The 72,089-nt window shown below is 41.9% G+C and overlaps 1 long non-coding RNA gene and 1 pseudogene across 1 annotated transcript; one reads left to right on the top strand and one right to left on the bottom strand.

Annotated features, from left to right (window-relative positions):
• Nucleotides 1-19,634: 19,634 nt before the first annotated feature.
• On the bottom strand, nucleotides 19,635-27,424 carry Gm34535. The gene is made up of 3 exons (XR_373696.1): nucleotides 27,205-27,424; nucleotides 24,085-24,322; nucleotides 19,635-19,767 (listed from the first exon to the last, which is right to left on the bottom strand). It is a non-coding gene; the product is annotated as a predicted gene, 34535 (long non-coding RNA).
• Nucleotides 36,377-37,035, top strand: Gm5265 (predicted pseudogene 5265; annotated as a pseudogene).

Here is a 72,089-nt window from a genome sequence, read left to right as displayed (position 1 = left end):
CCAGAAATATAAATCTGGAAAATTTTGGAAAGTCCAGTTTGACTGCTGTGCTTTGACTCCCGCATGAGAACAAATGTGGGTCTTTCCCACTCTCATTTCTATTGTGGCTTTCTGGGAATTACTACCAATCTCTTTGCCCAATATATCTTGGCTCTCTGCAGTTTTTCTTCAAGGAATCAAGACATTAGTAGTTCCAGTGATTTAATATCTGTGGGCTAGACCCACAACAGTTGACTTTCCTCTCAAAGGTGACTACAGTCATAAAGAAGTTGACCCTACAAGATAGCGCTGATATCATCGACATAGAAGACACACAGACTCAGCCAGAGTCTTGGGAGCAGCTCATTGTCCTGTGAGACTGGACCTTATTGTAGTGGAAGAGGACTGCATAATACAGCCCAGACGTCTGTGTGCTTACTGTGAGGTTTCCCCAAGCTCTTCCAGCAGTAGTGAGTCCTTGCTCTCTATTTATCCAGAGGGTAAGCACAGTGCATAGCATTCTGGTCCAGAAATCCCAACAATCTAACTAAAAGCTGCACTTGAACTGATATTCGGACACACCACTGTCACCAGCACTAGTTTGAGTGCAATAAAAACTGTGTAATATATTTAACCTGAGGTTGGTTACTTAAATATTTCTACTGGAAATAAACCTTTAGAATGTAAACAAGACTCTTTAGCTTGCTTTTCTACATTTGGTTAACATAATGATTGAATGAAAAGATTTTTCTATTTTCCTTCACAAATGTAAATTTCCTTTACTAATTTCTATGCCAAATATAGTGACTTATTCACATCCTATTATTTAACGTATGAAGGAATACATGGGACCAACAAGATGGCTCAGTAGTTGAAGGTGCTTGCAGTAAAGCTTAACAACTGGATTTCAGTCCCTAGGATCCACATGGTAGAAGAAAGAACCAACTCTTAGATGCTATCATACACACTCACCCCATGACATACATGTGCCTGCACACGCACAAACATACACATGCATACCAAAGCACACACATACTTATATGTACATGCACACACACAGGCATGTATTGATAAAAACATTATACAGTTGCGAGCTCCACTAGACAAACTATTTGTCATCAGGGTCTCATGCCTCGAATTGTACTTCCTGGGCCCTTAAAATCTGCTTTTTACTTTTCCCTTCCCTTTCTGAGTCTCTCCTCTTCAGGCAACATCATATCTGGTAGAGGCGAACTCAGAAGTTGATCAACTGCAGACCATGGCTGAACAGCCCGGTACCTGCTTTACAAATAAAGTTTTATTTCAACACTGGCACACTCATTGGCTTATGTTTTCATCTGTGGACATGAATGTGCTACACTGGCATGGTTAAATAACTGTGACATGACTATCTGTCCTAAGTAGGGAAGTATTTACTGCTCTGCCTTTTACACAGGGAGTCTATGAGCAATGGTAGGTGATAAATCCCAGTGGGAAGCACACTGTGGTGGTTTACATAAAAAGGGACCCCAGAAGTACCTAGGGAGTGGCACTTTTAGGAGGTGTGGCCTGGTTAGAGGATGTGGATCACTAGGTGGGAGGACTTGGAGATCTCTGAAGTTTAAACCTAGCCTAGTGGCTCACAGTTCCTATCCTGTTGCCTGCTGACCCAGATGTAGGACTCTCAGCTACCTCTCTAGCACCATGTCTACCTGCATGCCACTGTGCTTCCCACCATGATAATGGGCTAATCCTCCAAGCTCTAAGGCAGCTCCAATGAAAGGTGTTTCGTTATAAGGGTTGCCACGGTCATGGTGTCTCTTCATAGCAATAGAAACCCTAACTAAAACACACAACATGTGAACAAGTATATTATTAGAAAAAAATCTACCGAGCCACTGTCTTGACATTTGCCATTCATTTTGTAGACAGTTGCCTAATTCTATCTAAAAAGAACAAATCATAAAATATACAAGGCAATTTAAAGAAAAATGAATTAATTCAGGTTACACATACTGTCACCAGTCCCTCAACTGCTATCCTTCTGTCTTTAATTCACAAATGAAGAAGTAGAGCTAATTGAATAAGACTTTATCCAAAACAGCCCCCTGGATCTTCAAGCTCCTGAACTGTCTCTGAATTTCTTTATGACCTCTCCCCCACCTTTCTCACTTAATGACATCACTCTGTAAGTTTTGATGTCAGGCTTCAGATAATACAGTATGTTCTTTTCCTGGTTGTACTTTGTAGGAAATAACTGGGGCAGACAGAGAGGGACTAGAGGTGTGGGAAGAGGCTGTGGTGTAGGCAAAGGAGGAGGGGGAACTAAGAAGACGACCCTGCAAGCGTTGGCTAATTTATAACTCCTGGGGCTGCTGAAATGGCTTTCTAGTTTTGCACTCGGACATTTTTGCAATTTTTCCATGTTCCTGCTGCTGTCCCAGCACCATAGATAAGAAACCCTCAAATCTTGCTCTGTTCTGGAATAATGAGATTGGAAAAGAAAAGATCTTTTCCATCTTTTTAACATTAAGAGGGGAGGAAAAAAAAACACCAGCTAGTCAAAAAGCCCAGCAGTTCAACAAATATTACTCATGTCGTTGGCAAAAAAGAAAAGGAGATTTTTGAATAGAAAAATGGAAAAGATGAACACAAGAGGCATTGTTTGCATATCGGAAAAATTAATCTACACAGCAAAGTGTAAGAGCCTGCAATTCAGAAAGCAAAGAATTAGGACAGCCCAGCTGAGAATAATTTTCTAGCCAGTTAATTTAATTGCATAAATCATTCCTTTGTTAGCAATAAAGAGATATAATTAAAATGAGATTGCCTCTAGTTTCTATTCTCTGGAAGCTAAAGAAATTGATTTTGGGGAAAGCATTCTTCTAAATACCAGATCGGCAAATTACATTTACCTTTTGTAGAAAAAGCTAAATTATTTTGTGATAATATCATGGTGAGTTTAATTAATTATAGATCTGCCATATGATCTTAAAGAAATAATTTATTTAGTGCCCTTAGAACAGAAGTTTGCCATCATGTGAGCATCCCCTTTGGTAGATGGTTGTGCAGATTTTCACAAACAGGTCACAAGTTTAACAGGAGGCTGTCAGGAGGAATTTGAGGCAGCTTAACGATTGTTTGGGGTTTTGGTTAGCTGTCCTTATTTAAAATTTAAAAAAAAAAAGCCACTATTTGATGTTGTATAATTTAACTGAACTCATTTAGATTGGCTTTATCCTAAAATTGCTACTGGTGATTATTTGCTATCTCTAAACCTTTGGAATTTAAAGAGCCTATAATTGTCTATTAAATAGGGGAAGACCAGATCAAAGAGGAATTTGAACATCTCCTGCTACAAAGCACAGGTCTGCTGATCCATCAGTTGAGTGTCAGGTAGAACTGCAGGCTGTGACAGAGGGGAGGCTCATTTTTATGGTCATGAATTTGAATTTGTTTTTTTAAATGTACTAAACCACATTTGCTTGCTCCAGATTTTTGAAGTTCCCTGGCATTCCTTGGTAACAAGGATTTGTCCAGTGATGGGAGGGATCTAGCCAGGTTTCAAAAGGTCTGGGCTAGGGGACAATCCTGTCCCCAGTGTGTGTGTGGCTTCAGCACTGACACAGTGTGTGAACCTTAGAGCTGGTGGAACTCACCCTCAAGCCTGATTTAGAAAGAAACTGGAAAATCTTCAGAATCATTTTTTGTAGTAGATAAAATGTGCGGTTAACTTGTTGCTTAACGTCTTAAAACAAGAAGTGTTAGCCACCCGTTATGTGGGTTCTTGAACTTCAGCACAGGATGGCTTACAGAATAGGCCTAGGACTTGGGAGGAATTAAAGTGATTTCCATTACTCAGTTTAGATCTCATATCAAATGAACCAGGTGCTGAAGACAGATACCTCCTCCTCTGAATGCACTCCCTGGGAAGAAAGATGCTCTGAGCTTAGTAGAAGTAGTCAGTGGAAGGTGCTAGTTTCTGCTGGGCAATGCATCTTGATGAGTACTGTCACAGCAGGGGTCAGCCTTCAAACCAGTATCCTGCAGAATGTATGCCTGCTGCTTTCCCATAGAAAAAGCTACCCAGCCACTGATCATGGTGGACTGAAACTGGAGCCAGAATAGATCTTTCTCCCTTTTAAATTATTTCTCCCAACTATCTGTCACGGGACAAAAAGTCGAATGCACTTAGGTCTCCACAATCTCCTTAAATATCCATGTATCTGAGTTTTGAGTTTTATTATTTTCCTTATGATATATACGTACACATATATATCTTATGATATATATACATATCTCAATACATATGCACACACAAATATATGCATACATTTATACAACACAAACACATACACACACATAAACATGTCATCACATACACAAATATATATATATGTATATATATATATATATACATACATACATGTATATATATACATACATATACACACACACACATACATACATACATACACACACTCCACTCAGTTTTCTTTCTTGCTCACTACTCTGTAGTTTAAGTATGATTTCTCCAGAAGCCATCTCTATGCTCATCTATGCTGACTGGCTGTGACGTCATCACATACCACTTACCACACCTCCTATTGTCCTCCACTATTGGATTTGCTGAATGAGTAAGTAGCTTCCACAGGAGCCAAGTCTTTGGTTGAGCCTTATAATCCCAGAGCCAAATCTGGTGCCTGGCGCATAATAGGAGCTTGGGAATGATTCATGGAAGAAAGAAAAAAATAAACTGAGGAGTGTTTCAATGCTGTGTGAGGAATTTATTTTCCAGTCCAATTGCAATAAGCACATCTTCTTGAGAGAATGGCTAAATGCCCCGCTGTCGCCTGAGCATGGACACAATCCAGCAAGTCTGAGTTGTGGCACCAAACAGACAAACAGAGAGGCTCTTCCTAGGGAGAGAGGTAATTAGCACGCATTTGGCAGAATGCACTGGAAGGAAGAGACGTCCTGAGGGGCACTCTTGGAACACACTCAGGGAGGAAAGCTCACATACAATGAACTGGTTTTTATGGATCTAAGACGATTTTAACTGAGTAACAGTGACTCTGTTGTACAGAATCAGCATTCTATGCAGGCAATGGGAAAGCAAGAGTCCCTGTGCCTCGTAACGAGTGAGCAGGTGGCTAAGATTAGACAGGACTCGGCAGAAGAGGAAACATCTGGCTGCCTCTACAGAAGAGACTTTGCTCTCTTGGCCTCTCCAAGCTTTTCCCTCTAGCTTCTTAATGAGAAGGCATTGAAGGTGAGTTACCAAATTCTATGTCTATGGCGACTCCAATTGATATATCGAAATAAACTTTGGAAATAAACTTTCATTTCCATAAGTCATTTTCTTATACTTTCTAATTCTTTAAAGAAGCCCTGTTGCACTTGGACTGGGTAGCTGCAGACAGCCCAAGTGTGTTAATTAGCAAATTAAATTTTCTTATTCCTCTCTGCTTATGCTACATACAACTCTGTACAACCACTGAGAAGATAATGACATTCATCTAGTGACTTCCCAACCCTAAGCATGCTGGGATAGTGAAGAAAGAGACCCCAGCTGGGGCTCACCCGGGAGAGCTTGAATTCGGTCTTTGTTCTGACATAACTCTGGCTGCTGCAGGCACATGTCTTCACCTTCTCCTTTGCCTCTTAAGCATCCCATGCTGTTTCTAAAGATGGGCTTCATAAGCTGGCCATGTGGCACACATCTGGAATCCCTGCTCCTGCAAAGTGGAGGCAGGAAGATCAGGAGTTCAAGGCCAGCCTTGGCTACACACTAACTTTGAGGCCAGCTACATGCGGTTTTGTCTCAAACAACAAAATAAAGATAAAAACGAGAGAATGAAAGGAAGAAAGAAAAAAAGAGACCCTACAATCCTTGAAAAGACTTTAGCTGTTGCTTACCAGGTGAAATGCAGACATCCAATGGAGCTGGAGACATCACGTCTTCCTACTCCTTCAGCTTTTCTCCTCTCGTAATTATATAAACCACAGACAGCTGGAGAAGGAAATAAGTGTAGGCTCACACAGCTCTTCCTGAGAGTTGGGGTTTTCCCACTCAACATAAACATTAAGTGTTAGAGCCTTTGCATTAATTGGCAGAGCCTTCTTCCACCCCCACCCTTCCCTTCCACCCTTTTGCTCTGACTCTACTTGTCCCAGCTGTTCCAGCTCATAGGTTCTTTATTTGTTTTCTCATTACAGATGATTGTGAGCCACTAAGTGGTTGCTGGGATTTGAACTCATGACCTCTGAAAGAGCAGTGTCTTAACCTCTGAGCCATCTCACCAGCTCATGGCAGAACTTTCTTAAGGAAGGAGAAACAATGAGAAACTGGTGGGCTAGAAGGCAGCCTCACCCCTAAGCTAGTGACTGGATTCTCACCATGATCTTTCCTCATTATGTCTCCATCATGTGGCAGATGGCTGTGACTTTTGTCTCTTTGACACAGGTTGGACCCTATTAGGCTGTGAACTCAATTCAAAATAGGATACCTTCCTTGAGTTAGGGGCCACAAACTACATCCTATACCAGAATAGTCTTGGGACAAAAGGGACCTTTGATAAGTCATAAACAATCAGTGGATTGATTGATTCTAGGAATTTACATATCTAGGCATTCATTTTAATTAAGCACCTCATTGGAAAACACATAACCCTGGCCAGAGTCAGTGCAACTGTGACAGCTATATTGCCACTTTATAGCCCCCAATTTAATCATCAGGAACTGATCAATCGCGCTCTGAAAGTCTTCCACAGCACAACACTTGCCTGGATTCTCTAGGTTTCCAAACAGAGAGGGGAGCACTGGCGTGGCAGAGAAACCAGACCACCAGCCAACCTTTCACTATTGTGCTTTAATTTTCTGGGAGTTTCCCCCTCAGCTAAAAGCCAGCTCCCCTCTACACTATTGTCCATATGACTCTAACAGTGCTGCTAGAATGTATGAAAGAGAGTCCCTGCAAAATTACCCAGCTCTGAGGAAGGGACTGGGTTTGCACGTGTGTACATGCATTTGTGTGTGTGTGTGTGTTCAGGTGCGAGGGCATGCATGTACATGTGTGTGTGTGCTGGTGCTTGTTCATGTGTGTGTTCATATAAGCATGTGAGGGGTACACGTGTGTGTGGTACACATGGAAGCCAGAGGCCACCATTAAGTACTATTCTTCAGAAGCCATCTGAGACAAGGTCTCTCCATGGGACTCGGAGCTTTTGGATTTTGCTAGTCCAGCTGGCCAGTGATCCCAGTGGCCTACTTCCCAAGGTTGGGGATGACCGGTACAAGTGCTTTGCAGACTGGGCAGCTTTCCCAGCCTTGGGTTCAAAGTTTTGTAGCTCACTTTCCATCAGTAAAACCAAGGTTCCATCTGAGATGCCACTCCCTTTGGAATTCTTCCTAAAATTGCCCATGGTTTCTCTGTTCAACCTATTCTGCAGTCTCACCCTGCCTCCTCCCTCTTGGTTGGACACTTTGTTATTACTACAGTCCTCTGACTTTACCAAAAAGCACACTGTCTCCCACACCCTTGTTCTTCTAGAATGTTCTTACAGCCCCTAGTCCAGCTCTTCGCATGCCCCTTCAGCACCCAGCTAGTCTCCTTTCTTCCCACCCAGGCTGGACCAAAGTCCCTTTCTCTGGGGCCCCAAACTACTTTGCTGTGTCTGTATCACTAAGCGTACGGATTGTAAAATATTTATGTTTAAACCTGATAATAAAAGGAAAGCTTCCTTGTTGTAGGGGAGGTTAAGAAAAATGGAAAAAATATAATATAATCCTACTAATACCATATGAATGTTTTGGGACTTCCCTGACTTTTTTTATGTGCATCATGGGCAGTTGATCATAAACGTTATTCTAATTTTCCTCACCACATATGGTATTATTGTGGGTGCTCTCCCACCCAGAGATAAGTTTTTAATTTTCCTTTCATTTAATATGAGCTGGTCTCATGAATCAATTTGGAAAGCAGAAGAGAGTAAGTGATGGGATGGAGCCTTGTAGCTGCCCATCTTTCTCTCTCTTCCGATATATCATAAAAAGAAACAACCCCCAGGCTTGCCTGATGAAGAATAAAAGGTCACGTGGAAACTGGCTAATTTATAACAATCAAATTACATGCCAGCTAACCAGGGTCCCTTTACAAACCTGACCCGATGCAAGTTTATAAGAAACCCTGCCCAGTTGAGCCCAGGCCATTGTTGCCTATAGAATTATGAGATTAATAAATCGTTGTAGTATGCTAGTAAGTTTTGAGCAATTCTTTGCTATACAAAACTAGCTGACTGGTACATGTGTACTTTCACGTAGTAAAGATTCTGTCAATCATGTAAGTTTGTTTCCCGTTTCTTCCTTAATGGTTTGATCATAGCCAAAGTGTTTAAAGAATTATTGATGAGCATTGTTTATAACTTTATGGTAAGTTAAACTATTGATATAGCATAAAACTACCCATTTTTCAATATCTGCATTATTTATAATGATTTTTCTAAACAGAGAACTACAGCTTCGTGAGCTCCCTAGAACTTGAAGTATAATTACTGGGCCAAAGTCTATGTCAACATTTTGAAGGCCTTTGATAAATGTTGACATTTTCTTTTTCCAGGAAGACTACCTGTGGTCTAAGATGGCTCATTTCCCTACTGTCTTTCCACAGTTAATTAATTATTAATTATGAATAAATCATAAAGTTGGTGATCAAGAAATGCATTTCATTCTATTTCTTATTCATGTAAGTGAAGTTGGGCAGGTACTTTTTGCATTCTTGAGCCAATGGTTTCTTTATTCAGAATGGTCATTGTTCTTTCTTTTTATTTAGAAATGCATTAGTGTGTTCTATATATTAAGAATGCATGCTACCAATCACTTCTATTTCCTTAATGACAACCACAAACATCTCATTAAAGTATCTCCTGTAAATTGTCACAGAAGTTTTTCCAGGTAAGTTCTATATTGTTGGAGGCCTGAAGGATAAATATGTTGCTCATGGCCACACATAGACGTACTCAGGCTGCAGAGTCCGGTTCTTATGTTTGGATTGCTATGTTTCAAGGTTTTTTTTAATTCATTTTAATTATGTGATTTTATTTTGGTTTGATATATCTGCACTCAGAGAGATTACCTTGATAGAAGTTCATTTAAATGTCCCATGAGACTGCAAACTTTCCTTGGTTTTCACCTAAGATGCATAATACTTATATCATCTCTTCCTTCTCTTTTCTCCATCCAAACCCTCCAGGTGTCCTTCTCTCTTTCAAATTCATGACTTCTCTTTCTTTAATTGTTGTTGCCTGAGAGTGCGTGCGTGTGTGTGTGTGTGTGTGTGTGTGTGAGTGAACAATGGCGACACCAATAGACATGCTAATGTGGACAGGGGACATTTCCTGAGACCTCAACCTTAGACAAAACACTATAAGCAACTAAGGAATGTCTGGAGCCAGAGAAACAGTCTTCCCCGGGGAGGAACACTCCAATTACTTATCCAATATCAAGTGGTCAGCCCTCAAAACACGTCCAATCTGAATTCTTTACTGTCATGTTTACACCAATATCTTGGTGGATGAGGTCTCTGACTGTAATGTGTAATGGCGAGGCAACCCCCCTCCCTAATTAGATACTAAAAAGAACCAGGCTAAATGTGTTCAATTATTTTACTTTGTCAAATTGTTTTCCTCAGAACCAGCTGAGAACCTGAAGAACTGGTGCCAGGACCACTGTGTATAACAAGGATTTAAAACAAGCCCTGAGTTCTTATCACCTCTCAGTGCCTAAGATCCCTGACCACCCAAGTCAGAAGAGCACAGCCCTGTCCAGTCCTACATACCTGGAATTTGGCCAACAAAGCACACTGGTGATTCCTTCCTTCATCCGAATAAAATTTTTTTTTTGCCGGTTAATGCAAAGACCCTCCTTCAAGATCTCTCTCAAATGTGTGTGGAGCAGGCATGGAAGGATCCGAACAGCAGGGTGAACTGGTGGTACATTTTCAAGTGCCAACCGTGAAGAAGAGGTGTCGTATTATTTACCTTTAGATTGCTCTAGGACAGGAGGAGGCGGGGCTTGGTAGCGGAGCTCTTGCCTAGTGTGCTCAAAGCCCTGCCTTTGATTTTCAGTTCTAACAAAATAAATCCTCTCTAACTTGGTTCCGTTTTAAACTTTTAACATTTTCAGATGGTCAAATTGCACCTGTCCTTTTGTGGAAGAGACTCAAATTCCTTGGTCAAAACAGAAATAGTTCTAATTGTACTTACAAATGGGAGCCTTTCTTGTATACATGCGTTTTATCGACGTGGGGTGTACCTCTATCTCCTTGGAAACAGGAAAGATGATGTCCAAATATATTTGCAAAGTGAAATAGTGACTAGGTTAGCAGCCTCGTTCTCACAGGAGCTCACAAAAACGTGCGTATGTGCACTCTAAAGCAAATCGAAATTAAATTAGCAAGACTCTTTCCTTTCCTGGTGGGACTTGTAGTTACCTTGGGGACAGACTGACAGAACTGCTAGCTTCAGCCTAGGGAGGGGCTGGAAGAGCCTGGAAACGCTGAGCGGGGCCTTTACTGGGATGGAGCACCTGGCGCCGGTATTTTAAACCCTCTAGAGCCACCCTCTGTTTTTTTTTTTTTTTTTTTTCAGCTGAACAACAACTTGCTGGGCTCCAATCTAGGTCAGTGAACATGGTGGAGTGAAGCTTTCTGTAAGATCAAGCGCTCCTTATATTTGATAACAGTTACAGAAACAAGGCAGGCAGTGGGTATGCTAGCAGCGAAGGGATCTTTCTTACAGGCATTGCCACAGGATTTCTTTGGTGGAAAAGACCATCTGGCTTCAAAAACTTGAAGTGTGTTGAATGATATTTTATAGTTTATCCTCCGTGTTTCATAATAGGATTCACCAGTCAGTAGATTAGAATCTTCTAGAAACTATTTTCTCTTAAAAATGAATATTTATATCAGCTTATAAGTAAACAAACAGAGCATAAACAACTTCATAAACTATTCAAATTTATTGTATGATAAGCCCGGTATCTCAAAATGGTAAGAAATGGCTCGAGATGGTTCAGTATTTCACAGGGCAAGGGCTGGCCACTCTTTCCTAACTTCAGGAATTTAATTCCCAGCATCAGGTTGGGCAGCTCTCCCTCTCCCCCTCCCCCCCGCTCCCCCCTCCCCCCACACTTAAAAACTCTGATATGGAAGAGGTAATGTGGATGCTGGGATCTGCTTACCTATTTTGAGAGGACAAAAGGCAGATTTCCATCTAGGACCTTACCTAACAATAAATGTTGAAAGAAGTGAAAATATCAAAATGACAAAGATATATTATCTTACTTTACATTTTTCCTTGGTCTTGCATATTTTCCTCAATTTTTTAATGTTTATTTCTGTTGATGTCCATCAGCTGGGTATTTTTTTAACCTTGCTAATCTTTTGTTTTTTGTTTTGTTTTTCAAAGAAACAACTTTTGATTGATTCTATGTGCTATTATTTTCATTTTTCAGATAGCCAACATCATTAAATGCAGAAAGATTCAAAACATTTTTCCTAAGATGAGGACTAAAACATGGGTAGCAACTCTTTCCACTTCTGTACATTATAGCGCTTGAAGACTTACTTAGAACAATAAGATAAGAAAAAGTAAGAGAAACAAACAGGAGAAGAAGATGGAGGTAACTTTCTATGTCAGTTATAAAGAGGACCACCCATGTGTGTCAGTAATGGAGATGGGCTTCCGTGTATGTCAGTGATGGAGATGGACTTCTGTGTATGTCATGATCAGTATGTAGAATCAGTCAACCCAAAAGTTGTTTACTTGAAAAAAATCAAATTAAGATTAGCTAACCTCTACTAAAACAAAACAAAACAAAACAAAACATACCCAGCTGATGCAGATCAACAGAAATAAGCACACCCTCTCCCATCTCAGAGCAATCTAAAAGCAGAGAATAGAAGAGAAAGCAGAAAGAGAAGTGCCTCTTCCCCGTTGGCACTTGAAAATATATCACCTGCTGTTGTGTTCCTTTCATGTCTGGGTGAGAAAGGAAGTGAGAAGGGGTTTGGGGAAGGTGATCAAGATTTCTTTTTATGCCCAGATATCACAGGTATTTCTCTAACCTGATAAGGCAGTCACCTGATTGTAATAAATTATGTTCCACATGAAGAGGTTCGGGGTTCTGGCAGTGATACCGTTGCAGAAGAGGAATTTTCCATGGTTATTATTATTTTTTTTTCTGGAGGCATGCTTCTGCTGGGAGTTCCAAGATGAAAAGCTCATGGTATGCTGCTAGTGAGTGGGCTACAGGAAGAACACAAGCTAACTGCAACAACAGACGACCCAGTCTTTTTGCTCTTCTCTATCTAGACCAGTAGATAGAAGAATACAAATGTTTGCTTTGGCTTTTTCAACAGAAAGATCTATATGGGCACCTTGGTAGGATGTTATGATGAGAATGATTTTAGTATGAAAAACTATCCTCATCATCTGAGAAGCTGATGGATTCGTTGGAGTTCTTAGTCTTGAATGGATTGCATAAGCACCATCCAGGACCCCTCGGGTCAGCCTCAATGGTAACAATTTGGCTTCCCCTCTTATGCTCATGCTCTGGGTCTAATGTGGACAGCCAGGGATGTTGTTATAATTTTTGCTCTTATCATCCAGACTTCGTAATTCTTTCTATATTGTCACTACTGATATTTATATGACACCAGTGAGTGATTGATCTTCTATAGGGCCCTATGGTCACTCACAGTTGCTTATCGTCTGTACATAGGGGCCGATCCGCTGATTTATGGTGGCCATAAAAATTGTTACCAAAAGTATGGCTTCTTTTCTTCTCCCCTATGGGCTAATTTCTAATAACTCTTGTGCATGAGAGCAATTACTGACAAAAGTCAGCCTGTGTTAATAGAGTTTATCACACTTCATCATATATTCTTTGTCGTTGGAAGCATTTTGACAAGCCCAGGGTTAATTAAAACCAAGAAGACAATAAAATACACCTAATCAAACATAACAGGTACAGAAATCAATTAGCAGATTTATAGCACTTTGGAGGTTTCCATAATGTATAAAATTCAAAGAAACTGTCGTTCCCATTTCCTCAAGACAGTGTAATTAAATTTCTAATTGAAACTATTTTTCAGTAGATAATGTACAATCTACTCAAGTTTCATTTGCATTAAAGCGGGGTCTATAGAGGTTGAAAGAGCTTAGGAAATTAAAAAAGATCATTGAGTTATTTCCACCATTGATATTTAGTCTAACTAAAAGTTTAGGGAAAGTTACACAATACAAAACAGGGGAGGAGGGAAAGACAGCAATTTTTATGATAAAGAGAATAGGTGCAGTTTTTCGATATGTTGTGCTCCTGTGTTCTGATACAATACAATAGTTGCCAAGGGGCTGTGGATCAATTCAGCAATTCTCTAGTTTGGTAAGCATCTGTCAATCATTTATTTATTTTCTCTCTCTTAATTCACATACTTCTTTTGATTGGATTGATTGTGGTGGTCCCATACATTGGTAGCAGGTGTAAGTAGCTTTACACAGCCATTGTTTTGTTTTGTTTTGTTTTGCAAATTATATGTGTCAATCTGTGGTGGTTTATTCCATTTTTGTTTATGTGCATGTGTCTGCATGTATGTGTGTGTATGCATGTGCACACCTGTCTGTCTCTCTTTCTGTTTGTGTTCCCATGCATATGTATGTGCTTGTGCATGCGTACATGCGTGCATGTGTGTGTGTGTGTGCGTGTGTGTGTGTGTGTGTGTGTGTGTGTGTGTGTGTGTGTGTGTGTGTTATATAGGTATGTGAATGGTAGGCCAGAGAAAGTGGTGGAGAGTTTGCCTCTGCTGCTGACCTTGTTATTTCCTTGATAAAGGGTTTCTGGCTGAATTGGAAGCTTGCTGTTTCAGATAGGCTGATTGTCCACCAGGTTCTCAGGAGTACCCTCTTCCTCTTACTGCTGAGGTTATGGGTACCTGCATCTGTGCCTGGCTTTTATGTGCATCCTGGGGATTCAAACACAGGCCCTCATGCTTTCAGAGCAAGCAATCTTTTCTGCTAAATTGCACCCCCCGGGGGTGGGGGGGCTGATGGTTAATTTTGGTTATCAACTTAACAGAATTTAGGGTCACCTAGAAAACAAATCTGTGAGTATGGCTTTGAGAATGTTCTCAGAGAGTTCTGAGGTGGGAAGCCCCAAGCCTAAGATGGGCACTGCCATTCGGTGGCCTGGGGTCTCAAACTAACGGAAGTAAAGGAAGTAGAGAAAGCTTGCTGAGTCCCAGCAGCTCCCTTCCTGCTTGCTGACTGCTGGTGGCTACCAGGTTCAAGTTCCCATCACTTTGTTTTCTTTGCTATGTAGACCACCAAAGTGCAAAGCAAATCTAACCATTCCTTCCTCAGATGGCTTTTGTTAGACACTTCGTGACAACAATTTAAAAAAATAACTAAAAACCACCTAAGCTCCTGGAGCAAGTTCTACTGGGACAAGGGCTGGAGGATGAACAGGCTCAAAGCACTGTGCTGATCTGCAAAACCAGGTCCCCGCTGCCATAGGGGCCCTATAATTCCTGCTCTCCCCCCCCCCGTAGACTCTTGGTACCTTTGATTGAGATTTTTCTGAACTATGAACAGAATCTCATATTGTTATTCACACATAAAACGATCATATTCTTTATCTTCTCCCAAAATTATCTTTTAAACAGAATTCTGTATTGTTGACATTGGATTGAAAGATTTGTTTCTCTTAAATATCCTTACTTTTCCCTTCAGGTAAGTACTCCCTTAACATAATAACCAATAATAACAATAAAGGACAAAATAATGGGTTGTTTTCCTAAACCCATAATTAAGCCACACCCACAGCTGAGCTGCTTCTTTAAAACTATGAGCAACGCACACTCTAGTGCTATAGAAGGGCTGAGCTGGAAATAATTCTTTCAGCATGTGGGGCCACCTTTGAAGTTTTACCCATATAATGCCAGAGGAAGCTAGATACTTAGATACTAAGCACAGCCAAGACGTTGCAACTTCCACAGACAATGGTGAAGACTGGCAGGTTAATCACACTGCACTGTTTCGGGAAAGATATCCTGGTGACCAAGAAAAATGAAAGATACAGATGTGGACAAACCAATTTTTAAATAACATAAAAACAGAGAAGATGATGTTCCCTGTTTTCTGGGCAATCTCATTTGTGCGTCTGTGGGCGTTGAAGGACTATGAAGTGGTTAAGTGGCTCAGCAGTAGTGTCCCTTACTGCAGCGGGTCCCTAGGTCAGGACGAGTGCTGGCACCTTAACCTTCTCTGTGTGGACCCATGGAAGACGCTCTAAGAATTAAGAAATGACGTTTTGTATTTGAACTTTGTTCCTTTCCTGTCTTACTCCTCTCAAGTCTTCAGTAGTTCTCCTTCCTCTCTCCAGTACTTACCATGAGGCCCAGTCCTCAACTCTTACATTCTTACAGTCTATTGATCTGAGAATTTGTTTGTTCCACAGAATTGGCAAACTAATTTGCAAAAACCCAATCTGTATTTCTTACTGAGTTCTCTCCTCATGCTTTGGTTTGCTGTGACATCAGTGATCTATTGGACGTAGCCCCCAAATATGGCTCTTTCCATATCAGTATCGTATTTTGTTGTTTGGATTTTGTTGTTAGTGGGGACACTGTTTTCGAAGTCCATGGTAAGGTAGTCTGATTCCTAAAATAAGTGGACAATGTGTAATGATTCACTCGGTAGAGGTTAGTGTTTTTTTCTTTTCTTAGTATAACAGAGTGGGAGAGGGCTGCACTGTGGTCCTCCTCATGGATGCTACTTTGGGAACTTGAAGAGGGTGCAAAGAGAATGGAGTGTGCATGCAGGAGGTTTTATGTCCTCGACGGAGAATATTCCTAGTTTCTGTGCACCGTCTGGCTAGATCAGGGCTTTCTGCTTATATGACTTTTTCTTATAAGAAAATTTCATAGACCTTAGATAGACTTAGGCATACAAATAAAACATTTACTGAAAACAAGTCATAAATATATTTACCTTAAAACAATTATTTGGTATATATTTATTACCACTTATAAATGAGAGGAGAAAATTTTCAGATGTTCATATACTTAAATGCTTTTTGAGCAGTTAGTGGAACTGTTTGGGAAGGTGTGTGTTTGTTAAGGAGGTGTGGCCTTGTTGGATACAGTGTGTCACTGGGGCTGGGGTTTGAGGGTTATAAAAGACTCATTCACAGTGTGCCTTGTCTGCCTTCTACTTGAGGATCAAGATGTGGACTCTCAGCTGTCCCTACAGCCACACCTTTTCTCTGGCATTATAAACTCTAGCCCTATGAACTATAAACCCAATTAAATGCTTTCTTTAATAAGTTGCCTTGGTCATGATGTTTCATCACAGCAATAAAAAGTAATTAATACATACTAATGACACGAGTATGCTTAGCTCTTTTTACACAAAACATTAAACCTTAGTTGAAAACTTGCTATTGTGGGGCATAGTGTCTTTGACATCTTGCAGAGTTGATCACATTTTGATTTTATAATCATTAATGCTTCACATAAATACATAAGCACACAATGCAGAAATTTAAAGTAATTTCAGAAATTGTTGGAATTCAGTCCTGATCCCTGACCAAAATCCTTTTAATGAATTTTATGAAATTCAAATCAGTAATCCAAACAGAGATGTTTTAAAACCTTCTAACATGATGCCACCTGAAGCTATAATAATTTGTTCTTTTTGTGTGGAGGAGTGACAGTAAGGAATATTAAAAAAAAATCTTTGTCTTGTGTAATTAATTCATCCAGTTTCTCAGAAAGCAGAAAAGTTTATGTGTATTGTAAAAACACTGCTATCCTTAAAATTGTCTTGTATCTGAGCTAAAATATTCCAGGAAGTATATGTCTCTGTTGTGTGACAGCACACCAATGCAAAATGCATGTTTAGAACTAAGGCTTCAGTGAAACCTTGGGATATAATGATGACGACGACTTTAAGAAAGGCTAATGGGCACCCGGGCGGTGGTGGCGCACGCCTTTAATCCCAGCACTCAGGAGGCAGAGGCAGGCGGATTTCTGAGTTTGAGGCCAGCCTGGTCTACAGAGTGAGTTCCAGGACATCCAGGGCTATACAGAGAAACCTTGTCTCGAAAAACCAAAAAAAAAAAAAAAAAAAAAAAAAAAAAAAAAGGCTATGGGCTCATTATAGGCTTGAATTTCAACTAATATTTGATTATTGTGGATCCATAAACCTTTTTCTATTGGCAATTTTTAAAAATAACAACAACTTTGCTTCAGTTAAATGTTCCCAGCTATTTAAGGTCATGACACAGAGGTTGAGAAGCTGGGCTCTAGGCTCCGGTAGTTTGGCCACGTGCAATTGCTACTAAAGCTGAGAAACATTATCCCGCTGTTTCACCAGAAGGAAACAATATTGAATTTTGAAGTGCAACTATCAATCTCTATCACAGCCCTCTAAATTAAAAACTATAGATTTCAACTTCGTTTTTTTTTAAAAAGTATGGATTTCAACTCTGTTTTTATCTTCTTATTAGGTCAAATCCTAGATCAATCCCGATTACTATTTAAAGTGTGTCTTAATGAGTCTTCATTCTGGTCCTAATACTGGCATGTGGTCCAAACCTCCTCCATCTCAGCTTCCTGGATAATCTCTACATCTCAGCATCTTCTCCATCTTGCAGCAACTGTTCCCGCTCAGGGTTCTTGCTTTCACTGCTCCCCATCACGGATCAAAGCCTTTCAGAAGCCATTTCCAACAGATGCAATTTAATCTCCTCTGAATCACTGTTAGGAGCTAGCATACCACCACAGTCAGAACCGACCTGACTCCTTTTCTTACTTCAGCCAATCTTAATCACTAACTTCCAAGTTTCCGCACTGTATTTCTGCATCCCTCGGGTTAGCTGAAGACATCACTAATCCTGTCTGGTATTGTGTAATACTTGTTCTGTTTTATAGCATTCCCCAACACTACTTTGCGAGCTTCTTGAGAAAAAAGATGATGTCTAACTTGGTACTCCATAAAATCTCAGAGGTTGTTCAGTTCACACGAGGTTGTTAACCCATAAATTCTTGGTGAATAGGCTATCTTGGAGACAGAATTAGTCATTATGCTGGCTTTATATAATTTCACTTCCTAAAAGTGTCAGTCATATTGACAAATCATTGCTGCAAACTACCTTTTATTTATGGAGACCTATGCTTAATTACAGTTTATGTCAGAGTGTCTCAACATAAACTGATATAAACTAGAGACACTTAAAACCTGGAAACTCATTTCCATGAGTTGTTTCATTAATTCAGTTCTTATCCACTCTATGAAGAAGCTTATGAGTTTGAAGGGAAGCTAAAATATACACACATTTTGATAGTCAGAATTTTGAAGACGGTACAAAGAGTTCTGCCCTATGCTGTACGTGCTCTGTGTGACTCTTCTGTATGTATGTGTGGAGCCTGTAAATAACATGGACCATCACTCCCACAAATGATTATCTTACATGACTAAAAGAATTGAGCAGATGCAGCCATGTCTCTGAGGAAACCGAGTTAATCTGATGGCAGACGACCTTTGGTGGGCTCTTCACCTAAGCAGGGGAGTCCTGAGACAACAAAGTAAGCTGCTTCTAGGATAAGGCTGGAGAAAAAGTAAAAGCTGTAACCAGAAGCAGCTACAGAGGGGGGCATCTGACTAGGCTCAGAGGACAGTCTCTAACAGGCAGGACACACACACATCTAAGGACTCAAAGCTAACATCCACAGATGAGCAACCATCTGATGGTCTGACAACAAGAACAAATTTGGGATTTGAATGTATCAATGCCACTTCATTTCCTTCCCTTTCCTGGAGCCAGTGGATATAAAAGAGGCAAAGGCTGGCATTGCCTCAACTGTTTGCAAAGACCTGCACAGGAGATCATTTAACACAATCATTGGTGTTTGTTAGAAGGCCGTGCTTCTTTGTTCTACATGCTAGCAAGCTTAATGCATAGACTGAGCACTGTCTGTTGGGTACCCCACTGGGTTACCCTTGGAGGAGAGCCAAGTAGACTTGCCACTCTTAAAAGAGAAAGTGGCTCAAAGGAGGTTGCTGCTTAGCAAAGCCACAACACCGTGGCATACCAGGCTTGTTTCCATAGTATATTAACAGTGCTGATGGGAAAACTAGCCTTGGGGTTAAAAAAAGAGAAAATGAAGAAATCACGTCTTAAGGAACATCTTGGTGAGGTTGAGAAGTCCTGGAACATAATTGGAGGTGTGGCTTCTGCTGGCTCTGAGGTGAGGGAGGGGGGCTCTAGAGCTTGCTAATTTGCAGTTTCCTTACCAACAAATGGAAGATTGAACTAAAGGATTCTCAGTTACTTTCAGACGTTAGTATCAGTAATCCACCTGATCAAAGATGGGATGATGAAGAAGAGAAATGAAGGGTCTTACTCAAGATAAGTAATAGGATATTTATAGTAGTGGTAAGCATGATGATGTGATTTCTGTGCTTAAGCCTATTGTGTGTTATCCATTTATTGAACTATGTTGAACAAATCTTGCATCCCTGGGATGAAATCAACTTGATTATAGTGTATGATCTTAATGTGGTTTTAAATTCAATTTGCACATATTTTATTAAAAGTTTTGCATTTATTTCCATCAGGGAAAGTAGTTTGTGATGTTCTTTGTTGACTCTTATCATCAGCTTGCAGAGCTTTTCCACTTGTAGTTTCCAAGCTGGACACCATCATAACTTTTCCATTCTCCTTTCACTTAAGTTGGAGCTGGGACTGGGCCTAAGAAATTGAGAAAAAATAGTTGTAAGCAGTTAGAGGATTGTAAAGGCTCATAAACGGGAACTCTGAAGAAATGAAAACCCTGTGCAAAGAAGACAATTGGAGGGTTGGAAGAACCACAGAGAGAATCTCGTAATTACACGAGCAGGCTCTGTGTCAACTCCTTGTCTACAACTTATTTCACCACTGTGATAGCAAGAAAAACCAAACTTTAGTTCCCACATCTCCAAGTGGACCAATGAACTTCAGTCACTGAAGACTGACTGAAGAAACAGCATCTTCTCTTCTGGGTGATGCTGCTTTGCCCAGTGCGGGGATGGGGCAAGTGAGTGGTGGTTTTGAAGCCAGAGAGACATACATAAGATCACCTTCCTAGTTGTAAAGTTAAAGCAGGATACTTGAGCTAGCAACCAAACACAGGGGAGACAACCCAGGAGGCCAGGAGAGCTTAATTCAGTATACTTCTCCATTTTAGTGAGACACAGGAGAGAAGATGCTATGAGATGAACCACACCCTTACACAGGAGTCATGCATGAGTCTGGAGGTTGAATAGAATGAAAACAAGTCAGAAAGACAATATAGAGAGATTAGTTTTGTTTGTTCATTTGTTTATCCACTATCTCTGCTATGCTGTGGGGGAATTGAGCTAAAATACTTACATGTTCCCCATTTCCATGTTTCTAGGTTGGTGTGAGTTTCTGGGCAGTGGTACTTGTCTGAGCACAGTGCCTTGAGCACTCCCCACCTGTTTTTTCTCTTCCCTCCCTCTAGGAATGATATTTCTCACTTTGGAAAACCGAGAGTCCTCGTGTCTTAGTGATCATCTCAGATATCTGATATTTCCCTAGTATGTGTGGCATAGGTCATCACAGCATCTCTACAGTGCCTGAAGTTTAAGTGATGTCACTTTTTACTCGAGGTCAAGACACTAGAAGGAAAATAAAGACAGGGGGTAGTGTTGTATGCTCATTTGTTTATGTGCAATCTCTGCTACACTACAGAAAAATATAGATAAAATCTGTACATGTTTTCTATTTTTGAGAAACTTGGGGTGTCAGTAAAATGTAGTAATCAGATAGATTTATGAAGGTAAAATTAAATGACCAGGAGAGTAAATAAAGTATAGAAAGTATATGTTAAAACCAGGTAGAAGAGAAGGCAGAGTGACTGAGTGGGAGATAGAATGTGAGGTTACAGTAGCATAGAGAGGGGATTAGAGCTTACATCTTCTGTCCTACAGCACAGAACATTGCACGATAGGTCAATGCTGTTGGGTCGGGCATCCCTGGGGCCATAAGGAAATGCACCTGAGAACTGGCTTCCATCCATAAAGCAGAGGCAAGTGACTAAGGACTGGTGTTCCTTCAGAGGTGTCACATTGTTTAAGGCAGGCGGTAGAGTCAGAATGATGGCTTTCCAACCATGGCTTTATGGTTTATTTTTTGAAAGCACTTGTGGCAGTCACTTCCCTGCTAGTTTTGCAGTGTCCTTATGTTTAAAATGCCAGTGGCTGTTAGGTAACCCATCTATAAGTGGATGGCAATTACTTAACATAGGCAAAGCACCGAGTGACTCCTGGTACTTGGTAAGTGATCTAAAACCTGCTAATTACTATTAGTTTTCATAGATCAAGTAGGGAGTAGCACTCATTGGACATACCTGGGACCAGAAATGCTATAGATTTCAGTCTTTCAAATTTGGGGATTAAATAAAAACAATTGTATTTTTGGCTTTTTGTGGGCAGGTGTGGTCATGTCATGGAGGTTTGTGTCCATGTGGCAACCAGAGGACAACTTTAGGGAGTCAGTTCTCTCCTTCTGTCACTTGAGTCCTGGGCAATAGAACCCAGATTGTCAGGCTGGGTGGCAAGTGCCTTTACATGCTTAGTCATCTCACTGGCCAGACTTTTGGCCTATTTTATATGGACTTTACTGGTTGAGTTTTCCAAAATCTCAAACACCGAAACCTGTTGTCCTGAGGATCTCACCTGATACTCGAGAAGTTCCAGATTTTGTGTGATCTTTAGATTTAGGAGTTTTGGGTTCTCCAGCCAGGGCTTTTAAAGGCTATTCATTGACCTTAGGTTAGCTTGAGGTGCTCATTAATCTTTAAGGATGACTTTAACTCTTCTCCACGTTCATCTCTTCGTCTTCAGGCATTTCCTCTGCCTTAGTCATTCCAGGCAAAGAGCAAAGAGAGAACTTACAACACAAGGAGACAAGAGAAGGTCCCATGGCCTTCTCTGCAGGTACTGTGGAACATCTTTAAGGATACGTAGAGCTGGAAGAAAACCCAATGCACACTTTGAAGTCTTCTTACTCTGGGGCTGTTCTATTTTTAAACACGCTTCTGCTTAGGAGCTGCCCTCCTGCACCTCTGTTTTTCCTCATGAAGAATAATAATTCTGTTCTGTCCTCTGTATCCCAGACTCCAAATATTCTTTTCTGTTTTTCTTTTTCCTTTGAATGAGAGCAAAGCTCCCAGGCTACATCCCATGCAACCCCAGAAATGCAAGCCATCTTTTGTTCTTAGCTTTGGCAGCGTTGCCCCTTGTTTGTTCCCCTGCCGGTCTGTGCGTCCCAGAGCTGCTCTGCAGTCGGAGATTGCAGGAAGCTGGTGGACTCAAGCCACTGGCTTCTTTTATAAGCCAAATGTAGAGAAAGGAGCTTTTCACTGGCTCCAGCCTCACAGTCAGGTATGCCCTGGTGGGCTCCACACAAAGCTGGGGCTCTGGAGCTGGTCCCTGGAGTTCGCCTTTGTTTCTTCACAGGCCACATGCCTAGTCATGGGCAGGTGAAATGGCAGCCCAAGTCCCCAGCTCTTTACAGCCACTGAAAGCTGGTTCCATGCTTAGACCTCAGAAGTCTCTGGTTTGACCCAGTCCTCCCCAAAGCCAGGCTGAGTTCTTTATTAGTGAGCATGAAAAATGCTCCAATCATAGCACCAGATGGTACCCAAACCAATTTGGGTTGTCAGCTGTGGCCTACTGGTTTCCAAGGACTTTGTCTAACATCAATGCTGTTTCCCTCAGTGCCCATTGAGTTCTACGAGGTGATCTTGCTCAGATGATTTTGATGAGAAATAATATTTTCCTTCACCCAGCACCACAGTCATTACATCTTTCCAGCTTTATTAATTCACTCAACAAGCTTTTATTGAGTGCCTGCTGTGTGCATGGGGCATTTTAGTGTGTACCAAGGAGGGATTCATTTCTGCTTGATAAATATTTGCTGAGAATCTACTAGCTACGTAACAAGCACTTTTCAAGATAACGAACACGTGATATCATTGAGATGATACAGTGGCCTTTAAAGCACTCACAGTTGCAAAGAGGAGGACGTGGTCGTCACTCAGGAAAGTATCAATGTGAGACACGTGACATTTTCTGTGTCTGCTATTTGGTGCTCAAATTTCTGTATTTCTCAGTCTTCCTAAAGAGTCAGCATCATCAGTACATTGTCCCTGAGGGCCACTAGCACATAAGTAGATCCCAGGGTAGGAGGTGGGGAAAAGTCAAGGACTGTGTATTCTGTCCTGCCTCTCAGAGAGTGGCTGCTCAAGTATCTCCTAGGAGCTTGTTAGAAAATCCATCCCACCCCATGACAAGTGGACCAGAATGCAGTTTTACTAGGTCGCACAGGTGATCTGTGAACCTATCAATTAATGTTTGAGAGGCACCACTCTGTTAGTTACATTTATTTTTCTCCTGGTGATCCAACAATGCTAGTGGGCTCATTGATTGTTCTCGTGAGTATTAGTTGTATATCAATAACTCAGGACTTTCTAGCAGTATGGCTGCTCTTCACTGAGCTTTGGACCATGTCATCTGACATGGAGCCAAACAGGATTGGATGGGGATCTTATTTTGAGCCCCAAATAGTCACTGAAAAACCAGTGACCTTTGTGACAAGAGAAAACTGTCCAAGAGGAAGACTTCATAGGGCAGAAGCTAATTACTACACTAGAGGAGTCTTCATGGGGGAACTCAATGGATATTTAGAATTCTCATTTGTCTCAGGAGTAGAGAGAGAGACAAGAAGAAGCAAGCAGGAGCTACACAACCATGAGACTGGGCAGGCAGGGAAGTGCAGAGCAACCCCATGTAGGAAAGTATTGGAAACTTCATGTAGACGTCCTCTAACCTTCACAACACCACTGAACAGCAAATGCCACCACTGTCTTCTTCAAATGGACAACCAGAACTAAGGGAAAAAGTAACAGTTACCCGTGAACACCCAACTAGCAAACTAAAGCCAGGGTCTGAATTAGGTTCAGACATATTTCAAAGCTCAGCTGTGGCAATTTGTCATACCAACCTCCACCCCCAGATTATTGCTTCTGTTTTGTTCCACTCTTGACATTTGGATACTCTGGGGCTTCTTGGTTTAAGGGACAATAATGGATTCTTCAGAGTCACATGATGGAAGAGGGAGACTTGGTGTTCCTCGATGACCCAGGAGAGCTGATTTCTCATACAAAATCCAGTGAGGGCAGTGTGGGACTGGAGACAGGAGTCCTGATCTATTCCAGTTTCTTCAAGGAGTTTACATCTTTCTGGTAAAGGAAGAAATCAAACTGTTTTTTAGAAAAAGGATCCCTATAAATTAATTGATCAACCATGAGTAAGTAGGCGTGAGCGTTCAGAAGTTTAATGTAGGACTCGAGAACAGAGAGGGAGAGAGTAAAGAAGACCATTTTAGGCTGGGGGAAGAGTGTGAACAGATGTCAGAGATGAGTCTGTTGAGGTGTAGGAGGGGAAACTGAGTTCTCTGCTCTCTATTCTCATTGTCGAACGGCAATGAGAATAGGGCGGCCAATGTGTGCTGTATGCAAAAACCTGCAAGTAACCTGTAGATCCAGTGGGTAACTGGAGGGAGATTCTTAGGGTACAGAAAGACACCCCAATCTAACCCATAAGAAAAGAGTGCCTCAATGAGAATAACCTGGCAGAAGGCATATGTTTATTGCGGGCGTGCTCAGTAGCCCTGTCACTCAGAGAATGTGTGGACGAGAAAGAAGGTTGCTCAAGGTATCTCCCTCGCTATTGCTAGGAAAGGGAGGATGCTAGAAGATAATCACGCCATAGTTTTTTCCCCTTTGAGAAGCCAAGTTTTAACATTTCTGTTGCTCTAATTTCCATAATCAGCATGCACTGACTCTCTCTCTCTCTCTCTCTCTCCCTCTCTCTCTCTCTCTTCCTCTCTCTCTCTCTCTCTCTCCCTCTCTCTCTCTCTTCCTCTCTCTCTCTCTCTCTCTCCACCCCCCTGCTAAGAGGTGCTTGCTGTTTGCTTGGTGGGATGAAACAGAAGCTACTCAATACATTTAGGGCCTGATTCTTAACACCATCCTCCTCCAGCCCTCTCTTAATCCTCTGTAATGATCTGAAGGTCAGCTAGAGAGTGTAGCTGTGGGTGAAGGAGATTGGACTCATGAGAAGTGGAGTTGGCATATTCTTGTTGAGTCAGGCGCTGAAAGTTTGGGGTTTGTTGGTCCAGCCTTCTCAGACTTGTATGCCATACATTTATTTCTTTATATTTATTTTCTATGGTCCCTCTCCCACACTAGGTAACAAACGCTTCTAGGTTTGTTCAACAGTACATCCCCAGTGATTGCACAACATGTAGCAGATACTCAAGAATTTTCACTGAGCAACTAACATGAATGATTGCCTTAGTTGTTGAGTTGATGTTATTTTTAATCTGAATTTCTCACTCTCAGAGAGCACACACAGTCACCTTGAAGGTCACTCTTTCCCTTTCAAGGTTGCTGATGTCATCCAAGACCAAGTTGGGAAGAGTGAGTGGATAGAGTGATTTTTTTTCCCCTCTCACTTTGTTGCTGTTAGGGATCATTTTGGAGAGAGTTCTCATCTTCACGGGCCACCGTGCTAAGTAAACGAACCCCATTTATCAGCCAAAAGTTCAGAGCTTACATTTGCTTTCTTTCCCTTGCTTACTTAAAGACTGCGAACTCAGCAAGGGCTTCAGAAGACTCTGGCAAATCTCCATAGCCCACTTGCCCCACTGCTTAACGTTTCCCACCCAGGCACGTCAAACTTCCTAGGACCTGGAGGGATGAGTTCCACACCACACCAAACACTCCTGCTGGGCGTCAGGCTCCAGTTTGTGCAGAGACTGAAAAACCAAACACCTTGACTGGGATTCAGGGCAGAGAAAGGGGCTCCCGCTGGCTGACCCCTTTTTCTCTTTTCCTCCATGTAAATTTTGCTCGCTTAGCTCCTCAGTTGGAACAAGATGAGGATTTGTTTGCTTTACAATTTACTCCTAAGTGAAGCTTGGTGGAACTGGAGGCTTTGGGGAGCCATGTTTCCCACCAAGCCCCTGACCCCTTTTTTCTTTTCTGTTAAATATTGCTAACTTCCTGGGTTCCTAATGTGCTGGGTGATCTGGCCTCTAGGTGTCTATATGTAATCAATGGTCTATTTTTTTTTAAAAATAAACTTTGATATAATATAAGAAGAACAGTTTGGATATTCGTTTGTAGGGAAATTTTGGAACCAGCGAGAACATCCATGATAAAACTGTACCATTTGATAATTGTGTTAAGGGGCAATGAAAGGCAGCAGATTTACAAAGGCGTCAAACAATGGCAAAATGGAGGAGGTGCGGTTACTGTTATGGGAAGTGCCAGGTTCAGAAATGTGTCTTCGTGCTTCCACTTGCCAGCAAGGTAACTTTCTCCAAGTCCCACACTTTTTTATTTTAATTAAATTTCTTAGTAACCCCTCAAGAGATGGGGAGCCCCACTCTGGGTATCAAAACCCCTCTCCCCATCTCTTGAGGGGTTACTAAGCTCCTTTAAGTCACCTCCAAACTCCTTTCCAGTTTGAACTATTGAATTTTCCGGAGAGCTTCAGACTAAGTAAAGAAACAGTATAATAGCGTGTTTGAAGAGAAGGTTCCCCAACTTTATGGACCTGTGTGTGCGGGTGCTACCCCCTGTGAATGTACATTACATTCAGAGGCTAGAGAATGGTGTGGAGTATTTTCTCTAGTTTATTGGCTAGATTGGCTGGCCACCAAATCCCAGCCATCCTCCATAAGATGTTGTGGTCCTAGACAATGACCATACCTTGCCTTTTACTTGGATTCAAAACTCAGGTCTTCAGGTTTGCATTGCAAGCCCTCTTACTCATTGAGCCATCTGACCAGTCCTTTGAACCATCTTAATTTAACTCAGCTTCATTCCAAATTTTAAGGCAAAGTACCCAAATGTTGCCAGATGGGCATTATTATTATTATTGCCAACTTTAGGTTTAATTTTGATTATTTATCTCATGGTGCCTTAACCATGGCACACAAAGACAACACAATCAGACCCTAGCTTTCTTCTTGGACCTTCATTTGTGAGAATGTCAATTTCCAAAACCACCTGGTCCATGAAAGATAGGAAAGAGTGCATACAGGTCAGCTTACAGTTGGTTGTGTAGACTCACGGATGAGAGGCCAGCCCCTGGGACACTGGATGCGTTCCCCTGGTTACATCAGCACCGTGATTTCCAGTTTTCAAATAAATCCAAGGCTGTGAAGTAGATCTACTCTCCACCCCGGAGCTTACTTGCCCCATCATCACAGGTTCCCAAGAGTGGGGGTAGGGCGTCTGGTTCCCTTCCACCCACTGGGAAGGTCTGCCACAGAAATCATCCTGAACGTGTGGGAAACGCAGCCAAGTGGCACTGCATGTGGCAGAATCTGTTCCTGTTTTTCTGCACAGTGGGGGTTTAAACTTTTTTGAGGGGGAGGCTTATGTCTACAGCCCAGCTCCCCGCTTCTCACAGAGCAGTTAGGCAGTGAGAGGCAAGAACTTGAGTGGGTCAACCAAATTTCAGCCTGTATTGATTATATCGTTCAAACCCCTACCCCCCCCCTTTTTTTTTGGCTTACACATAGCATCATGAATACACAGCTGCGGGGGTTGTGCCAAGCAGCTCAGCCGGCTTGTACACACTGCCATCAGTGGAAAACCGTTTTTCTTTTTTTCTTGCTCGAGGTGTTATCATCAGACACCATGTGGACGCTCCCTGGGCCAAGCCGCCATCTCTCCAGCAGGTTCACAAAAGCTGCTGCTGTGAGGTGAGGTCTTCCGGGAGTGGAGGGGATCCCTATGGGAACTGGAGCTGGTAAGAAGCAGAAGGCAAGATGCCTCCTCCACTGATCACTCAGAGAACAGCTTAAGAAATAAATGCTGTGTTCCTGTGCCCAGGCTGCGGACAACACTTAATATCGCAGATCAACACAGTTTTTGATTCCATTCATAAAAAATGTGCTCAGGTCTCTGCCAGTGCTCTAAATGGGTGCAAGTTTCTAACTTCCTCTGTTGCTCACTTGGAGACTATGACATACACAATAGATACATTAAAATCGTCATACATATCATGAAATAATTCAACAGTGATACCAGGAAATAAATGATGATATCACAGATAAATACCTACTTCACACTGTCTGTTGTTTGCTGTTGTGTAAAGAGTCCGTTTCTGGCTTGGAGAGATAGCTAACTGGGGGATGTTGTTGCGTGCAAGCCTGAGTTCCTGGAGCTGTGATCCACGGTTGTATAAAGCAGCCTGTACCGCCGGCCCTGGTGGGTAGAGACAATTGGATCCTGGGAGCTAGTAGTTAGCCTGCCAGTCTAAGAGAAATGATGGGTTTTGGGTTCACCGAGAGATCTTCTCTCAAAAATAAGGTAGAGAAATGACCCAGGAAGGCACTGATCTCTGGTCCCAGCAATCTTCATGCTAAGGCTCTGTGCCTTTCCCTCGAATTGTATCCTCTCAACGCCCAGACTCCAGAGCAGTGGTTCTCAACCTGTGGGATATGACCCCTTTGAAGGGTCATGGGGGTCACCTAAGACCATTGGAAAACAGATATTTACATTAGGATTCATAATGGTAACAAAATTACAGTTATGAAGTAGCAATGAAATTGTATTAAAGGGGCACAGCATTGGGAAGGTTGAGAACCGCTGCTCTAACATCTTCTTTCTCTCCTTTTCCTACATGTTCTTGTTTACACATGCAGAATTGCTTGCTCCTCCCTAGATAGGCCAACACCTTTGTTATCGTGAGTCTTTTCCCTCCACCAAGAGTGCCCAGTGCTTTCTTTTCCACTCAGTGGGCATGCACTCAGTAAGACACTAGTGTGGTTTTCATTTGCCTGGTCCTCCAGTAAAATTTTTTTTTCTTTTGCTTAGCCTCCAACAAAGCTGACATCCTATGTCTACGAGTTCCCCTGGATTTGACTAAGTTCATAGCTCTTTGCATATTCCTGTCTCAGTCTTCTGTTGAATTTTTCTCCCAGATATTAATTCTGTAGAAAGCCAAGACCACCCTAGAGGCCCCCTAGCAATTAGATTAACACTTGGCAAGTGAATGTTTGTTGATTTATTTGAAAAATGTTGTTTTTCTAAAATCAAAAAGTATATACAGACAGAATGAAAAAATGTTTAAAAAATCCCAAAATCATAGAATGTTTAAAAAGTAGAAACTCCTGACCATCCCTGTCCATTGTAACTGTGTGTTTATAGATGTGTACACACATGTGTGTGTGTGTGTATTTTTTTAAAACAAAAGTGGCTCAAAATACACATTATATTTATTCCCTCAAGTCACCAATGAAGCAGTCATCTTTCCATGTCCATACTTAGAGATGTGCATCATTCTTTATATAGTTTTAAATTTTAAATTAATAAGGCATGAAAAGGGGCTGGGCAGCGGTAGAAGGGACTTTCTCAGCATGTGTGCTCCTGGGTGCCCTGGGCTCAATCCCAACACTGTAGGAATAAGTTGATTCAATTCTCCAGAGTCCAAACTGGTCAAGATATCAAAGGTTGGGAATAGCTGGAGAGACCTCAACAAAGATGAGTCTGGAGTCTGGCAGAGAGAGAGATGGTAGACATTTTGAATTTTGCAGAGGGGAGTAGAAATGGGTGAGGTAGCCTTCATAAGGCAGATGGTCTGTCTTAGAATGTTCCAGAAGGCAGTGAGCTAGAAGGTGCAATAGAACGAGGACTGAAAGGGACATTAAATGCCTGAGAAGTTTGTTTTCACCAGATGCTGATGGTGGTAGTAGGGATGGGTGGCTGGGTGACAATGACTTGGGTACCTGTCTGGTGGCATTTGGGATGCAGTGTGGACCCAGGAGGAAGAGATTGGTGGCTGGAGTCTCTGCTATTTCTCTATAGAAGGGAAGGAAGAGACACTTTTTTTTTGTTGTTGTTGGACACCAACTTGGATATCTCCCATGACTACGTTGATGGCTCCTTCCACCAGCCAAATGAGAAGGTCACTGTCAGCCATGATGTGACAACACAATGGAATCTCAGATCACTGTGCATGTGGCCTGATGCCAGTGGGTTTCAATTTGAGGTTGCATCTGGTTATTTGAAGCTAGGATTTCTTTTCCCCAATAGGGACAGCTGTGTAAAAGGGAGGAGAGAGGGAGGCATTGGTAAGGAAGTGGCTGAGATGTGTGGTAAACGTCTAACTAGAAGCCTGGAAAGGGAGACCAGAGTAGACTCTGCTTCTGGAGAGATTCATGGTGGGAACTCAATGAACTCTGCCTTTAATGGTCTCCTATTAGCCTTTTATCACTTGGCCTGGCACTTGTGAGATCAATTTTGAATTTAGATTTATTGAGGAAATTGACAGAATATGTCATAATATAGGCTTCAAAAATATTTACGCTACAAAGTATCCTGAAGTCTCTCTCTCTCTGCATACATACATACATACATATATATATATACATATATAAATATATATATATATACACACACACAGACACACACATACACTCAATTTTATAAATGAAACTTCCCATGACACAGCAGTCCATTGGCAAGTGTGTTCAGCTAAAGGCATCCTCACAGTCACTGGAGTAAACCTGCCTTGGGGAAAGGATGATGGATACTCAGTCTGAAGAGGAAATGCATGGGATCGTCCTCCTTCCAGGCCATCTAAAGCTCGAGGGTCACTTCCGCCGAAACTTCTTTTGTTTGACTTCACCTGCATGTGAGCCTCGTGCCTCTAGAGGGCACTGTTTACTTTGGAATGAAGTTCCTAAGTTTCAATCGCCTTTCCCTCTGGGATCTACTGTTTTTGCTGTATAGTAGTCATACTTTGTTTTCTCTCAGGAGGGTTTTTCTCCCTTTTGTGCCTGTGTATTTGTGTGGCTTGTGCGTATGTGTGTCCTTTAAAAGTGAATGCAGTACTTCTGAACATGGCAGATAATTACTCTGACCAGAGCCTGTCATTGTCTAGGCAGGCCTTTTGAAAGCTCTTCCTCCCAGTCCCCACCCCTTATATTCTCTCACCACCCTTTAGTCTGACCCATGATGCACCTCCCCCAACCCCAATTATTTCAGTCTGGGGGTCACCGTCACAGCTCAGCCAATGCATCTCAATCCTGCCTCACAGCCGCCTGGCCTAGTCCAGCCCGGGGCTCCCACTCAGGGCAACTGAGGCTTGATTTATGACACCCCTTTCCTCTGGTCCTGGACTCTCCTGGGGCGAAACTGCTGATCATGCCACATTTTCAAATTGGTTCTGCACTGCAAACCAATGTCATGAGGGACATAATTGGGTCCTGAAGCCCATTTTCGACAGTGACCTCCCTCGTTCTGGAGCTGACCTCTGCTCTCTGGACATGAAGACAACCTGATTGTCCTTTTTTAGGTTGCAACGGGGAGAGGGGGTGGTATATGGGTGCTGCTTCTCTGTTGCCTCTGCCTGAGATGATCTGTTGTCTTTCTGTCTGTCTGTCTGTCTGTCTGTCTGTCTCTTTCTCTCTCAAGTCATTACGTGCAGTGATACACAGTACTGGGCATTCTAGCACTTGGCATGAGGGTGCCCCGGCACATTCCTCTTCTCTTTCCACTTGCCAGAAAGGCCACACTGCGTTTGCACACATGGGGAACGGGAAAATGAGTGTCAATAAATGGTGGGAAGAGACTTGGTCCATGATGGATGTGGGTGTTGAGGAGCAGGGAGGGGTACTTTTTGGTGAGGCAAAGGGAGCTAGTGTAGTGTCTCAAGGAGGACAGAGAGCAATGGCCACCTTTCCAGGAGTGGGCCTCCTAATTGGGAGGGTATCCTCTGGGTACCTCATTGTGGAAGCGACAGACTTGGTTTCTGTGACCTCTTGAATGCTACCCCACCCCCTCTCTTTCCATCTTCAGTGCTCTCCTTTTCCTGATATCTTGGTCCATTTTATCGGGAAGACATCCCATCAGCATATGATGCTGCTGTTTAGAAGGAACAAGAGATACTGGACAGGGGAACGCCTGGGGCTCATCCTATGGCAGAAGTGATGTGACAACTGAACCTATCATCTAGCTGGGTTTTTTTTTTTATTATTATTACTTGCTCTGGGAACAACTTATAGTGCATTATTGTGTTTGTTTGTGAGGGTAGTGTTGATAATATAATGACAATGTTTCATAAATATGAAAATTAATTAACAGAGCAGCTATTCTTCTACCTATAGAGTTATTGAATGGCAGAACAATTTAATAGGAACTCTCAGCCTCCCATATCACATTTAACTTTATATTTTAAAACTTGTGTGACTTATTGATTATATATATACATATATATGTGTGTGTGTGTGTATCCAGTATTTTATGTATATTCTTAAAATTCTTTACAGTAACTCTGCCATGTATCTAACACTCCCATTTATATAGACCAAGATCTAGTCTGTATAATATCTAAAGCTGGCAAAGTGATTGACTTGAAAGAACAATGTCCTAACTTTGGTCCACCAGAACACAGGTTGAAATGGCCTGGGCATAATTGCTTAGTTGTGACAGTCTATTGCCAGGGAGAGAAAGACAGATATTTCCCATGCCTATGGGGGAGATTATGCCACCACCCCCCCACACACATAGAAGTAGATAGCACTTGAGAAAGGACAGCTGAGTCTGTCTTATGGCCTCCAAATGTACATGCATGCATACATGTACACGTGTATGCAACTAAATGCAACTGTACATACTCACACCAACATTAAAGGGCTTTATATGAATAAGCTAGGTGTTTTAGGTTTCAGAGTTTAAGTTAGTTACATTTATTATGGGGTCCTCAGAGGTGCCAACCATATCCTAGGATATTTAGAGCTTAAACTGAATGCCTGGGGGGAAAGCTGCATTTACCCAAAAGCATTACTCTGTAGTAGTAGACTGGCAGAAATAACAAGGGGGAAGTTATAGGAAATTAACACCTGGAGGATTCTTTCTTCTTCTTCTTCTTCTTCTTCTTCTTCTTCTTCTTCTTCTTCTTCTTCTTCTTCTTCTTCTTCTTCTTCTTCTTCTTCTTTTTTTGAGAAAAGATTTGAGCCTGTAGCTCTTGATGATCTGACCCTTTGTAGCACATGTTACCCCACGCTCATGAAAATCCTCCTGCCTCAGCCTCCCAAATACTGAGGCTACAGGGATGAGCTACCTGGCTTTGGGAGGTATTTTGAGAAGTATTGTATCCATATCTTAGACAGCTGTCCACTCAGCAATGCTCTGTAGGGGGAACACAGGGTACTAGAGAACACACAGGACACAGACAAGAGCTGGGACCCAGCCAGGCTCCTATCACTTTCTATCGGTAGGCATGTTTTATGAGCAATTTAACCACACGTGAGCTTTGTTTTCTTATTTGTAAAATAGAAATGCTGGCTCTGCCTGTCTCGCAGGAGGTCTAAATAGTGAGGACCACAGAAACCATTTATGATTACTGTTGATCATCTGGGAGGTGGGACCCAGAGCTAAAAGGAAGAGGCCAGTGTACTTCTCTATGCAACGTCCTGGGAGTTGGAGGGGAGACGAGTGAGGAGCGGGCTTTAGAGGTAGATGGGGCATCAGTTACAGTTCCTGTGGTTATGGCAAAAGCAACTTAAGAAAGGAGTGGCTTATTTTGATTTACGGTTCAGGGGAACAGGTATCATCCTGGCAGGAGCATGAGGCAGCTGGTCAAGCTGCAACTTCAGTCACAGAACAGAGGTAGGTCAACCCATGGGCTGGCATCGCCCATGTCTATGGTTGATCTCTCTGCAGGTCAATGTTTCTGGAGATACACACATATGTCAACGACCCATTCAGAAGTATGTTTCCATGGTGAGTCTAACTTTCATCCGCTGACAATCCAAACCAACTATCTAATAGGGAGTCGATTAGCTTCACTTGGAGAGGGCTAGCTAGTCAGGACAGGCTGGCGCTGGCTAAGACTTTGAAGGATCCCTGGACAAGAAGCAGGGAAGTGATGCCCAGTGAGGTGAGGAAGAACATTGAGATACAGGCGCCTCTCACACAGGAAAACACACTCAGGAAACAAGACAGGAAGGATTAATCTATGCATTGTAACCGACGCCCAAGGATTTCTACTCATTCTGTAAGAGCTGCTTTCCATCTTAAAGGCAATTTGCACACGGGACCTTCTTTGTAGTTCAGCTGATGAAGCCCTGTTCTCGAGGCAATGACCACACATTCATACGATTTTTAAATGAACCATCAGTTCTAGAAATGGTAATCTGAAATTGGTAAGGCTTTCTTCTGACTTATTGGGGGTTCTCCTTGGGACTCAGACCAAATAGTCACCAGAGACAAGGCGCCTGATGCATCTGTGTGGAGTGGAGGCACAGAGGAGGTACAAGCTAAGGTGAATGGTTTGGGTGACTTGGCAAGGTCACACATGTTAAGGGAGTGGCAAGCACACACCCTTGCCTGCTCTAAGTCTCTTCCATCGGTACCTGGCTGAGGAGAATCATTGTAGTGTCTTATTTGTTTTTTCTTGCTTGCTGGGTCTAACTGGTCTGCCATGTCTGTTGCTGAGGCTGCAATTTGATGAATACATGGGTTCAGGAAGTACCCTTGCCCCACATTCTGTGGCCGAAACTAATCCCTATTTTTGGATTTGGGTTCTGTCCTTGGCAACAATATATATATATATATATATATATATATATATATACACATCTATCTATAATCTTTGATTTTATGATTTGGTTAGTGAATAATGGATGGCTCACATAATAATGCCAATCTCAGATTTTTCTTGAATAAGTCTGTCGTTTTTTGACCCAAATCAATGTAAAAGAAAAACCAAATAAGAAGTGGCACATGTAATGAGGTGATATGAATGCCAGGGAGGGCAGCCATATGTCCCCTGTGTCACACCATGACTTCCTCTGGGAAATCCTCATATAATAACACATATGCTCCCTTTACGGTATTAGGCTTGGCTCTGTTTTTTTCTTCCCCTTAAAACTTGTACTGGCTGGTTTTGTGTCAGCTTGACACAAACTGGAGTTATCACAGAGAAAGGAGCTTCAGGTGAGGAAATGCCTCCATGAGATCCAGCTGTAAGGCATTTTCTCAATTAGTGATCAAGGTGGGGAGAGCCCCTTGTGGGTGGGACCATCTCTGGGCTGGTAGACTTGGGTTCTATAAGAAAGCAAGCTGAGCAAGGCAGGGGAAGCAAGCCAGTAAGAAACATCCCTCCATGGCCTCTGCATCAGCTCCTGCTTCCTGACCTGCTTGAGTTCCATTCCTGACTTCCTTCAGTGATGAACAGCAATGTGGAAAGTGTAAGCTGAATAAACCCTTTCCTCCCCAACTTGTTTTTTGGTCATGATGTTTGTGCAGGAATAGAAACCCTAAGACAAAACTCTTACTGCATTCGATGGTGTCTCTTTTATGAAGTTTATCACATATTGTTTCCATTTATAATATTTGGGACACATCTAATAGACCGTAGTTTGGTTGGGAGAATGAGATATATTTTATAAATTTCTGTTTCTACATTTTTTTTTTAAATTTCAAACACCAGAAGTGTTCACTTAAGCACTTTTGGATATAAAAAGGAACTGCTACTTTGTTAAATGGTCATACTATCAAATTGCCTTCTAAATATTTATGTTAATATGCATGGACCCAGGCTACTCTCAATCTCATTTAGAGAAGCTCAGTTTGCCAATGGAGATATGCATAAGTGGTCCCAGTGTGGAGGATAAGAGACTCTGCTCTAATCTGGACACCTATATCAATACCACCCCCACAAAACAAAACTCTCCACCCAGCAAGGTCAGAGAGCATCTTGGGAGAGGAAGTGGAAAGAATCTAAGAGCCAGAGGATGCAGAGGAGTGCTGCGTGACATGTTGTCTTGTGGACATGGCATGGGAGGTGTACTCATGAGCTCACAGCAGCTGTGGTTTCTGTCACAAGGCTAACAAAATATCAAGCCAGCCCCAAATCCCAGCATAGATAGGGTAGATGATCTTCAGGCTAACCCCTTACTGAGGAGCCATTGGAAGTTGATAGTTAATCATTGGGAGTTGGCAGTTAATAGAATGGGAATCACTGTTGTTGTTGTTTTTTTTTTTTTGGAAGATGTGGCCCCTGGTAGGATTCTCATGTTCCAGGGGATGGCTTCATATCATGCACATGTGGACAGCAGATTTAGTGGCTTTTCAAAGCAAAACAACAACAACAACAACGCAACAAAAACCCAGGGAACGGGGAGGAAATATGAGTGACAGTCCTCTGAGTTAAGCAATTGTCTCCTTAGGGCATTCAGCTATGCCCTCTTGCAAATGATTATCCCAGCCCCACTCCCTGAGCCTCTGCTGAGGACTCAGCTGCCTCCCCCTCGAGCCCCCTTGCTTCCCGTCGCTCAGTCCCTCCTGCCCACCTTCTCCCACAGCCGCCTTCAGCAGGCCGTTTCCACCAAGGAAAAGGAATCGTGTCATATGTCCGCTATCCAGAACCTCCACTCTTTCGACCCCTTTGCTGATGCAAGTAAGGGTGATGACCTGTTTCCTGCTGGCACTGAGGATTATATCCATCTAAGAATTCAACAGAGAAACAGCAGGAAGAGCCTTACCACTGTCCAAGGGATCGCTGATGATTACGATAAAAAGAAACTAGTGAAGGTGTTTAAGGAGAAATTTGCCTGCAATGGTACTGTAATTGAGCATCCAGAATATGGAGAAGTAATTCAGCTACAGGGTGACCAGCACAAGAACATATGCCAGCTCCTGATAGAGACTGGACTGGCTGAGGACGATCAGCTGAAGGCTCATGGGATTTAAGAGCTTGTGACTCTCTGAAGCTCAAGTGAGGATTTCCTTGCAGTGAGTAGAATTTCCCTTCTGTCCCTTTTCACAAGTTTAAAAACCTCACAGCTTGTATAAGGTGATCACTTGGGGTCCACTTTTAATTTGGACTAGTGTAACTCCTTCATGCAATAAACCGAAAAGAGACAAATACACACACACACACACACACACACACACACACACACACACACACACACACACACACACATCCCATATATATCCCATATATATCCCAGATGGGCTTGTTGATGGTTTACACCACATCTTTTCCATAGAAGAGTTAAGTAGGGTACAATGTATTTTCCTTAGTATCCAGCTGCTCCCTACCACCTAGCAGTTCTGCACATGGCTTTTGGAACTGCTAAAGTATATAGAAACACGGAAAGTTAAGAGTAAGAGACCCAGTTAGGTAGTTACAAGGAAGCCCTTATCTATGCTGAGTGCAGCTTCTCAGGTATGGCTGGTTGAGGAAGGAGTGCCCACATTTTCTAATTTCTTTGCCTATGCTCTCTATAAGGAACAAACTTGTTGACCTTCAGAGCCAACTTCAGTGGAATCATGTCTGAGTTGGTCATTGGAACTTTAGGAGAATGGGTAAGCATTCTTTATACCCCTACACAGAAATTTTAGCCAGAGGAAGAAGAAGGGGAGAGTAAAAGACAGAAGTAGGAGGTAGATGTAATCATATTTCATTGTACGTTTGTGCAAAATTCTCAAGAATATAGCAATGCTGTTTAGTGAATGAAAGAGTAGAGCCATAACATCTCCACCAATTCTCTCTTCTCTCTGCTCTAGCACCCCAGTTTCCCTCTTCATTAGTTATATCCATTCATGTGCAAGCATTCTCTAGCTTACTCTACCCATACCCAAAAAAGATAGGGTGTTAACATGTCCTCTTGACCTGCCATCTTTCTCTAGTCAGAGTCTCCTGTTGCCCATGATACAAATCTCAGAATTGTTGTCCCTGGTCCCAGTACAGCCCGCACTCCCTTCAGGCTTTTGTGTACACTTCTTTACTTAAGTGCCTCAGGGAAACACCCCCAGAACTACACCGTAAGTTCAATGTCATTCCTAGTCTTCCTCTGTCCTTCCCAGGGTGGCACTTGACAGGGTCAGTCACTGTCCTTGTTCAGTTTGGCTTTCTGAGTGCCACACACCTCGTTTTCTGGTGTACTGGCTGCTTTGCTGGAGATTGTTCTGCCTCCCCTCCCCCAACCCTTGCTGGTTCACTCTCATATGTCTTTAAACTCTAGAGTAATCCACAGCACATCGCTCAAGCCTTCTCTATTGTGTCCTTTTCCACTTGTTAAGTAACAGCTTCCAGCCTCATGGTTCATGAGCTAGAAACCACTTGACTCTAAGTGTGACCCGAGCTTTGCTCAGTCCAGCTGCCTGGGCATCACCATTCCATCTCCGGTGTTGTGAGACATCTCAGACTCTGGCCTCAGCTCTTGTTATCCCTTTCCACTTGCTTCCCCTCTATCCCTTCCAGTCTGATAAATGGCATTTTCTCATTTTCATTTAAGTATGTGGTGTGTGTGTGTGTGTGTGTGTGTGGTGTGTGTGTGTGTCGTTTTTGTTGTTGTTGTTGTGGTGGTGGTGGTGGTGTATGGTTCATACATGGGAATATCCAAATGCATGTGCCTGTGTGCATACATGGAGAGGCCAGAGCAGGATGTCTGACTTCCCTCCCTAGTGCTGGGTAATGGGCACCTGAAGCCATGCTGGGCTTTTTACATGACTGCTGGGGGATTCGAACTCAGATCTTCTTATCCACTGAATTACCTTCCTAGGCTCCATTTCTATATTTTTCCATGAATTAAAAACTCCAGTCTACATCCTTAAATTATCTCATATTCATAATTATTTTATATTCTCTAACTCATTAACCAATCCACTCTTCTATTGTATCTGAACTGTTCCTTGAAAATGCACCCTGGCTCTAGTCGTTTCTTTCCCCCTTTGTCTCTATGCTGTTTTTAAAGCAGCGGACACACACTTCACTGCTTTCACCCTGCGTCCCTACAGTGGAGCCTTCAGCTAATCATTAAAATGAATCCTTTGAAAACAAATAAATCTATGATTTTCAGCCAGTGGTGGCAGAGAAAATCGAGACTCTCTAAAACTTACCTGTTCCTGCGGCACAATCTCCAGGAAGAGGATGTGGAGGGAGGCAGTTTCCGTCCCAAAGTCTGAGGGAGTTTGGTTGGAGGGTGAGGTACAATAGGCATTGCTATTAGGCAGAACTATGCTTATAAAGAAGTAGACTCCTGATCCCACTGTCCAAGCTTGGGTTTTCTGTCAGAAACAGAAAAGGTTTTGTTGGGAGGTAGGCAGCTCCCAACCTGGAAAGGCATGTGGTTGAAATTATAGAAAAAAGACAAAACGTCTTGAAGAAAGCTACTGGATGGAAGGCTGGAACGACTCTTGTGGGGACTGGGGAGCCCCTGTGTGTACCCACAGTTACGTTGGTGCTCATTTATCAGAGTAAATACTTGCCTGGCCACATGGTTAGAATGTTCTGACAAAACATGCCAGATGTTACCAATAAAGAGAGCCCTTCTTTTTACATACCGTTATTGGCGTAATATTTTGTCTGGTTGCAGCTCTTGTGGAGGCATTGTTGACAGTTTGATGGACTAAGTACTCACTCTAGGTCTGATTGCATCTCAGTCACCAAAACCCCAAACTGAAAGGAGGGGAAGAGCTAGCTATCTGTCTTGACTGAAAAATGTAATAATAGCAGCTCAGATAGGATACCCGAAGTAAAATATGGTTTCACATGGGAATAGTCCCAGAGGCTGCTGTATAAGCCCTAGTAGTTGGCTCCCAGAGTTAGAGGATATGAGAGGTAGATTATGTGTTCTCTGCTGAAGATTAACTACAATGAGGAAAGATGAGGGAAGCAGAGGGAGAGCTGACATTAACTAGCAATGTGGAATATACACAAATCCGTCTCTAAGGACATGATCATTTGTACATGTTCACAGCCATCTTGGTAATAATGATAAAATGTAGGAACTACCATTTGTTTAATGAATACTTTTGCTAGATACTCATGTCTATAATATTATAAATATTGTACATAAAAATATATGTCCATATGTTATTCTGCAATATATATGAAATACATTTTATAGGTAGAGGGATGTATAATGGATGGATAGATAGATAAATGGATAATAGTTTTTTTCCTTTCATTCTTTTTTTTAAATATTTTTATTACGTATTTTCCTCAATTACATCTCCAATGCTATCCCAAAAGTCCCCCATACCCCCCTCCCACCCATTCCCCTACACACCCATTCCCACTTTTTGGCCCTGGCGTTCCCCTGTACTGTACTGGGGCATATAAATATTTTTTTTAATTAACCCACAAGACAGGCAACAATACCCACTTTCATTTGCTTTACAGAACTCCATCTTCTTTGTCCATTCCCCTCCCTTTGTTTTCTTTCTCCTCTTTAGGCATTCTAAGCCCCTCATCTGTGTCATCTACAGAAATGTCAGGGCATACTTTGGTCAGTGCTATGAGACATTTTTTTATTATTATTCTGAGGGATAATAGGGATATTAGGAACTTGAAGCCTTCAGAGTCTTTCCTCCTCTGCAGGTTGAATTTGGAATGGAATGGTTGCAAACCTGAAGCTAGAAACAAAACTCCCAAACAAGAACGAACACTTTTTTTTTCTATTGGCACGTATTCTGTAGAATAGTGTGTTTCATAAGGACATTTTCATACAAGTATATACAAGTATATACTGTATTCTGACCACACCCCCTTTCCTTCTCTCTTCTCTCTCCTTCCCATTATTCTCCTTTGTTCCTCAAGATAACCTTTCATCTACCAACACTCTTATGTACATCCATGTGAAATACTTATTCTGCTAACGTCATAATCAAATGGTGAAACTCATTTCCAGAGGAGTGAGGTATGTAAGGGGTGACAGGTTATTCTCTGAAGATGAAATTGTCTCTATTTTGTAAGTGGGAACTGAGTTTCAGAGTAGTTAGATTAGAAGGCAAAATGGTAACCAGGGAGAAGTGCATACAATTCAGGTCTGTTTTGACAGATACTTTCTTCGGCTTCTATTTGTAGCCTACAACTCACACATCTTAAAAACAATCCAAATGAATGACCCAGCTTTGATTCCTTTGCTTTGAATCTTCCTGTAGACCCCAGCTGCTGAAGCTATGTCAGAGGTGGGAATGGCAGCCCTGTGTAATATGCAGCACGAGAACCTGCAGTTCATTCTATAACGAGACAAAAACCTGGCTTGAAACTGAATAAGTGATTGAAACACTCTTTCCACATGGAGCTGGATTCACTTTTCCACACAGAGGCTGCATTTTCCACTCCTGGTACCCAGTCCAGTCCCAGGTATGGCTGGCCACAGCTAGAGAAAGTAGCTCTTCTTATTCTGGCTTTGGGTCTTGCACATGGGACTTGGGGCATGTCCTTTTCTCTGGGACAATGGGTAGTATTTACCATATTAGAAATCTTTTCATACCTTCTTCTCCCATTCTTAACTACCTCCACATCCTCCTCTCCTTTTGCGAATACTGCAAATATCAGGGAAAGCATGCCACATTCTACTTGCCTTTTTATTTCGTAGCTAACAACATTCACTATGACTGAACAGAAGGTGAGTATTGCTTCATAAACTGAGAAGCATAAAGTAGGGTGAGATTGAAACTCTTGGAGCCCTAGTTGAATTCCTTTAAACATAAACTGTGGATATTATTTCATTTTCCTTAGGATTAAACCTTGTTCCTTTTCTTGGAGGTGCCCTCTTCATTCCTCATATGTTGTCTCTTATAAGTGAATTGCCCTGACAAAGACAGAGGATGGATCACGTGATGCCTGGCCAGCTATTTGTGCAGTTAGCAGTAACCAGAGGAGTAGGCATGCTTCATTGATGTACCAGTAAGAAGATGGAAGGAAAATGTCAAGTCACAATACATACCAGGAGGCCAGAGAGTTGTTAGAGACAGAGGAAGAGCAAATGATTTTAGTTCTCTTTAAATCAGGAAGTTAGAGAAAAACTGAATTATCCTTCCCCATGGGAAATGCCCCATTGGTAGGAATATTCCAAGAAGCTTCAGAGATTAGATAGTCAAAATCCCCTCTGCTTCTAGGGTAGCAATGGTTTGCCCCACACATCTTTATCGTTGAACAACCATAGTTGTTTGAGTATTACATTAATGGCTTTTCAGTAGCAACACTTCACTCCAGGACAGGCTGTCATCTTCACAGACTGGTCCCTCCTCTACATGCTCAACTTTGAGACAAAACAATTTAAAACTAGGCCCACAGCACATAGCCTACTTGCAAATTAAAACTTAGAATTTTGTTTCTTGCCAAGTTAGAAAGTAGTTCAGATGTGATTAAGGTGCTGTCCTTGAAATTTGCTAGGAAATACTTTAACTTCTGATCCTGCTGTAACCTTTGGTCCAGGTAAGTAAGACCTTGTCAGAAGCCATCTAGGAAAAACTAAAGGCATGCAAGTGACTTTTCTTGAGATGGCCTACCCTTTTGCATGGCTTTAGATGGGTGAGCTAGGAAGCAAGGTCTCAAGAGACTTCATCCTAGGATTGCTTCTTGCTGCTGATATGTCTTTTCCTGTCACAATTAGATAGCCTTAGGATTCCTGCGCATTATCCCCCTATTGGGCAGAATTTTCATAGATTAATGTGAAGATGTACTCTCATGTAGTAATATTGTGTAGACATATTTATTATTTCATAATTCTTAATAAAGATTTTATAAAATTTTTAATCTTAGCCGGGCATGGTGCTGCACACCTTTAATCCCAGCACTCGGGAGGCAGAGGCAGGTGGATTTCTGAGTTCGAGGCCAGCCTGGTCTACAAAGTGAGTTCCAGGACAGCCAGGGCTATACAGAGAAACCCTGTCTTGAAAAAAAAATTCTAATCTTAAACAAGTAAGACCTCTAAAAGCTGCAAATAGGGTTCTGTAAACCTTCATGTGTCATAGGCTAATTGCACTAGGATAAGGAGGCAGGCTTGGCGCAAATTTATGTTCAGTGAAAACATTCCTTCTAGGTTAGATGTGAAACCATTATCTGGTAACTAAAGGTTATAATCTGGAAATGGACATTTATTGGTACAAGAACAAAAAATAAAATATTGACTGGTTTATCTATACAAAACTTCAAAATAATAAGACACTAGGTAGATGATTTGTCTATTGACAAAACCACTGTGACATAAAAATTATTGCTTTAAACTTATAGTGAACTTATAGGTCTAGAAGATAGATAATGAAAGTTTAGTCAGGTACTAGTCTTAGTGGAGAGACATTTAAACACTTCTGCTGTAACTCTGTCATTTTATTTTTGTCTTAGACTTGTTATGAGATTATGAAATGTAAAGATGCTTGCAAAACCATGAGATCAATAATCCTGGGAACTAAGGAAGATAATAACAGAAGGGTGCAGTTTTCTTCAGCTTCATCTAGTATGTTTGTCCTTCCTCTCTCTCTCTCTCTCTCTCTCTCTCTCTCTCTCTCTCTCTCTCTCTCTCTTCCTCCCTACCTTCCACCCTCCTTTCTTCTTTTCTCTGCCCCCCTCCCCCCAACAAAGAATTAAGAAACTCCAAGTCTCTCCCTTGGCCAGTAAGAGGACAGAGTCAAAGAGAAAAGAACCAAAGTAACTAATCTTAACCCTCAGGTGCTAACAGCGGGCGCTAATTACCAGAAGCCAGAGCCTTTGACCTTAGAATGGCAGAGTTATAGACAGAAGAATCCCCAAAGATAAAACAGATTTGGCCCCATCTATTGCTTACTTCATACCCATTGACTTCTTTTCTCAGGAAACCCTGAGGTGTTGGGGCTGGCAAGACCTCTTCAGAGGAATCAGATTCCAGTATAATGAGGTTGTTTGAATTTGAAAACAATATTGATATCAATGATGGTTTAGCAGTACTTAAGCTTACAGATCATAACTTTGTGGCAACTTGATCTAATCTCACTGTCTAGAGAACAAATGGCCACTTTCCTGCTGCAATGTTACATGGAAAGGGGAGAGGCTGTGCTCCAGCCTTCCTGTCTTAGAAGGGCCCTAGTGTTGTCAAGGGAACGTCAGGCTCTCGAGCAGTTCTATTGACTTGAGATTAGACCTTGCCTCATCTCTCCTTCTGAGGCTCAAAGCCTCCTCCTTCTAATATTATCACATTGGGTTTAGGAATTCAATATATGATTCTTTTTAAAAAAGCAACATTCCATCTGTAGCAGTAGGCTTTACAAAGAAGACAACAAGAAAATTTGAATGTCACATGAGGTCTCATTGTTCACAGTGACATTTAATTTCCCTCCAGAAACCGCACCATTTTTGTCTCCGTGACTCTTACTTCTGGTTGTTACTGAAAAGTAGTGGAATCCCTTTCAAGCCACCAGCTTCCAGAGAAGAGTATAAATGTTCACACAAGAATTTTTCCAAACTTGTAGAATATAGTGACTTCAGTATCTTGTGATATTCCATCCCTTACTAACTTTTCAAAATCTAGGAAGTCATTTCTTCAAAATGGGCTCTGTGATTTACTCTAGTACCCCAAGTTTCTTTCGCTAACTTAACTTTGGAGCTCCCAATTTCTGTAGCCTAGATTGACAAATTTGTGTCTTGTTCTCTGGTGTCTATACTGTGAATTCTACTAGCTCTAAGATTTCTTCTTGTGTATGTTTTAGTTCCAGTAGGTTCCTTTTTTTCTGGGGGGGGGGGTGTTTCTTCTTATTTTTATTACTTTTTTGAAGTGTTTACTTCTAGTTTTAATATCTTTGTTGTCCTTGATAACCTTTTTTACCAGGAGCCTCTGGGGCTAATGGGCTTTCCCGTTGTCCACAGAGGGTACCACAGAGAGCAAGGTCACTTCTCAGTGGTCCCATGCATTGTTGCTACAGTCATTTCTGACCACCTGCTCCTGTGAGCATGAAACAGCAATTGTGGGTCCAGGTGAGTCACTGGGTTTATCTTCGTGGACAAGGAGGCCCAGGGCAGGCAATGACTAAGGATGAAATGCTACCCTTTAATGGAAGTGTGGTTTGGGGCTGAGATGATGAACTCAAAGTGATTTTTAAGTTTATGAAATGCTGTGTGTGTAACTAGTCTCATACCTCTGGTCTAAATGAACCACAGACACCAACTAGAGGAACCATAGACAAATCTAAGACAAAGGGCTCCCTGGTTTCTATTATCACAGGTCATCTTTACTCCTTTGGTGAGCAGCAGACAAACATCTCCATCACCCTGACTCCCAGACCCCAGTTATTCAGTCTCACACCAATGCTTAGTGCTGGGTTGAAGGATTTCACCGAAGTGATTAAAGTCTTAACTCACTGGATGTTGGACAGGTCAAATGGTCCTGAATTAATGATGCAAGCTCTTTAGAAGTAGTCTCCTTCTGGCTGGTAGAAAAGGGAGAGAGGTTTGTGGGATAAGAAGCATTTTACGTGCTGGATGGTGGTTGCACATGCCTTTAATCCCAGCACTTGGGAGGCAGAGGCAGGCAGATTTCTGAGTTCGGGGCCAGCCTGGTCTACAGAGTGAGTTCCAGGACAGCCAGGGCTACACAGAGAAACCCTGTCTCGAAAACCAAAAAAAAATAAAAAATAAAAAAAGAAGAAGCATTTCACATGTTACTACTGGTTTTCCAGTGAGGTGGCCATGGAAAAGCAGGACCTCACAACAGCCTCTAGGGACATAGTGGTTCCTCAATCAACATTCAATAAGGAACTAAGAGTGTGAGTCTAAGGAAGTGAGTTCTTCAGATAACCTGAATAATCTTGGAAAGACAGTCTTCCTCAGTACCTCCAGACAGCACATACCCACAGGAATCTACCACACTCCTACCACACTTCCTGCTTTTTCAGTCAACGAGCATTTTTTTTTAAGTTCTCAATGGAGAACCCAGTTCTTAACTCCATAACTGAGAGAAAATCTGTTTGGTTTCAGACCCCAGGACAAGGGGTGGTGATGCTTATGCATATTTTACACACCAAAGGAGACCTGACCTCCAGGTTCTCCCAGCATCCCTCAGTTCCTACCTGGCACACGCTGCCCACAACTAAGAGCTTTACAGCCCAGAGGCCGTGCCCCTCTTCCCCCAGCGGCTCTTCCCTACATCATCTAGACATTCTGCTCTCCACGTCTCTCCTTCTCTCTCTTTTGCCTTCTCCCACTTTGCTTACACACTTTCTTTTTCTTCACTCCTTTTTCTCTTCCCATGGCAACTTCCCTGTCCTCCTTCCTTGGGGCCAGTGAATTTGCCTTTAATCTAATCTAATCTGGCTTGAATTGGCTCATTTCGCCAGTGGAGAAATAACTTCTCAGTCAGTGGTTTTTTAAGTTACCACATTTGTAGTCCTTTGCTACTCAGTCCCATCCCCGGGGCAGAATGAGAGTAGAAGGAACACAGAGGAGAGCTGGGAGGAACGAGGCATAGCAAAGCTACACCAGGCCTTGGCTCTGTGCTAGTTACTATTTCTGTTGCTATAAATCCATGCCCAAGACAATTTGTAGAAGGAAGAGTTCCTTCATGGTATCTGAGAGATCACATCTGAGAACCACAAGCAGGAAGCAGAAACAGTAAACTAGAAATACTTGAAATGGTAGGATCTTTAAGCCTCAAAGTCCATCCCCCCCCAGACCCCCAGTGACTTAAGTCTTCTGGAAAGGCCATACCTCCTGTCTTAGGGTTTTACTGCTGTGAACAGACACCATGACCAAGGCAAGTCTTATAAAAAACAACATTTAATTGGGGCTGGCTTACAGGTTCAGAGATTCAGTCCATTATCATCAAGGTGGGAGCATGGCAGTATCCAGGCAGGCATGGTGCAGGAGGAGCTGAGAGTTCTATGTCTTCATCCAAAGGCTGCTAGTGGAAGACTGACTTCCAGGCAACTAGGGTGAGGATCTTATACCCACACCCACAGTGACACACCCATTCCAACCAGGTCATACCTATTCCAACAAGGCCACTCCTCCAAATGGTGCCACTCCCTGGTCCAAGGATATACAAACCATCATACCCCCTAAGTCTTCCCAAATAGCACCACTAACTGGGGACCAAGTACTCAGCCAGAGACTAAGGGGAGGGGCATGCTCACTCAAGCCACCACATCCATTGTGATGGTGGTGAACTTTGCTCTCTCTGGGCCCTTACCTCCAAATAAGCCAATCCTTTTATATGTTGCCTCAGCCACTATTTTATCACAGCAATAGAAAGGTAACTAACTAATGGGAGCTCTGACAGACAGTTTTGGTGTTTTCTATCTTAGAGAGAACCCTGGAGAACCTGAGGGAGCTTTGCCTGGGAAGGACCTGACCACGCAAAACTTCAGCTGCTGTTTCTCCTATTTGTAAAATCCATAGATGGTCATTGTCTTCGTCACTCTTTTTTTTTTCCCTGCTGTGATAAACTAGTCTGACCAAAAGCAACTGAGGGAAGAAAGGGTTAATTTTGTCTTCTGCATCCAGAGGGATGTCATCTGAAGTAACAAGGAAGGCATGACAACAGGAACAGGGAGGGAGATAATCACAGTTTCACCTACACAAAAGAAACAGAGAAGGGAAACAGAAAGTCGGCCCAGACTATAAACCCTCAAGGCCTGTCCCCAGTTACCCACTTCCTCCTGCAAGGCTTGACCTTCTACATGTTCTACAACTGTCCCAAACAGTATCACCAACTGGGGAACCAAGTGTTCAAAAGCCTTCAGGGCCATTTCTCATTCAGACCTCAAGTTATGAGTCTCAAAGCGCCACAGGGGTAATTCATGAGATTGTTGATATGACAGAGTTTTAAGAATGCAGCTCAGTGATACAGTGGTTTTGCCTTTACATTTAAGTAAACCTAGAGGATAAAAAGAAACATTTGCAATCAGATGCATAAGGGGATGAAGGAACAATTCTGGTCTTTCCCTGGAAAACTTTTGTCCCACTCCAAATATGTTACCAACATTTCCATGTATCTAGTGCAATGAAAAGAAGTTATGGGAAACTGTTAACCCAAAAATTAATGGTCAGAAAGGATGTCTTTTATATCTTCTCTCTCTCTTTTTTTTTTAAAATCTATTTTCTATCAATTGTCACTGTAAAGCAAATAATGTCTTCAGCTGTTATTATTATTATTATTATCCACTTCTCATTCATTTGTCCATTTTGATGTTTATTAATTTACAAAATAGGTATTTAGTTTCTGTGATACCAGATATTTAAGGAAGTGCAATTTTACTTGAAAGTTATCTGACTTGGCTCTGAGAAATTCATTACTAAGATCTGTTTTGGAGGGCTGATCATTTCTAGTTTTTGAAAATGTTTCTAGGGTTGTTGGGAAAATTGTAGAATCTGAAGGCCTCCCATTAAAAGTGCAGGCCTGTCCTGGAAAGAAGAGCTCCCTTCCAACTGCTGTGTGTGTTCATCTACAGTCTCTGTTCAAGTTTATTCTTGGTCAGACCTAGGAGTCTATATTTCTTTCTAGATGTAGTTATCAATCTGTGTGATACTATGAGATATCTTCCACCAAAAGAATCCTTGAGCAGAATCCTAGGCCTGACAAGCACATCTCAGTTACATTCAACTGAGTTTACCATTGCTGTAAAGTGGAGAGAAAAGGAAAAAAACCCATTTTTCTTTTCTACTTTGTATGTGTTACTCTGTCCGGAAAAGAATCAATGATGGCTGTACTTTTTTGATGGAGGGTGAAGAAGATTGTAGCCATCAGGGCTACTAGCACCTATAACAGAGGGCAGGTCACACCCAAAATCATTCATTCACTTCACAAAGTAGCTGATTGAAAAACAAACAGGAAAGAGAAGACTGAACTAGCAGTATATATACTGTCAAGGCAAGCATTTAGGTAGGGATTTGAGAAAAATTTAAGGGACGTAACTCCCCAGTGTTATCAGAGAAGCAGTTGATAGTCAGGGGAACAGAAAGGAAGGCAGATATAGTTAATTATGAGCTATCAACAAGGTGTCTCGATGAATTCGGAAGCCATTGCCAACCCTGTGGATTTTGGAGCTTCTGCAAGAGAATGAGAGTTTTGGTCCAGGACACCTAGTGGCAGGGAAGATGAAGGGGCATGTGTCTCAACTCAAATCACCCTGCATTTATTGAAAGACTCCTTTAAGACTTTATACAACAAATGAGACTGTTGTGTGGCCCACATCTTTAGACAGATTTCAGCCTAGAAGAGCAGCGAATTTGTAAGGTCCAGTTCAGATTTTGATATGTACTGAAACAAAGTACCAGGTCTTGCTAAGAACTATGAGGCCAAGATGGGTGTTTCCTGGGAAGGCACAGAATCTGGCTTGACAGTAAAGATGGAGTAAGTATCCCCTCAGAATGACTAACACTCTGACCAAACCTATGTGTTCATTTGTTTTGTGTGTGCACACATGTGAGTGTATATGTGGAAGCAGAAAATGACTTCAGTCATCCTCCTCAATTGTTCTCTACCATAGCTCTTGAGACAAGGTCTGTCATTGTACTCAGAGCACCTGGCTAGTGTAGCCAGCCAGGAAGTTTCTTATTTCTCTACCTCTAGGACTATAGCCTGTGCATCTGCTGTGCCTGGGTTTTATTTTTCATTTTTATGGGAGTGCTAGAGATTAAAGTCTGGTCCCCACCCTTGTGCAACAATTACTTTTCCAATTTATCTATCTCCTCAATTTTGAAATCTATTTAGAAAGAAAGACCAAGACCTGAAAATACAGACTACGCTGACTGCTAAAATAGATACCTACCCTTATCACAGCTCCTCTCAGGACTTCTGCCACATTTGTGACATCCTCATTTTCATTTATCTTGTGGGCTCATATAATCTGTCAGTCAGTGTTCAAAGGCCTACTGTGTGCTGACCACATAACGGGAACAGAGGGGAGAGGGCAATGGATAAAGACTGGGTGTCTGACCTCAAGGACTTTACGGGTAGAAGAGGTTGAAACCAGAGAGACAGATAGAGGCCACCAAGCTGAGAAGATAGCATGCGTGGTGAGTCATTTAGAATGTGCCATGTCTGCCTTTATGCGTTCAAAGTTGAATGTCTTGGCTTGAAATGGGAAGATGGGAGAGGAGAGGACTGAAAATAATCTGTTCTCCTACAGATCTGAAGCTAAGAGGGAAATTAAAAATGTAAATGAGATCTCCTAGTCGTTCATCTCCAGCTGTGAGCTGTGCAACTCCAGGAAAAGATGTTGGGGAAGTATCTCTCTTCTGCTGAAAGGGCAAGTTCCAGCCATTCCGTCTCCAAAGCTAGGATGGTAGGAGTTAGCCAGGTGGCTTCGTGTTTTTCAGCCCAGATAGTGACAATGTGGACTACGTTTCTAGACAGAGGTGGAACTTAGCATGTCAGTGGAGACCTGAGAATTAGAGCAAACAGAAATTGATGACTATCCAGACCCTTCATTAAACATTTTTTTACTAGTGATTGGTAGGTATGGCCAGAACCTCCACGATAAGGGAGAGGGGTATCTGCGGGGTGTGGAGTTCTGAATATGTATGGCCCCAATTTCTTTGTGTGGCTGATAACTGACTGGATATTTATTCTTTGAGATTATACATTCTGACTCAGAGGAACAAAGGGCTGGTGAGAGCTGCTCTCTGGTGCTTAATAATTTGAAGGAATTTACATTTCAATGCAGCCCCATGTTAGGTTTCCCACACAGCATCTTCCCCTATGTCCTACTTGCCTTCCCTGCCCCGCCCCCCATTGCCTCCAATGTAAAGAGGAGTTGAGTCTCTGGGTGTGAGCAGGCTGTAGGGAGAAGGGATGAAGTGGGGGAAATCATAGACACAACATCAGAGGGAGGAGATTTATTGATATTCTACCTAGAATTTATTCCCTCAGAATCCTATTTATTTTATTTATGTTTATAAATCACATATTAGCAAGTACAATGAAATCTCCTAAAAACCCAGTGGGTTACTTGGCATTCTCTGTGATTGAAAAGAGGCAAAGGGGAGTAAAAAGTGAACGTATGGGAGGAGCTGGGGGACAGGGAGGTTGCAGTTTTTGGAGAAAACATCTTCCAGTGAATAGCAGGTGTCACTTGGCTTGCTTTGTGCAAGCAAGTGCAGTCCAGACAATCTTCTCTGTCCTCCCCCCACTTCGTACCCCCAGAGGATTCCTTGTCAGGTAATTAACCATCAACATTACAGAAAGTACATGCCAGGCAGAAGTGTGAAAACACATTTACACCTCATGTAAATGGGATAGGTGATGTTTTTGTTTTTTGTTTTTTGTTTTTTTCTGTTTGAGTGACACCTGAGGAGCCACATAATGATAAAGATAAAATCATCTGTGGTTGGGATTCTGTTTTTGAAATGAGCCACCTTTTCTTCTCTTTATTCCTATGCCACAGAACAGAGGAACAGGCCAGGAGACATAGCAGCCCACGCTAGCCCTATACCATAGTCCCTATAATAAGAGGGTTATTTTGCTATGCATGTGAAATCGATAAACTTCTAAGGTGCTTCATTGTGCCCGGAGATGATGATCCTGTATGAAGCTGCAGTACGAGAACAGAGAAGGAATGTTAAAGAGGTCACGAGAACAGGAAGAGGAGGTCATTAGTGTTTCTTGGAAAAGGCAGACATAGCAAGGCTGGAGATGAACGCAGGGCATGCTGGGTGATGGGCCAGGAAAAACACAGGAAGGAGCAAAAGCCTCCCCTTCCCCTGACCCTTCTACAAAGCTGAGTAACTGGCCAAAACGTCAGTGATTGCGGAGAGGCTGGAATGTGGCAGGTCCAGATTCTGACCACCCGACACTGCTGTCCCCTCTACTAGCCATTCCTTTTCCACTACTACATCTATCTAACATTCTTGTGACTAGCAGGCACAACCCTGTAAAGTATATTTGGAGAGCACTAGTGTAGACCAACTGGAAAGGCTAACCATGTCATCAGAGAGCATCTGAGATATAGCAGATCTATAGCAGAGATCTCCTGCGTTGCTTCAACCCACCTACCTACTGTTTTCGCAACTTATTGGAAGGTGCCTTAATTTATGGCTTTCTTTGTCCTGTTACTATAAAAACTTTCTCAAGATGATGTCATTGTGGGATGTGTGATCTTAGAGAACATAAGATGATCTGAAAGACCTTGATAGAATAGCATGCTGGGGACCTTTCGCTAGAAGGTTGTGATGAACACTCCCTTCCTGAAATGACAATGAACAAAACAAGCTTTACAAGAAAGTAAGGCAGGTGCAGATAATGACCAAGAATGTTTCAGTTTTCTCTTCTGGTGACTAAGACCTCACCTCACCCAGGACCATCAATGCTGCTTAAGGAAGGTTGTGAAAAGACACTTGTCTCTCTGGAAAGGAGAGGCTAATTACCATTTCTAAAGGGGGAATGAAAAGGTTGGCAAGGACCAACAATGGGTTCAAACCAATTCTTGTTGTCATCAAGGCCTACCCTTAAACTGTATAAAAAGTGTGTGCCTCGGAGATTCAGGGTCGCCTCTGCCCCATTGCAGGACCCCCAGTGCTCCGGATCAATAAACCTCATGCTTATTGTATCAATCTCTGTCTCTGTGTTTCTGTGAGTGGGACATGCTGGACATAAGGCTCTTTGGGTCTTACAGTCATATTGGAATATTGGATTTGGGGTGACTCGAATCTGTTCCTGGGCCATGGTTGTCCATATTTGGTTCTGTAATGAACTATTGTGTATTCTCTTTGGAGGTTGCATGCTACACTAATTAATACAAGATGAGGTAGATGAGGCTAGTTTATAGTCACATCAAAAAATGATTTAGGAATAAAGAAAGTCAGGCTGTGGATCAGACAGGCTGTGAGGAACAGGATAATGTGGGAATAATTTCTATGCTGACTCAAAGTATGGAGCCTATTGGCACCACATGCTTTTAGAAAAAACAATAGGGCAAAGAGATTTCTACTTCCTCGAACTAAAGCATCAGGTAGGAAATAAAAGACTACAATGATCCCGGTGTACTGTGCTTGGTTTCAGTAAGAACCTTCTTCACAAAGGGTAGCTGTGCCTCTGGCAGTGGGGGCAGAGCCTTTGAGACTCCTCACTCTGGCTTTGAACACTGACTACAAGAGTAACTTTAATCTTGACCTTTCACTCTTAGGCTGATGGCTTAACAACCTGTAAATCACCACTCTGGGGAGCAGGTACTTTCCACTGTAGTCAACTCTGAGGTGCATCACTAGGTGTAGGAACCAACGGAAGGATGTGGGCCCTGGAAATAAGGTTGATGTTACAGAATTTTGGTGCAGTTTGGACAGTATTTAGACACAGCAACAAGTTTTCTCTATGCTATTTTTCTTCTCTGCTTTGAAAGGCAGGTGTTTGTTATTGTTCAGGGATGATAGACTGACATTCCAGGTGATTACTACACTGTAGGTTCCTTTCTCCAAGGAGAAGGGGGTGCTATGCCACTGGTTTCTATGGAAAGGAATGGCCAGACTTTGAAGGTTTAGGCCTGGCGAGTGTAAGTTATTGGTGGAGGAGCTGGTGCTGTTTAGTTAGGGTAGGGGAAATAGTGGCCAGGGTTGTAAGAACTGAACAAAGGACTTGATTGGGTATGAGCTTTTGACTAGTTGGACTATATAAAAGTATATATAGTCCAAGTGATAGTCTCCAGTTCTGTAGAGACAAGTGCCTTTGTACACAAACATATCTGTGAGGATAAGGGGACAATTTAGAATGTCATCATGATTTTTATTGGTCTAGCAAAGTTTCAATAGTAGATTCTTTTCTAAGGTCCATGACACACTATCCCTGAGAATCTTGCTAGGTTTCCAGTATCAGGTTTAATTTCCTTCCTAGTGAGTGGGTCTTCAGTCCAGTTAGACAGCTGTTGGTCACCATGGACATGCCGATGCCCCTTACTGCACCTTTGTGCATATCTTGCCATGTTTTTCACGAGTGTTGCACTAACTAAGACTGTTTAATTGCTTCCGTCCCTTGGCAGCTTGCATAGTATTTTCTGGAGGCATGGAAGCTTAACCACAGAAAAGAGGATCTCATGTGAATCCTCTGTGTCCTCTGTCTTAAGTCTGCCATATCTTCAGCAGTAAGGGTTCATTCACCCTTAACCCCTAAGAGGGATACACCTATAATCTATATTGTTTGGGGGAGCCATGAGGAGTACCCTAGCCAACCATTCACAAAGTAGTTTCTTATGCCTGGTATTGGGATATTTGTTAGTTTAGGGTTCTAGTGGGGAGCACTGTCTGCTCAAGTGAATGAACTTACTTTTAAGACTGTGTGTGTGGGATAATATGATAACACTCAAACAACTATGGTCTGATTTGTACCTTGTCTTTCCTCCTTTTGTATTGACCCCTGACTCCTTTTTCCCCATTTGGAGTTCATCACAGAAAATCTCAATTGGATACAATGCAGAATCAACAGACTAATATTTTTGAAAGTGTGTTTGCAGACAAGTTCTCTGGTGTATCAAGGAATGGATAATCTGTGAGGAGTGATACTGCCCCTCCAGAGCTAGCAAGGGCTCAGGTTTAAAGCACCAGAAAACAATACTTTTAGTGATTGATATTCCTTCCTTCCTTCCTTCCTTCCTTCCTTCCTTCCTTCCTTCCTTCCTTCCTTCCCTTTTCCTTCCTTCCTTCCTTCCTTCCCTTCCCCTTCCTTTCTTTTCTTTTCTTTCCTTTCCTTTCCTTTCCTTTTCTTTTCTTTTCTTTTCTTTTCTTTTCTTTTCTTTTCTTTTTTTTTCTTTTCTCTTTCCTTTCCCTTTCCCTTTCCCTTTCCCTTCCTTTCCTTCCCTTCCCTTTCCCTTCTCTTCTTCCTTTCCTTTCTTTCCCTTCCCTTCTCTTTCTTTCTTTCTTTCTTTCTTTCTTTCTTTCTTTCTTTCTTTCTTTCTTTCTTTCTTTCTTTCTTCCTTCCTTCCTTCCTTCCTTCCTTCCTTCCTCTCTCTCTCTCTCTCTCTCTCTCTCTCTCTCTCTCTCTCTCTCTCTCTCTCTCTCTTTCTTTCTCTCTTTCTTATGCTTCCTGAACTGTCTCCTCAGAGACTAGCAAAGCTCCCTTTCTAAGTCTATAATGAGAAGTTTCTACATGTGACTTCCTGATTTTTTTTTTTTAAGACAGGGTTTTTCAGTGTAACAGTCATGGCTGCTCTGGACTTGCTTGTAGATCAGGCTGGCCCAGAACTCACTGAGGTCCACCCATCAGCCTCTGGTGTGCTGGGATTAAAGACATGTGCCACCTTGCTCAGTGACTTTCTGATTCCTATCCATACTTACTGGAATCTTTTTAGAAGACATAAGATCTGGTAGCTTTGTGAGTGGGATAATGGAGTGGCCTTGAATTCATCTCCAGCATTGACTCATGTGTCTTGTTGGTCCAGCCAAAGAAGGAGCTACTGATTCTGCAATTCATTATAGATTTATGGTATGAAAAGTTCCTTTTGGGGCTGAAGAGATGGTTCAGAGGTTAAGAGCACTTGCTGTCATTGTGGAAGACCTGAGTTCAGTTTCCAGCACCCACATCATGGCTCACAACTGTCAGTAACCACAGTTCTGGGAGACCTGGCACTCCCCATTGGCCTCTTTAAGCATTAGGCATTACATACTGCATATAATACATGCATGCAGGCAAAGCACTCACATGCACAAAACAAAAATACTGTATCTTAAGAAGACAAAGTGCATATTTTCTCTGTTGAGTATCGGACTCTGTCCTCCTTTTCATTCTCCTTCATGCCTCATGGACTGAATTTCCTTACTGAGCATGTAAGGTCTTCTGTCCTCCATGCATCAAGCTTGGAATTCTGATGATCATCCTGTGAGCAGATCTTAGATGGTATTTAAGAGAAAATTCATCTTAGAGTGGCTTAAGCAAAGACATTGGACTATTTGTGCAATATGATACAGTAAGAAGGGGATGTGAGGCTTCAGCCATATTCTTCTTCTGTGCCATATTTGGGTATCATATGGGTCTTGGGTTGGCAGCCCAAGGAGCTGCAGAACACCCCAGCAGCTTCACGTGTTGCATTGAGACAACAGAAAGATAACAAGAGAGGGAAGAGCTGCAGCTCCTAATTTGTAACTCTTTCAATGACTCTTTAGCAAATAACTAAGTTTACTGTAGTCATTCTCTCTGTCTCTCTCTATCTCTGTCTCGCTCATGCTCTGTTCCGGTGTCTTTTGCCATTTTATCAATTTCAATTCCATTTCTCATTCTGTACTTAATTTGAATGTAGATTAGATCATTGATCTCTACACCTTTTTTTTTTCTGATATAAGATACTACAAGCATTTAAAAATCACATCTTTCATTTTAAGTATGTCCCTGCCCTCAGGCGTTTGTTTTCTAAGTAGAGCTTGAGATCAAACCCAGAACCTTGCACTTGCTGGGTCAGCACTGGACCACTGAGTCACATACTCTGCACTCTTTGAAGCGCACCCTACATATCCGTGTGCACTTGTTTTCAGGCCATTTCCTGGCAAAATCTGTCTTTGTGCTTTCTACTTGAACGCATCAGTTATTTTGAGAGCATCCCTTAACCTCTCACTACTGAAGACTAAACGGGATAAACATATGTTTGTTTTCTCAGAGAGTACTGTATTTTATTTAAGTGCTTTAAATATACATTGGGTTGTTTTTATGGTATAGCATTTGCTTCTTTCAAAACAGTTCATGTAGACTGAAAAAGTGTGATGTATTCTTAAGATGTCGTGGAGTGATCTAACTAGATTAAGTTGCTGGTGAGTGCTGTTGGGATCTTGGCGCTCTTCCTGAGTTTCTGTCTGTGTCTGGTCTGTTATCGAGAGAGCAATGTCTGGAGCTCTACTGGCATCTCTGGCTTTGTCAGTCTTACCTTACTTTGCCATCATGTATTCTGATGTCATGTTATTAAGCACACTGAGGCTCAGAATTGCCTTTTGATGAACTGCCTCATTTATTGCCATGAGCTGTTTCTATTTAGTGCAAGTAACACTTTCTGTGTTAGTGTCTGCTCGGCATGAAAATAACAACCGCAACATTCTTATGATTCAACAGAACATACTTTTCAATCTTTTCATTTTAATTTATCAGTGTACTTAGGTTGAAACTGAAAATCTGGTAAATAGCACATAGTTATGCCCAAGTTAACTTCTTAAAATCCAGTCTGAAGATCTCTGCCTTTTAATATGATGTTTTCTCTTTTACATTTAGTACATCGATATGTTTGGGTATAAGACTGTTAGACTATTGTTTGTATTCTCTTTGTTTCATTCTTTTGTTCTTTTGTTGTTTTGTGTGATGTGCATACGCTGTGTGTATGTGAATGTGTGTGTGCTGTGTGTATGAATGTGTGTGTGGTGTGCAAGTGCCCAAGAGAGACCAAAAGAGGTCATCAGAACCCTGGAGCTAGAGTTACAGGTGATAGTGAGTCACCTGATGCAGGTACTAGGAACTGAACTTGTATCCTCAGCGAGAGCAACATATGCTCTCAACTACTGAGGCGTGTCTCCAGCCCCGTTAACCACATTTCCTTATTATACTTATTTATTTTTATTTCTGGCTTTAGGGATAATTACAATGTGCATGAGTAACTTATCCTAGTAAACCATGAATTAACTTTCTGCCTTTTTGTATAGAGCAATCTCAGCATGGATATTCACACTCAATCCTATCAATCTTTGTGGTACCTCTGATATACATTTTGTATGGTTGCTTGTCATAAATTGAATGATGCATCTTTGTTACTTTTGACTGAACAGCCAATTGCAATTTAAATGAATAATTTGGACATAATCACATTTTACTTTATGTGGTTGTCCCCATCACTCTCCTAAGTCCATCTTCTTTTATCTTCATTTAGCTTAACAGGACTTCCTAGAAAATTTGCTTGGTTGTGTGGATTTATTGTTGGTAAAGTAGTTTCTCAGCTTTTTCTTATTAGAAAAACCTCTATTTTGTCTCCAGTTTTGAAAGATACTTTATATTGTTACAGAATTCGTAGTTTATCTTTTTCTCCATTGGCATCTTTAAGATTATCATTCTACTATACATCAACTTACACTGTTTCAGACAAAAAGTCAGCTAAGAATCTCCTAATTGGTGCCCTCCATGGTTTTTGTTTGTTTGTAGGTTTTTGTTTTCTACTTTTGTTTCATGAGCTTGCTTTTGCCTTCAGAATCTATCAGTTTCACAGACATATACATGGTGACAGATTTCTGACTGAAATTTATTGAGCATTTTATATCCAAGTGACCTTTCAAATTAAATTAACAAGAACTGTTAATTATTGTTTCTCCTTTCTTTCTTTCTTTCTTTCTTTCTTTCTTTCTTTCTTTCTTTCTTTCTTTCTTTCTTTCTTTCTTTTTTTTTTGGAGGGGGTGTTATGATAGCTATTCTTTTTTTTTTCTTTCCATTTTTTATTAGGTATTTAGCTCATTTACATTTCCAATGCTATACCAAAAGTCCCCCATACCCACCCACCCCCACTCCCCTACCTGCCCACTCCCCCTTTTTGGCCCTGGCGTTCCCCTGTTCTGGGGCATATAAAGTTTGTGTGTCCAATGGGCCTCTCTTTCCAGTGATGGCCGACTAGGCCATCTTTTGATACATATGCAGCTAGAGTCAAGAGCTCCGGGGTACTGGTTAGTTCATAATGTTGTTCCACATATAGGGTTGCAGATCCCTTTAGCTCCTTGGGTACTTTCTCTAGCTCCTCCATTGGGAGCCCTGTGATCCATCCATTAGCTGACTGTGGGCATCCACTTCTGTGTTTGCTAGGCCCCGGCATAGTCTCACAAGAGACAGCTACATCTGGGTCCTTTCGATAAAATCTTGCTAGTGTATGCAATGGTGTCAGTGTTTGGATGCTGATTATGGGGTGGATCCCTGGATAAGGCAGTCTCTACATGGTCCATCCTTTCATCTCAGCTCCAAACTTTGTCTCTGTAACTCCTTCCAAGGGTGTTTTGTTCCCACTTCTAAGGAGGGGCATAGTGTCCACACTTCAGTCTTCATTTTTTTTGAGTTTCATGTGTTTAGGAAATTGTATCTTATATCTTGGGTATCCTAGGTTTTGGGCTAATATCCACTTATCAGTGAGTACATATTGTGTGAGTTCCTTTGTGAATGTGTTACCTCACTCAGGATGATGCCCTCCAGGTCCATCCATTTGGCTAGGAATTTCATAAATTCATTCTTTTTAATAGCTGAGTAGTACTCCATTGTGTAGATGTACCACATTTTCTGTATCCATTCCTCTGTTGAGGGGCATCTGGGTTCTTTCCAGCTTCTGGCTATTATAAATAAGGCTGCTATGAACATAGTGGAGCATGTGTCCTTCTTACCAGTTGGGACATCTTCTGGATATATGCCCAGGAGAGGTATTGCTGGATCCTCCGGTAGTACTATGTCCAATTTTCTGAGGAACCGCCAGACGGATTTCCAGAGTGGTTGTACAAGCCTGCAATCAAACCAACAATGGAGGAGTGTTCCTCTTTCTCCACATCCTCGCCAGCATCTGCTGTCACCTGAATTTTTGATCTTAGCCATTCTGACTGGTGTGAGGTGGAATCTCAGGGTTGTTTTGATTTGCATTTCCCTGATGATTAAGGATGTTGAACATTTTTTCAGGTGCTTCTCTGCCATTCGGTATTCCTCAGGTGAGAATTCTTTGTTCAGTTCTGAGCCCCATTTTTTAATGGGGTTGTTTGATTTTCTGAAGTCCACCTTCTTGAGTTCTTTATATATGTTGGATATTAGTCCCCTATCTGATTTAGGATAGGTAAAGATCCTTTCCCAATCTGTTGGTGGTCTCTTTGTCTTATTGACGGTGTCTTTTGCCTTGCAGAAACTTTGGAGTTTCATTAGGTCCCATTTGTCAATTCTCGATCTTACAGCACAAGCCATTGCTGTTCTGTTCAGGAATTTTTCCCCTGTGCCCATATCTTCAAGGCTTTTCCCCACTTTCTCCTCTATAAGTTTCAGTGTCTCTGGTTTTATGTGAAGTTCTTTGATCCATTTAGATTTGACCTTAATACAAGGAGATAAGTATGGATCGATTCGCATTCTTCTACATGATAACAACCAGTTGTGCCAGCACCATTTGTTGAAAATGCTGTCTTTCTTCCACTGGATGGTTTTAGCTCCCTTGTCGAAGATCAAGTGACCATAGGTGTGTGGGTTCATTTCTGGGTCTTCAATTCTATTCCATTGGTCTACTTGTCTGTCTCTATACCAGTACCATGCAGTTTTTACCACAATTGCTCTGTAGTAAAGCTTTAGGTCAGGCATGGTGATTCCACCAGAGGTTCTTTTATCCTTGAAAAAAGTTTTTGCTATCCTAGGTTTTTTGTTATTCCAGATGAATTTGCAAATTGCTCCTTCTAATTCGTTGAAGAATTGAGTTGGAATTTTGATGGGGATTGCATTGAATCTGTAGATTGCTTTTGGCAAGATAGACATTTTTACAATATTGATCCTGCCAATCCATGAGCATGGGAGATCTTTCCATCTTCTGAGATATTCTTTAATTTCTTTCTTCAGAGACTTGAAGTTTTTATCATACAGATCTTTCACTTCCTTAGTTAGAGTCACGCCGAGATATTTTATATTATTTGTGACTATTGAGAAGGGTGTTGTTTCCCTAATTTCTTTCTCAGCCTGTTTATTCTTTGTGTAGAGAAAGGCCATTGACTTTTTTGAGTTAATTTTATATCCAGCTACTTCACCGAAGCTGTTTATCAGGTTTAGGAGTTCTCTGGTGGAATTTTTAGGGTCACTTATATATACTATCATATCATCTGCAAAAAGTGATATTTTGACTTCCTCCTTTCCAATTTGTAACCCCTTGATCTCCTTTTGTTGTCGAATTGCTCTGGCTAATACTTTAAGTACTATGTTGAAAAGGTAGGGAGAAAGTGGGCAGCCTTGTCTAGTCCCTGATTTTAGTGGGATTGCTTCCAGCTTCTCTCCATTTACTTTGATGTTGGCTACTGGTTTGCTGTAGATTGCTTTTATCATGTTTAGGTATGGGCCTTGAATTCCTGATCTTTCCAACACTTTTATCATGAATGGGTGTTGGATCTTGTCAAATGCTTTTTCTGCATCCAACGAGATGATCATGTGGTTTTTGTCTTTGAGTTTGTTTATATAGTGGATTACATTGATGGATTTTCGTATATTAAACCATCCCTGCATTCCTGGAATAAAACCTACTTGGTCAGGATGGATGATTGCTTTAATGTGTTCTTGGATTCGGTTAGCGAGAATTTTATTGAAGATTTTTCATCGATATTCATAAGAGAAATTGGTCTGAAGTTCTCTATCTTTGTTGGATCTTTCTGTGGTTTAGGTATCAGAGTAATAGTGGCTTCATAAAATGAGTTGGGTAGAGTACTTTCTACTTCTATCTTGTGAAAAAGTTTGCGCAGAACTGGAATTAGATCTTCTTTGAAGGTCTGATAGAACTCTGCACTAAACCCGTCTGGTCCTGGGCTTTTTTTGGCTGGGAGACTATTTATAACTGCTTCTATTTCTTTAGGGGATATGGGACTGTTTAGAAGGTCAACTTGATCCTGATTCAACTTTGGTACCTGGTATCTGTCCAGAAATTTGTCCATTTCGTCCAGGTTTTCCAGTTTTGTTGAGTATAGCCTTTTGTAGAAGGATTTGATGGTGTTTTGGATTTCTTCAGGATCTGTTGTTATGTCTCCCTTTTCAGTTCTGATTTTGTTAATTAGGATTTTGTCTCTGTGCCCTCTAGTGAGTCTAGCTAAGGGTTTATCTATCTTGTTGATTTTCTCAAAGAACCAACTCCTTGTTTGGTTAATTCTTTGAATAGTTCTTCTTGTTTCCACTTGGTTGATTTCACCCCTGAGTTAGATTATTTCCTGCCGTCTACTCCTCTTGGGTGAATTTGCTTCCTTTTTTTCTAGAGCTTTTAGATGTGTTGTCAAGCTGCTAGTATGTGCTCTCTCCCGTTTCTTCATGGAGGCACTCAGAGCTATGAGTTTCCCTCTTAGAAATGCTTTCATTGTGTCCCAAAGGTTTGGGTACGTTGTGGCTTCATTTTCATTAAACTCTAAAAAGTCTTTAATTTCTTTCTTTATTCCTTCCTTAACCAAGGTATCATTGAGAAGAGTGTTGTTCAGTTTCCACGTGAGTGTTGGCTTTCTGTTATTTTTTTTGTTATTGAAGATCAGCCTTAGTGCATGGTGATCTGATAGGATACATGGGACAATTTCAATATTTTTGAATCTGTTGAGGCCTGTTTTGTGACCTATTATGTGGTCAATTTTGGAGAAGGTACCATGAGGTGCTGAGAAGAAGGTATATCCTTTTGTTTTAGGATAAAATGTTCTGTAGATATCTGTCAGATCCATTTGTTTCATCACTTCTGTTAGTTTCAGTGTGTCCCTGTTTAGTTTCTGTTTCCATGATCTGTCCATTGGTGAAAGTGGTGTGTTGAAGTCTCCCACTATTATTGTGTGAGGTGCAGTGTGTGCTTTGAGCTTTACTAAAGTTTCTTTAATGAATGTGGCTGCCCTTGTATTTGGCGCATAGATATTCAGAATTGAGAGTTCCTCTTGGAGGATTTTACCTTTGATGAGAACAAAGTGCCCCTCCTTGTCTTTTTTGATGACTTTGGGTTGGAAGTCAATCTTATCAGATATTAGGATGGCTACTCCAGCTTGTTTCTTCATACCATTTGCTTGGAAAATTGTTTTCCAGCCTTTTATTCTGAGGTCGTGTCTATCTTTTTCTCTGAGATGTGTCTCCTGTAAACAGCAAAATGTTGGGTCTTGTTTGTGTAGCCAGTTTGTTAGTCTATGTCTTTTTATTGGGGAGTTGAGACCATTGATGTTAAGAGATATTAAGGAAAAGTAATTGTTGCTTCCTGTTATTTTTGTTGTTAAAGTTGGCATTCTGTTCTTGTGGCTGTCTTCTTTTAGGTTTGTTGAGGGATTACCTTCTTGTATTTTCTAGGGCATTGTTCCCGTTCTTGTATTGGTTTTTTTCTGTTATTAACCTTTGAAGGGCTGGACTCGTGGAGAGATAATGTGAGAATTTGGTTTTGTCGTGGAATACTTTGGTTTCTCCATCTATGGTAATTGAGAGTTTGGCTGGGTATAGTAGCCTGGGCTGGAATTTGTGTTCTCTTAGTGTCTGTATAACATCTGTCCAGGCTCTTCTGGCTTTCATAGTCTCTGGTGAAAAATCTGGTGTAATTCTGATAGGCTTGCCTTTGTATGTTACTTGACCTTTTTCCCTTACCGCTTTTAGTATTCTATCTTTATTTAGTGCATTTGTTGTTCTGATTATTATGTGTCGGGAGGAATTTCTTTTCTGGTCCAGTCTATTTGGAGTTCTGTAGGCTTCTTGTATGTTCATAGGTATCTCTTTCTTTATATTTGGGAAGTTTTCTTCAATAATTTTGTTGAAGATGTTTGCTGGTCCTTTGAGTTGAAAATCTTCATTCTCATCCACTCCTATTATCCGTAGGTTTGGTCTTCTCATTGTGTCCTGGATTTCCTGGATATTTTGAGTTAGGATCTTTTTGCATTTTCCATTTTCTTTGATTGTTGTGCCGATGTTCTCTATGGAATCTTCTGCACCTGAGATTCTCTCTTCCATCTCTTGTATTCTGTTGCTGATGCTCAAATCTATGATTCCAGATTTCTTTCCTAGGGTTTCTATCTCCAGTGTTGCCTCACTTTGAGTTTTCTTTATTGTTTCTACTTCCCTTTTTAGGTCTAGTATGGTTTTGTTCATTTCCATCACCTGTTTGTATGTTTTTTCCTCTTTTTCTGTAAGGACTTCTACCTGTTTGATTGTGTTTTCCTGTTTTTCTTTAAGGACTTGTAACTCTTTAGCAGTGTTCTCCTGTATTTCTTTAAGTGATTTATTAAAGTCCTTCTTGATGTCCTCTACCATCATCATGGGATATGCTTTTAAATCTAGGTCTAGGTTTTCGGGTGTGTTGGGGTGCCCTGGACTGGGCGAAGTGGGAGTGCTGGGTTCTGATGATGGTGAGTGGTCTTGGTTCCTGTTAGTAGGATTCCTACGTTTACCTTTCGCCATCTGGTAATCTCTGGAGTTAGTAGTTATAGTTGACTCTGTTTAGAGATTGTTCTTCTGGTGATTCTGTTACCGTCTCTCAGCAGACCTGGGAGACAGATTCTCTCCTCTGAGTTTCAGTGCTCAGAGCACTCTCTGCTGGCAAGCTCTCTTACAGGGAAGGTGCGCAGATATCTTGTTTTTGGACCTCCTCCTGGTCGAAGAAGAAGGCCCAAAACAGGGCCTCTCTCAGAAGCTGTGTTGCTTTGGCAGTTCCCAGAAGCTGTCAGCTTCTGTGGTGCAGACTCTCACCTGTGCAGACTAAAATCCTAAGTTCCAGGGAATCCTGGAACCTAGATGGTGACCGCTGCTCCTGAGGCTGAGGCCGTCTTCCAAGCCAGGCGGACACCTGTCCTCTGGTCCGGATGGTGGCCGGTTGTCTGTGGCCCGCCCAGGCTGCTGCCTCAGTGGCTCTGTGCTTCCGCCCGTCCCAGAAGCTGTCCGGTTCTCTGGCGCACCCTCTAACCTGTTCAGACTAATCTCCTAAGTTCTGCTGAGTCCCGGAACCAAGATGGCGACCGCTGCTGCTGAGGCTCTATTCTTTTTTTTTTTCTTTTTTTTTTTTTAATTAGATATTTTCTTTATTTACATTTCAAATGTTATGCCCTTTCCTGGTTTCCTCTCCAAAAACCCACTATCCCTTTGGCCCCTCCCCCTGCTTACCAACCCACCCACTCCCTATTCCTGGCCCTGGCATTCCTCTATACTGGGACATAGAGCCTTCACAAGAACAATGGCCTCTCCTCCCATAGATGACTGACAAGGCCATCCTCTGCTACATATGCAGCTGGAGCCATGGATCTCTCCATGTATACTCTTTTGTGGGTGGTTTAGTCCCCGGGAGCTCTGGGGGACTGGTTGGTTCATATTATTGTTCCTTCTATGGGACTGCAAACCGCTTCAGCTCCTTGGGTCCTTTCTCTAGCTCCTCTATTGGGGACCCTGTGCTCATTCCAATGGTTGGCTGAGAGCATCTACCTCTGTATTTGTTTCTTTATGTATCTTTCTTTCTCTGCTATATCTCTAATTCCAATTCCATGCATGTCAGACCATTTACTTAATATTGGTTCACTTATTATTGATAATCTGCACTCTGCAGTTGCATATCATAGCCCAAGCTGGCCCAGGCTCCCTCAGTATCTATTCACTCAAGTACTTGTGTTTCATCCCCAAGTACTCTCTATCCCCCTTGCCCTTCTTACTGAAGGAAAAAGGAAACAAAACGGAAAGGAAACATGAATGATCCTAAGTTTTGGCATGAAATGAATGAAAAAAGAAAAAAAGAGAGAGAGAGAAAGAGAGAGAGAGAGAGAGAGAGAGAGGAAGAAAGAAAGAAAGAAAGAAAGGAAGAAAGAAAGAAAGAAAGAAAGAAAGAAAGAAAGAAGGAAGAATATGACTGCTCCTATAGGTATGTTGTGGGAGAAAGTCTATTGTAGAAAAAAGGGAGAGTATAGTTAGAGGCAGGGACATGTGGGAGAGTCCAGAGTATATATACATGACCCTGGGCTGGACCATGTGGAAGAGAGAGGGGGAGAAGGGAGAAGGGAAAGAGGGAGACCAGGTGCAGCACCCAAGAGGCCCAAAGGTACAAAGCAAGAGCGTAAATGAAATGGTTGAATTATATAAGGAAGAACAGCAGAGCCTCCTGGGCTGGGGAGTTCATGATAGGGGGTGGAGTATGTTAATCAGCAGGGATTCAGAGAGAATCTGGTGACCTGGTGTGCTTTGATATGCACCAGGTAGGTACATAAATAGGTACCTTAGCCATTTGTCCCAGCTTTGAAACTTACACTTAACTCATCCACCATACTATCCCGCAGGCTGTTGCAGATCCCCTGATCTCTTTATAACCACAATCTTTCTACCCCTCTGCCCCACGATCATGATTCTATAGTATTATCATTCTTGCTGTTTTCTGCTATTCTTCTCTCTGCTATCAAGAGAGCCCTGGCCATGTCCAGTCTACTTCTTTCTCTCTCTGCTTTGGACTCTTCAAGATGCCTCTGCGCTCTCTCTCTCTCTCTCTCTCTCTCTCTCTCTCTCTCTCTCTCTTTCTGTCTCTCTCTGTCTGTCTCTCTCTGTGTCTGTCTCTCTCTCTGTCTGTCTCTCTCTGTCTCTCTGTCTCTGTCTCTCTCTCTCTGTCTCTGTCTCTCTTCCCACAATAGAAACCTTCTCCCCAGTGGAGTAGTCATTTTGGTGTTTTCTTTACTGCACCCCCATTTACAGTAAGGAATCAACACTATTTGTTGTTATGAAGTGAAATATATTTGAATTTGGCCTCCCCCAACCTAGTCTTCCTAATGTAGAGTTCCATCTAGGGCACTCTGTTTCATTTAGTCTTTCTGTCTCTTTTTCTTCTCTGGTCTGTGTTTATCTATCTAATTCCTTATGGTTTGGAGCAGGTCTGGCGTGTTTGAGTAATGTTTTCTTCGTAGTCATACATGGGGTATAGATTCTGAAAAGAAGACAGGAAGCCCAGAATCTCTTTCTAATGACATCACACACACAAGCCTTAATTATTTGGTTATGGTATGATTTAATCAGGATTCTGAAATTTAAGGTTAGAGTGGCTGCCCTTTCTGTACTCAAAAGTCTAGAAATCCATCACAAGGACAGACCATACTTGGACGTGACTGTAAGAGTCCTTGTAAGAGTTTGTACAGTAATTTCGTCTTCTCAGTCCCTGAAATTTCTTTTTCATTTATTTCTTCTTGATTCAATGTGCATTTTTTCCTTCTTCCTTGAATTTCTTCCATCTTTTACGGAAATGAAGACTAAATATATTGTTTTGTTCTCTTCCTTTAAATAATATTAAGCTTTGTTCTGGAAGACAACCATATCAAAGCTGATAGGATCCTCTGAAGTGGCCTTAGGCCACAATAAAGTGAGTGAAGTTGAAGTCACAGCAGTGTCTGAGGCCAAGCCCTGGTCACTGGGACGTGAAACTGAGGACCTTCCCTTCCCCCTTCCAGAATCTATAGCTTTAAAATCGTGTGCATTTAGGTTGGGCATTGATCTTCAAAAATTGCCTCTAGGGAAGGGACTGAGGAGGTATGGCGGTTTGAATGAGAAAGCCTCCCATAGGTTCATATATTTGAAGACTTGGTCCTCAGGTGGTAGAACTGTTTGGGAGGGACTACTAGGTGTGACCTTGTTGGAGGAGGTGTCAGTGGGAGCGGGATTTGTGCAGTTCCCAGTGTTCCTTCTCTGTCTTTTGGTTGTGGTTCATGATGTGAACTTACTGTTGTCCCTTTACTCTGCCATCATGGTCTCTCTGAACTCTCTGAAACCATAAGCTGAATTATAAGTTACCTTGGTCATGACGACTTATCACAGTGATAGAAAAGCAACCAAGATAATAGGTAAAGGTAGATCATAGTTGTCAGACTTGTGAGGAACAGTTTCCTGATCTCCAGCCACTTGCTCGGATATTAGTAAGCAAGTCAGCTACCCAGGTGGGCATTCATCCCTACTATGTGTAACAATTATCCTGCAGGTGGCCTAGGACTGGGTGCATGAGAAGGAGAGGAAACAGTTCCTCCTTTTGTAAAACTCGTGGCAAAGGGGTATGGTAGAAAATGAGTACAGAGGAATAGGTGGTGCATGATCATAGCAAGGGGAAGATAATATGCACAAATGAGCTAGGTATTGCTGGGGGAATCTCAGGTCCTATTGCCAGAGCTGGGAGAACAAGAGTCCATCACCCCCACTAACTCACTGGGCAATTTCTGCCTCATTTCGTTAGACAGAGGAGATTGTTACCAGAAAGCCAGGAAGGATATACCATCTGGGACTGTGTGAGCTTCCAGACAGATGGCTGACTCTTCCAGTTCTGTTTTATTTCTGGCTGTGGATCACACACCCCACAGCTAGCCTGTAAAAATAGGATGTGATGGGACACGGGATGTTGTCAGAGTGGGGTTTCTTTCTTTCTTCTCCCCTTTCTCTTTTTTTGAAACCTCTGGTAAAAATAAAACTTAGCAATCTTCTTGCTTTTATTGTTGTTGCCGTTAAGTCCTCAGTTGGAAATGTAAAGGAATGATGGGGCCATAGAACTGGATATGATGTACAGGCCCTGATCGAAAGCTACGTTAAACTTTAGGCTGGAGAGGGGGAGAAGGAGGGAGGGGAGGAAGGAGGAGAGGAGGGAGGGACAGAGTGAAAGACAGAGAGAGGGATGGACACACACACAGATAGAGAAAGAGAGAGAGAGAAGAGAGAAGAAAGAGAAGAGAGAGGAGAAAGAGAGAGAGAGAGAGAGAGAGAGAGAGAAAGAGAGAGAGAGAGAAAGAGAGAGAGAGAGAGAGAGAGAAAGAGAGAGAGAGAGAGAGAGAGAGAGAGAGAGAGAGAGAGAGAGAGAGAGAGAGAGAGAGAGAGAGAGAGAGGCTGTAAAACAAGCATCCTGGCCAGATTGGAGCTCTTCCCTGCCTTCTCTTCCACATTAGTCTTGCTTTCTCCCTACTCCTTAGCTGTTCCTGTCCCATGATGAACTCTCTCCTGGCCAGACAGGGATATACTGTGCCATGAGCAGAGCCTTTGCAGTCTGTCTGCTTCCTGCCTTTGCCAGACCCTGGGTTTTAATGTCTGGGACTTGAAGGTTTGGCTGGGAGGAGGTTCATATAAATGAGGATCCTTAGCTGCCAAGAGTTGTGAGAGTTAGGGCAATCACTCAACCTCCCTGCACAGTATAAGCCATTGGCTCGTTCAGTAAGCATTTATTGATGAAGTACTGCATTGGAGAGATGAAAAGAAGTAAAAGATGATTCCCTAAAGCCAATCGAGTCTACCAGAAAAGGTCTTGACACCAAATCCCGACTTACGAGCTATGTGATTTGTGACAAATGACTGAATAAATCTGTTCCTTAATTCTTTATCTACAAAAATATTTAATATTGCTGTTTCCCAAGCCTCAACTTCCATCTGTAACTCCTCTGTTAGTCCCAAACTTTGGAGTGCACACCAGTAGCCTGGCAGATGGGTCAAAATGCACATTTTCAGGCTCCTATGTAGTGTGCCAAAGAAGGGGCCCAGGAACCTGAATTTTTAACAATCCTGAAGAAAGAGGTCTCCAGTGGGTTGGATATTGATAAACCCTACATGAACACTTTTGCCTTTTGTACTTAGGTTTAGTCAATAATTTTAATTGTTTTTATGAACTCATATAACATTTCACTGAAGCCTGTAAATGCTACTGTGGACATATTAGCATTACAACAAGAGGAAGAAAGGAGTCAAGCCTGTAGTACTACCCACAAACCCATCTGTTCAACAACTGTATATTTTTTATAGTTTTTAATTAAAATATAATTATGTTGCTTTCTCCCTTTCCTCCCTCCAAGACCTCACAAAGCCCCTCCTTCTAACTCCTTTCATGTATGTAAACATCTATGTTTGGCCAGTGAACAAAACAATTAGTATGGAGATCCAGTGGATTTGAAATGCCAATAAAAAAAGTCCCATTAAAAGAGTGGCTAAATAATATAGGATAATAAAAACAGTAAGAGACAAGTCAGTAAAAGAAGCCAGTAAATGAAAGGGAAAGGTGTGAAGACCAGGGAAGCTGGGGTATGACTAGAATGCACTGTTAGTAGAGGTTTAAATACTCATTACTCTTATTGACGAGGTCATTTGGATTGCCTTAACAATGTGTAGCATTACTTCTCCATCCATAAATTGTGAATAAGAAATCCAAGCATATCTTATTCTGAGACTAACACACCACATAGCTTCATTATACAGTAAGCAAATATATCTTTCTACGTTTTATCTTTGATCAGGCCATAAAATGTTTGAGGGCATACTCATCTTTGTGGCCATACATGCTACTCTTCTCCTTACAGTGACAATACACCTGGACAAAGCAATTTAAGAAAGGAAAAACTTATTTTGGCTCACAGTTTAAGGGTGCAGTCTGAGTCTGTCACGGTAGGGAACTCACAGCAGTGGAGGCCTGAGGCCTCTGACTACATTGCATCTGCATTCAGGAAGCAGAAAGAGATGACCACTGATGGTCAATTCCTCTTCTGCATCTCGTGCGGTCTGAGGTCTTAGCCCACGGAGTGATGTGCCCCACCCCAACTAACCCAATCTGAAAACTCATCACAGACATACCTAGAGGGTTATTCAGTGTTTCTAGATTCTCCTGGGATGACAATATCCACTGTCCTAGCATCCTAAGCTTTTACCTGGGAGGTGTTTACTCAGTAAATGTCAGTAACTGATTTCCAAAGCCAGAAGAAGGAACATAAATGAAGGATGGGTTTCTGAATCTTACAGAACAGATCTTTACAGACCTTTTCAGAGCCATCTTCTATAGATTCAAATGGGAGATTCCCAAGATACTCTCAGGTAGCTAGAGGGTTTCTAGTAATGCTGGCTGTTTTTGTAATTTCCCTGACTTCTAAGCAGAATGACATCCAACATGAAGGCTTAGCTATCTGTCCTGCTTGGCCATTCTAAGTAAAAAAAAAAAAAAATGGTAGGAAGTTCATGGAGTAAGGTTAAAAATGGCTTTCTGTCTTCTGAGAAAGCTTTAAGTTCTGAATTCTAGCAATGTCATAAATTCCAAGCTGTACTCTCAATATGATGCTTAAAAGAAAAAAATGATTTCACATAAATATAGATAGGAATAGAAATCTCTGAATTCTAAACCAAAACGAAATTCCAGGCTAGAGTGGGGAATACTGCGTCATAGAAGCTGTTTCCTGGACCTTCTCATATAGACAGCAATGCAATATCTTACTCTGCTCAGTTATTCTTTACCCATGCTTTGGCTATCTCTAGCCATCCCTTGCTCATGTAAGATCTTGAGGAAGTTACCAAAGGCATTGGTAGGAGCTTGGATAATTTCAAAGTGTCCAGTAGATAGGTAGATCGCGATGATAATGGAAGCTTAAAATTAAAACATTAATGGTATTGTTCCCATAGTGCATGACAGCACAACTCTGTGGGACATATAGTCTCAGTACCCACTTAATTCATGGGTAAATAAAGGTTTAAGAAAGTGAAATAGCTTACCTAAATATAAACCAGGAGTTGATTTGGAGTATGGGTATCCTGTTATTACCAAAGCCCGAAGCTTATCAACTAAGTAGTGTTCATACTTTACACAGAAGGATGAGTGAAATTAGTGGATGATGACTGGGGTGGGGTAGAATAGAGTGTTCTCTATAGGGATTTATGCCACAGACACTAGAAAGGTGGAAGAAATGCACATGTCTCTCCTCTCCAAGCTTTTTAACTCCTGAGGAAAATGGAGGTGTATAATTGTCTCTCTGAATGCTACTATTTCAGCATCTGTTCCATGCTTGTTGCCTTTGGGATGCAGTCAGTGGCTTTAAGAGGCTAAGCCACGCCTGGCCTCAAGCACCACCTGATATCAGTGTCTTTGATGAGAGTTCATTTACTGATAAGGCAAGCTGGAGGGAATCAGAAAGCTCAGTCAGGGAAAGATCAAGGCCTGCATTAAGGAGGAAAGAAGCGTCAGTCACTCTGATAGGGAAATAGATTTTTGTGTTTCATTGCACAAGCGTGCACATATGCACTCAAAGCCTGCCACATTTCAAAGCAGCCTTCAATGCCCTAGTGTTTGCTCAGAGTGGGAGAGATCTGAGGCCTCTCAAAGGCTGCAGGTATGAAGCAATTCACACAGGACCTAGCCAACAACCCTCTCCTACCTCCTTTCTGTAAGGCTCTTCCTTCTTAGTCACCTGTGGTTTTGGTGGTACTGAGGAGGTAGCTCTGTGTGTGTGTGCGTGCGTGTGTGTGTGTGTGTGTGTGTGTGTGTGTGTGTGTGTGCGTGTGTGCACATTTAAATCCAAACTTAAAAGGAATGAGAGAAAAGAAGAAAAAGTGACAGGCCTAGACCAAAGCAGCAGTTATTCATAATGAATGGGGGAGTCATCATGAAAGAGCAGTCCCGTTAAGAAAAGCACATCTCGCAGAGGATGACAGCCCTGTGGATGCTGTTGAGGTTGGCAGCTTAAAAGGCCCTTCATTTCCAAGCCAGCAAGAGGCAGGGCAAGGATTTGATATACAACACGAGCTTTTTGTTCTCTCTCCGCTTCTCCCTTTTCCTCCTTCTGAATCTCATCTTGGCTGAGCCACGGCAAAACTAAATTAGAAAAACCTGC

The sequence above is a fragment of the Mus musculus genome, chromosome 1 (assembly GCF_000001635.26).
Source record: "Mus musculus strain C57BL/6J chromosome 1, GRCm38.p6 C57BL/6J".
Taxonomy (NCBI): domain Eukaryota; kingdom Metazoa; phylum Chordata; class Mammalia; order Rodentia; family Muridae; genus Mus; species Mus musculus.
Note: the sequence above shows the minus strand (reverse complement) of the source record. Positions and strands in the feature narration are given on the sequence as shown.